The sequence below is a fragment of the Bombina bombina genome, chromosome 4 (genome assembly GCF_027579735.1).
Source record: "Bombina bombina isolate aBomBom1 chromosome 4, aBomBom1.pri, whole genome shotgun sequence".
Classification (NCBI taxonomy): Eukaryota; Metazoa; Chordata; class Amphibia; order Anura; family Bombinatoridae; genus Bombina; species Bombina bombina.
In genome coordinates this window covers 761,625,226-761,697,314 of record NC_069502.1, presented here as the reverse complement: position 1 = coordinate 761,697,314, position 72,089 = coordinate 761,625,226, and the positions used below count along the sequence as shown (strand labels likewise).

The following is a 72,089-nucleotide window of genomic DNA, read 5'->3' as shown; positions in this document are numbered from 1 at the left end:
ACTGGGGTATAGGTAATAGAGGGATTATCTTTGAAAACTGAGCAGCTTCTATTTCTCAGAACTTGAAGTGCACCCTGCTGACTTCTCAAAGTTAACTCTGGTACGTAAATGTCCCTATTTGGCTTTATACGGTAACACCTGCAAAACAATGCATTTTATACTAACTTTATGACAGTGGCCATGACGTTATTCCATAGCAACACAGCAGAAATGTCTTGTAATTAAAAGGTGTTTACTGTCCCCTTAAACAGCCTAATTAATCAAATTAGAGGCCAGAATCTATACCCTGATTACCATTTAATATGTAATTTTTCACTAAATAAGGTGATGAGAGTCCACAAGCCATTACTCCTGGGATTCAACTCCTGGCCACTAAGAGGAGGCAAATATACCCAACACTTCACAAGCTTTAAATCCATCACACCTCTCTGATATTCCAGTCTTAACTTCACAGGAGTAAGGTGAAGAATTGAGGTGTTCCAGTTTTCACCATGAACAGGGGTTCTCAAACCTATTTGAGAACCATTCTTCCTATCAGGGGAGAAATAGAGTACTCAGGCAGTGAATGTAATTCTCTTGTGGGAATTTATCACTAGCCTACCACAGGTGTCTTGGGGACTGGTCGTACTTTTTGTGATATCCTCCGCTTTTGCTGGAACAGCACTGGAAGTGTTCTCTATTAGAAGCAGTATCTCTGTAGCTGGTTAAGCACAGTAGTGTGGGTGCTTCTCACGTAAGTACCTCAGTAGCCATCCCTTCCCAACTTAACCAGTTTGTCACTGCCTAGCCACTCCAGGCAAGCCTGTGACTTAGTTCAGCGGGTGCAAGGGTAAACAAACACTCTCTAGTCTGTACTAGACCTTAGAAAAATGCCCAAATTCTCTTTTAATGCCACCCACACTAAACTATCTCTATGCTGCCGCCACCTTTAGATCATTAGATGGGAAATCCTAAGGAAAAACCCAGACTACAGATTAAGAATCCCAAAGTGCAATTTAGCAAGTACTATTATTTAGTCGCTTCAGTAAAGTGGTTCAAATATTTAAAAAAAAAAAGGTAAATAATTAATATGAACAAAAAAGAGTATGTATGTGTGTATGTATGTGTGTGTACATATAAACGCAGCCTGGATATCAGTTTTTTCGCTTGATATATATATATATATATATATATATATATATATATATATATATATAAAACAAATAATTACGCAAAGCAACAGTTTTTAAAACATAAAAACAGAATCTATGTTGCTCTGTCTGTGCCACTGGAGGATGTTTACTTGCAGGGGTTTATGGAGGAATATTATCATCAGTATGTGTGTCTCAGCTCCACCCTCCCTGTATGCTACCCAATCAGGGAAGTGCTCTCTGGCTACATCTTTTTCAGTCTAGGAACCTAAATGTTCCTCTCTCGCAAAACTATAGACTTTTCCAGAGTTGCCTGGAAGTCTAGTGTTATTTGGAATAGGGGCAAACAATCTAAGAAGCATTCTTTCTTTTATTAATGACTTGAACCACCAAGCCATATTCTTTTCTGGAAGATTGTAGGCTATTTATTCCTTTCTTTAAAAAAGTGGGCCTAGTTGCAGTATGTCCATAATCTTTAGATCCTATTCATGTTTACTTATGGTTATATTATGGGCTTCAGAACAACATTTTTGATGAATATTATGGCTTCTTTTCTGAAAGATCCTGTATAGTCAGGAGCTATTTCTCTTGTTAAGTGTGTTCAGTCCACGGGTCATCCATTACTTATGGGATATATTCTCCTTCCCAACAGGAAGTTGCAAGAGGATCACCCAAGCAGAGCTGCTATATAGCTCCACCCCTCACATGTCATATCCAGTCATTCTCTTGCAAGTCTCAACAAAGGAGGTTGTGAGAGGAGATAGGAGTAACATTCTTCAATCAAAAGTTTATTATTTTAAAATAGCACCGGAGTGTGCTGTTTGTTCTCTCAGGCAGTATTTAGAAGAAGAATCTGCCTGCGGTTTTTCTATGATCTTAGCAGACGTAACTAAGATCCACTGGCTGTTCTCGCACATTCTGAGGAGTGGGGTATCTTCGGAGAAGGGAATAGCATGCGGGGTCCCCCGCAAATGAGGTATGTGCAGTAAAATATGTTCTAGGAATGGAATTGACTATGAAAACACTGCTGTTACCCATATGACGTAAGTACAGCCTTTAATGCAGTGGTAGCGACTGGTATCAGGCTGATAAATGTATGCGCAGTTGAGTTATTTTCTAGGGACTAGAATTTAACTTTAAATACTGTTAGTACTGAAATAAATGTATGAGCCTTAACTGCAGTAGAAGCGACTGGTAGCAGGCTTAGTGATAACTTTGCATAACACTGGAAAGTTGTTTTTTAAAACGTTTACTGGCATGTTATTCGTTTTGTGAGGTACTTTGGTGATAAATCTTTTTGGGCATGATTTTTTTCCACATGGCTAACGTATATTTCTGCATAGACACCGTTATATCAGGTCTCCCACTGTTGTGATATGAGTGGGAGGGACCTTTTTTTAGCGCCTTGTTGCGCAGTTAAAATTCTAGCACAGTCTTCCTGCTTCTTCCTCTTTGATCCAGGACGTCTCCAGAGAGCTCAGGGGTCTTCAAAATTCATTTTTGAGGGAGGTAATCAGTCACAGCAGACCTGTGACAGTGTGTTTGACTGTGAGAAAAGCGTTAAATCTTAAATTGATTATCCGTTTTGGGTATTGAGGGATTAATCATCCTTTTGCTAATGGGTGCAATCCTCTGCTAATTTCATACATTTACTGTTTAAAATTGGTTGCTATAACCGTATTAGTTCATTGTTATTTCAACTGTGACAGTTTTTTTGTGTTTTTAAAAGTGCTGCAGCGTTTTTTATATTGCTTGTAAACTTATTGAAAGAAATTTCCAAGCTTGATAGCTTCATTGCTAGTCTGTTTAAACATGTCTGACACAGATGAATCTGCTTGCTCATTATGTTTAAAGGCCAATGTGGAGCCCAATAGAAATATGTGTACCAATTGTATTGATGTAACTTTAAATAAAAGTCTGTCTTTACTGGTAAAGAAATTATCACCAGACAACGAGGGGGAAGTTATGCCTCCTAACTCTCCTCACGTGTCAGTACCTTCGCCTCCCGCTCAGGAGGTGCGTGAGATTGTGGCGCCAAGCACATCAAGGCACTTACAAATCACTTTACAAGATATGGCTAATGTTATGAAAGAAGTATTGTCTAATTTGCCTGAGTTAAGAGGCAAGCGCGATAGCTCTGGGTTAAGGACAGAGCGCGCTGATGATATGAGGGCCATGTCTGACACTGCGTCACAATTTGCAGAACATGAGGACGGAGAGCTTCATTCTGTGGGTGACGGATCTGATCCAGGGAGACCGGATTCAGAAATATCAAATTTTAAATTTAAGCTTGAGAACCTCCGTGTATTACTAGGGGAGGTATTAGCGGCTCTGAATGATTGCGACACGGTTGCAATCCCAGAGAAATTATGTAGGCTGGATAAATACTATGCGGTACCATTGTGTACTGACGTTTTTCCTATACCTAAAAGGCTTACAGAGATTATTAACAAGGAGTGGGATAAACCCGGTGTGCCTTTTTCCCCTCCTCCGATATTTAGAAAAATGTTCCCAATAGACGCCACCACACGAGACTTATAGCAGACGGTCCCTAAGGTGGAGGGAGCAGTTTCTACTTTAGCCAAGTGTACCACTATTCCGGTGGAGGATAGTTGTGCTTTCTCAGATCCAATGGATAAAAAATTAGAAGGTTACCTTAAGAAAATGTTTGTTCAACAAGGTTTTATATTACAGCCCCTTGCATGCATTGTGCCCGTCACTGCTGCAGCGGCTTTCTGGTTTGAGTCTCTGGAAGAGGCTATTCGCACAGCACCATTGGATGAGACTTTGAACAAGCTTAAAGCCCTTAAGCTAGCTAATGCATTTGTTTCGGATGCCGTTGTGCATTTAACCAAACTAACGGCTAAGAACTCCGGATTCGCCATTCAGGCGCGCAGAGCGCTATAGCTTAAATCCTGGTCAGCAGATGTAACTTCTAAATCTAAATTGCTTAATATTCCTTTCAAAGGGCAAACCTTATTCGGACCCGGCTTGAAGGAGATTATTGCTGACATTACTGGAGGTAAGGGTCACACCCTTCCTCAGGACAGGGCCAAATCAAAGGCCAAACAGTCTAGTTTTCGTGCCTTTCATAATTTCAAGGCAGGAGCAGCATCAACTTCCTCCGCTCCAAAACAGGAAGGAACTGCTGCTCGTTACAGACAGGGTTGGAAAAGCAACCAGTCCTGGAACAAGGGCAAGCAGGCCAGAAAGCCTACTTCTGCCCCTAAGACAGCATGAAGAGAGGGCCCCCTATCCGGAAACGGATCTAGTGGGGGGCAGACTTTCTCTCTTCGCCCAGGCTTGGGCAAGAGATGTCCAGGATCCCTGGGCGTTGGAGATTATATCTCAGGGATACCTTCTGGACTTCAAAGCTTCTCCTCCACAAGGGAGATTTCATCTTTCAAGGTTATCAGCAAACCAAATAAAGAAAGAGGCTTTTCTTCACTGTGTACAAGACCTCCTAGTAATGGGGGTGATCCACCCAGTTCCGCGGACGGAACAAGGGCAAGGATTTTACTCAAATTTGTTTGTGGTTCCCAAGAAAGAGGGAACCTTCAGACCAATCTTGGACCTAAAAATCTTAAACAAATTCCTAAGAGTTCCATCATTCAAAATGGAGACTATTTGAACCATCCTACCCATGATCCAAGAGGGTCAGTATATGACCACAGTGGACTTAAAAGATGCCTACCTTCACATACCGATTCACAAAGATCATTATCGGTACCTAAGGTTTGCCTTTCTAGACAGGCATTACCAGTTTGTAGCTCTTCCCTTCGGGTTAGCTATGGCCCCGAGAATTTTTACAAAGGTTCTGGGCTCGCTTCTGGCGGTACTAAGACCGCGAGGCATAGTGGTGGCTCCGTACTTAGACGACATTCTGATACAAGCGTCAAGTTTTCAAAATGCAAAGTCTCATACAGAGATAGTTCTAGCATTTCTGAGGTCGCATGGGTGGAAAGTGAACATGGAAAAGAGTTCTCTGTTACCACTCACAAGGGTTCCCTTTCTAGGGACTCTTATAGATTCTGTAGAGATGAAGATTTACCTGACGGAGTCCAGGTTATCAAAAATCCTAAATGCTTGCCGTGTCCTTCATTCCATTCCAAGCCCATCAGTAGCTCAGTGCATGGAAGTAATCGGCTTAATGGTCGCGGCAATGGACATAGTGCCATTTGCGCGCCTGCATCTCAGATCGCTGCAATTATGCATGCTGAGTCAGTGGAATGGGGATTACTCAGATCTATCCCCTTTACTAAATCTGGACCAGGAGACCAGAGATTCTCTTCTCTGGTGGTTGTCTCGGATTCATCTGTCCAAGGGAATGACTTTTCGCAGACCAGATTGGATGATTGTAACAACAGATGCCAGCCTTCTAGGCTGGGGCGCAGTCTGGAATTCCCTGAAGGCTCAGGGATCATGGACTCAGGAGGAGAAACTCCTTCCAATAAACATTCTGGAATTAAGAGCGATATTCAATGCTCTTCTAGCTTGGCCTCAGTTAGCAACACTGAGGTTCATCAGATTTCAGTCGGACAACATCACGACTGTGGCTTACATCAATCATCAAGGGGAAACCAGGAGTTCCCTAGCGATGTTAGAAGTCTCAAAGATAATTCGCTGGGCAGAGTCTCACTCTTGCCATCTGTCAGCGATCTTCATCCCAGGCGTGGAGAACTGGGAGGCGGACTTTCTAAGCCGCCAGACCTTTCACCCGGGGGAGTGGGAACTTCACCCGGAGGTATTTGCTCAACTGATTCTTCGTTGGGGCGAACCGGAACTGGATCTCATGGCTTCTCGCCAGAACGCCAAGCTTCCTTGTTACGGATCCAGGTCCAGGGACCCGGGAGCGGTGCTGTTAGATGCACTAGCAGCCCCTTGGGTTTTCAACATGGCTTATGTGTTCTCACCGTTTCCGTTGCTGCCTCGTCTGATTGCCAGGATCAAACAGGAGAGAGCATCGGTTATTCTGATAGCGCCTGCGTGGCCACGGAGGACCTGGTATGCAGACCTAGTGGACATGTCGTCCTGTCCACCATGGTCTCTGCCTCTGAGGCAGGACCTTCTACTTCAGGGTCCTTTCAACCATCCAAGCCTAATTTCTCTGAGGCTGACTGCATGGAGATTGAACGCTTGATTCTATCAAAGCGTGGTTTCTTGGAGTCGGTTATTGATACATTGATACAGGCTCGGAAACCGGTTACCAGAAAAATTTACCATAAGATATGGCGTAAATATTTACATTGGTGTGAATCCAAGAGTTACTCATGGAGTAAGGTTAGGATTCCTAGGATATTGTCTTTTCTACAAGAGGGTTTAGAAAAGGGTTTATCCGCTTGTTCGTTAAAGGGACAGATTTCTGCTCTGTCTATTCTTTTACACAAACGTCTGGCAGAGAATCCAGACGTTCAGGCTTTTTGTCAGGATTTGGCTAGGATTAAGCCTGTGTTTAAAACTGTTGCTCCTCCGTGGAGCTTAAACTTGGTTCTTAAAGTTCTTCAGGGTGTTCCGTTTGAACCCCTTCATTCCATTGATATTAAGCTTTTATCTTGGAAAGTTCTGTTTTTGATGGCTATTTCCTCGGCTCGAAGAGTCTCTGAGTTATCTGCCTTACATTGCGATTCTCCTTATCTGATTTTTCATTCAGACAAGGTAGTTTTGCATACTAAACCTGGGTTTTTACCTAAGGTTGTTTCTAATAGGAATATCAATCAGGAGATTGTTGTTCCATCATTATGTCCTAACCCTTCTTCAAAGAAGGAACGTCTTTTGCATAATCTGGACGTAGTCCGTGCCCTGAAGTTCTACTTACAGGCAACTAAGGATTTTCGGCAAACTTCTTCTCTGTTTGTCGTTTATTCTGGACAGAGGAGAGGTCAAAAGGCTTCGGCCACCTCTCTCTCTTTTTGGCTTCGTAGCATAATACGTTTAGCCTATGAGACTGCTGGACAGCAGCCCCCTGAAAGAATTACAGCTCATTCCACTAGAGCTGTGGCTTCCACCTGGGCCTTTAAGAATGAGGCCTCTGTTGAACAGATTTGCAAGGCTGCAACTTGGTCTTCACTTCATACCTTTTCAAAATTTTACAAATTTGACACTTTTGCTTCTTCGGAGGCTGTTTTGGGGAGAAAGGTTCTACAGGCAGTGATTCCTTCTGTTTAAAGTGCCTGCCTTGTCCCTCCCATCATCCGTGTACTTTAGCTTTGGTATTGGTATCCCATAAGTAATGGATGACCCGTGGACTGAACACACTTAACAAGAGAAAACATAATTTATGCTTACCTGATAAATTTATTTCTCTTGTAGTGTGTTCAGTCCACGGCCCGCCCTGTCTTTTTTTGAGGCAGTTCTAAATTTTAATTAAAACTCCAGTCACCACTGCACCCTATAGTTTCTCCTTTCTCGTCTTGTTTCGGTCTAATGACTGGATATGACATGTGAGGGGTGGAGCTATATAGCAGCTCTGCTTGGGTAATCCTCTTGCAACTTCCTGTTGGGAAGGAGAATATATCCCATAAGTAATGGATGACCCGTGGACTGAACACACTACAAGAGAAATAAATTTATCAGGTAAGCATAAATTATGTTTTTTCTCCTAAGATATGGAGAGTTTACGACGTCATTCAATTACTAGTGGGAATATCACTCCTGGCCAGCAGGAGGAGGCAAATAGCACCACAGCAAAGCTGTTAGATGTCACTCCCCTACCCATAATTCCCAGTCATTCTCTTTGTCTCTGTCAATGGATGAGGTGAAGTTTGGTGTCTGAAGAATTTGAACTACAAGCAAGATTTTGGGTTTAGCTGTGTCCACGGTAATCTCTTCAGTAGAGTAGTGGTGGCTTTTAAGCAGTTAGAAAGTTGTGAGGTAGTCCTTGCTTGGTTTTCTGACATGTTTGCTGCCCTTGGTATAGAAAGCCAGAGTTGGTTACTCTGTTCTTTCTTTTTCTACAGGGCTCTGTAAGGAGTATGTAAGCTGTCTACCTGCCGGAAAGCTGGATGTGCAGGTAAGTGCTTTTGTCTTCTAGGTCTGGAGACTTGCACTTAAGTTTTTTTGCTGCTTTATTTTAATGGGATATGTTAAACCCTTAGTAAGGGTTTTTTGTATTTTGGCAGTGTGCAGGCACAGGAAATGTATGTGGAGACTTAATGGTTAATCCTCCTTTATGGATAGGAAAGGGTTAACCTTATCTGTGGCTCAGTGTTTATTTGTTTTTTAACTGGTGGTTCTAAGGAGCCCTTAAGTGGTTTATTAGGAGCAGAGGGTTTTTATTTGATGTGTGCATTTGTGATTCAGTATGGATTTAAGAATGGCACTGATTGCAGAGGAAGTCAGTTTTCGGTTAAGCTTTTGCCGGCTTTGTAACACGCACTTTTTCTCACTGCGCAATGTTTTAAAAAGCAGGTCACATGACTCTGTCTCTTCCGCTTTCAGAGCGGCATCAGCTGTGCTGGTTGTTTTTTGAGACCGGCAGGGTTACTTTGACAAGCTGTTTGCTGTTCAGGCTATGCCACAGTCTTCTCCTCAAACGTCCCAAGCCTCTATGGCTTCACATACAGTGCCCTGCAGTTCCTCTCAGCCTCCTGGAGGAGTTTATTTGCCTGCAGATTTTGCGGCTCACGTATCTTCTGCAGTATCTGCAGCATTATTTGCTTTTCCTATACTGGGAAATGCAAGGGAAAAATTAAACATTCAGATAGTAAGGTTTCTGTTCCTCCTTCTGCTACGCAGGTTGCCCTCCCTCATAAGTCTGATGAGGAAGATATTTCAATAGCCTCTGAGAGTGAAATCTCAGATTCGGACAGTATAATTCCTTTACCTGATTCTGATTAAGTAAACTTTAGATTTAAGCTTGAACACGTTTGTGTATTGTTAAAGGAGGTATTGGCTACTTTGGATGACTGATTCTTCTGTTGTTGTCAACCCTAAAAAGTCTAGTAAACTTAATAGATACTATGATGTTTCTTACTCTGTGGAAGTGTTTCCTGTTCCAGACCGTGTGACAGAGATTATTTCACTGGAATGTGAAAAGCCAGGGATACCTTTTTCCCCTTCTCCCGTCTTTAAAAAGATGTTTCCTGTTGCTGAAGCCATTAAAAATTGATGGCACCAAGTGCCTAAAGTAGAAGGGGCTATTTCTACTCTAGCTAAGAGAACTATGATTCCTATAGAGGATAGCTGCTCCTTTAAGGATCACATGGACAAGAAGCTGGAAGCTTATTTAAAAAAAAAGATGTATGTACTTTAGGGTCTTCAATGGCAACCTGCAGTTTGTATTGCCACAGTAGCAAGTGCGGCATCTTATTGGTGCAATGCCTTGTCTGATTCAATTTTAAAAGAAACTCTGTTGGAGGAAATCCAAGATAGGATTAAGGTTCTCAAACTAGCCAATTCCTTTATTTCTGATGCAAGTTATTAGACTGGGAGTCTGGCTTTACTGTCCTAGCCTGCAGGGCTTTGTGGCTAAAATCTTGGTCAGTTGATGTTACTTCCAAATCCAAGCTTCTGGCGCTTCCTTACAAGGGTAAGACCTTGTTTGGACCTGGCCTGGCAGAAATAATTTATGATATTACGGGTGGTAAAAAGGGTCTTTTCTCCCACAAGAAAAACAGACCTAAAGGACGCCAAAGTAATTTTCGTTCCTTTTGTAACTTCAAAGGTCTTTCTCTTCCAAGCAGGAGCAATCCCAGTCTTCTTGGACACCCAATCAGTCTTGGAACAAGAAGAAGCAATCTAAGAAACACTCAGCTGAGTAAGTCAGCATGAAGGGTCTGCCCCCGGTCCGGGATCGGATCAAGTGGGGGACAGACTTTCCCTGTTTTGTCAAGCATGGATACAAGATGTTCCAGACCCTTGGGCTGTGGACATAATATCTCAGGGTTATAAAATAGAATTCACCTTTCAAGATTATCTGCAGACCAGGTAAAAAGAGAGGCATTCTTGAACTGCGTTCAGAATCTTTCCTCCCTGGGAGTGATTGTTCCAGTTCCAAAACAGGGTCTAGGATTCTATTCAAATCAAAGAGGGAACTTTTCGACCTATTTTAGATGTAAAGTGCCTCAACAAGTTTCTCAGAGTACTATCCTTCAAAATGGAAACCATTCGTTCCATTCTTCCTTTGGTCCAAGAGGGTCAGTTTATGAAGACCATAGACCTGAAGGATGCATATCTTCATGTTCTCATCCACAGGGATCATCACAAGTTTCTGAGACCCGCCTTTCTAGACAAACATTTTCAGTTTGTGGCTCTAACGTTTTGGCCTTGCCACAGCTCCCAGAATCTTCTCGAAGGTTCTGGGGGCTCTCTTGGCAGTGATCAGGTCTCGGGGAATTGCTGTGGCACCCTACCTGGATGACTTATTAGTTCAGGCACCATCTTTTCAAAACAAGCAAACTCTCATACAGAGATCTTGTGTTTTCTATGTTCCCATGGTTGGAAAGTGAATCTAGGATAAAAGTTCCCTTGTTCTAGCTACAAGGATGGTTTTTTTAGGGACCATAATAGATTCCCTATCTATGAAAAATTTTCTGACAGAGGTAAACAAATCCAAAATTCACTCCTCTTGCCTCTCTCTTTGACCTAATGTTCGGCCATCAGTGGCTCAATGTATGGAGGTAATTGGTCGAGTGGTCGCTTCCATGGACATCATTCCTTTTGCTTGATTCCATTTGGGAGCTCTGCAGTTATGCATGCTCAGACAATGGAACGGAGACCATGCGGATCTGTCTCAGAGGATAGATCTGGACCAGTTGACAAGAGACTCCCGTGGTGGTTTTCTCAGGAGCATCTGTCTCAGGGCACATGCTTCAGGAGACCTTCCTGGGTGATTGTGACCACGGACGCCAGCCTGCTAGGCTGGGGAGCAGTCTGGGAATCATTAAAGGCTTGGGGTCTATGGACTCGGGAGGAGTCTGCTCTCCTCATAAACATCTTGGAGTTGAGAGCGATTTACAATACAGTTATCTTTAGCCCGGTTTCTCAGGTTCCAATCGGAAAACATCCCTTCATTGGCTTACATCAACCACCAGGGAGGAACTCTGAGTTCCTTAGCCATGAAGGAGGTGGCACGGATTATTCAGTGGGCGGAAGCTTACAATTGTTGTCTATCAGTCATCCACATGCCTGGAGTGGACAACTGGGAGGCAGATTTCTTTCATGTAATTAGCAAGAGTCCATGAGCTAGTGACGTATGGGATATACATTCCTACCAGGAGGGGCAAAGTTTCCCAAACCTCAAAATGCCTATAAATACACCCCTCACCACACCCACAAATCAGTTTTACAAACTTTGCCTCCTATGGAGGTGGTGAAGTAAGTTTGTGCTAGATTCTACGTTGATATGCGGTTTTCCTCTCAGCGTGCAGTGAATGTCAGAGGGATGTGAGGAGAGTATTGCCTGTTTGAATTCAATGATCTCCTTCTACGGGGTCTATTTCATAGGTTCTCTGTTATCGGTCGTAGAGATTCATCTCTTACCTCCCTTTTCAGATCGACGATATACTCTTATATACCATTACCTCTACTGATTCTCGTTTCAGTACTGGTTTGGCTTTCTACTACATGTAGATGAGTGTCCTGGGGTAAGTAAGTCTTATTTTCTGTGACACTCTAAGCTATGGTTGGGCACTTTTGTATAAAGTTCTAAATATATGTATTCAAACATTTATTTGCCTTAACTCAGGATGTTCAACGTTCCTTATTTCAGACAGTCAGTTTCATATTTGGGATAATGCATTTCAATAAATCAATTTTTTTCTTACCTTAAAATTTGACTTTTTTCCTGTGGGCTGTTAGGCTCGCGGGGGCTGAAAATGCTTCATTTTATTGCGTCATTCTTGGCGCGGACTTTTTTGGCGCAAAAAGTTTTTTCTGTTTCCGGCGTCATACGTGTCGCTGGAAGTTGCGCCATTTTTGACGTTTTTTTGCGCCAAAAGTGTCGGCGTTCCGGATGTGGCGTCATTTTTGGCGCCAAAAGCATTTAGGCACCAAATAATGTGGGCGTCTTTTTTGGCGCTAAAAAAATATGGGCGTCACTTTTGTCTCCACATTATTTAAGTCTCATTATTTTTTGCTTCTGGTTGCTAGAAGCTTGTTCACTGGCATTTTTTCCCATTCCTGAAACTGTCATTTAAGGAATTTGATCAATTTTGCTTTATATGTTGTTTTTTCTATTACATATTGCAAGATGTCCCAGATTGACACTGAGTTAGAAGATACTTCTGGAAAAACGCTGCCTGGTGCTGGATCTACCAAAGTTAAAGGGCCACTGTAAGTAAATATTTTCTATGCTTGTTACTAAATAACTACCCCAAATACGCTTTTTATCAATAGCATTTCATTAACATATCTCTACCGTATATCAGAAATCTTGTCTGCAAATTTAATTGTTTTCCAAACCCACTCCGTGGGTATCCTTTGCTCTGTACCAATCCGTTTACAATACCTAGGTTTCAAAATGGCGCTTAAACACAAAGTTATTGGTTTAAGTATTTTGAACATGCAGTGCTGAAAATAGTGGGCAGGATAACGTGACATCATCGGCGAATAAAAGTTATAACTTTTAGAACGTTATGAAACTTCAGTTTGGAGAAAATATAGGTCAGTAGGTTTTAATTAATGTTTATTAACTTTAATATGTTAGTTGTTTAGCTTAAAAATTATAACCGAAAGTAATCCTTTAAGTGTATCTGTTGTAAACTTATGGTATCTGTTCCTCCAGCTGTTGTTTGTAATGAATGTCATGACAAACTTTTTAATGCAGATAATATTTCCTTTAGTAATGTTACATTACCTGTTGTGGTTCCATCAACATCTAATACTCAGAGTGTTCCTGTTAACATAAGAGATTTTGTTTCTAAATCTATTAAGAAGGCTATGTCTGTTATTCCCCCTTCTAGTAAACGCAAAAGGTCTTTTAAAACTTCTCATTTTTCAGATGAATTTTTAAATGAACATCATCATTCTGATTCTGATAGTGGTTCCTCTGGTTCAGAGGATTCTGTCTCAGAGGTTGATGCTGATAAATCTTCATATTTATTCAAAATGGAATTTATTCTTTCTTTACTTAAAGAGGTTTTAATTGCTTTAGAAATAGAGGATTCTGGTCCTCTTGATACTAAATCTAAACGTTTAAATAAGGTTTTTAAATCTCCTGTAGTTATTCCAGAAGTTTTTCCTGTCCCTGATGCTATTTCTGAAGTAATCTCCAGGGAATGGAATAATTTGGGTAATTCATTTACTCCTTCTAAACGTTTTAAGCAATTATATCCTGTGCCATCTGACAGATTAGAATTTTGGGACAAAATCCCTAAGGTTGATGGGGCTGTCTCTACTCTTGCTAAACGTACTACTATTCCTATGGCAGATAGTACTTCCTTTAAGGATCCTTTAGATAGGAAGATTGAATCCTTTCTAAGAAAAGCTTACTTATGTTCAGGTAATCTTCTTAGACCTGCTATATCTTTAGCGGATGTTGCTGTAGCTTCAACTTTTTGGTTAGAAGCTTTAGCGCATCAAGTAACAGATCATAACTCTCATAGCATTGTTAATCTTCTTCAACATGCTAATAACTTTATTTGTGATGCCATCTTTGATATCATTAGAGTTGATGTCAGGTATATGTCTCTAGCTATTTTAGCTAGAAGAGCTTTATGGCTTAAAACTTGGAATGCTGATATGTCTTCTAAGTCAACTTTGCTTTCCCTTTCTTTCCAGGGTAATAAATTATTTGGTTCTCAGTTGGATTATATTATCTCAACTGTTACTGGAGGGAAAGGAACTTTTTTACCACAGGATAAAAAATCTAAAGGTAAATTTAGGTCTAATAATCGTTTTCGTTCCTTTCGTCACAATAAGGAACAAAAGCCTGATCCTTCGCCCTCAGGAGCGGTATCAGTTTGGAAACCATCTCCAGTCTGGAATAAGTCCAAGCCTTTTAGAAAACCAAAACCAGCTCCCAAGTCCACATGAAGGTGCGGCCCTCATTCCAGCTCAGCTGGTAGGGGGCAGATTACGTTTTTTCAAACAAATTTGGATCAATTCAATTCAAGATAAGGCCTCCTGCAAAGAGATTTTTTCTTTCCCGTGTCCCAGTAAATCCAGCAAAGGCTCAAGCATTTCTGAAATGTGTTTCAGAACTAGAGTTGGCTGGAGTAATTATGCCAGTTCCAGTTCTGGAACAGGGACTGGGGTTTTATTCAAATCTCTTCATTGTACCAAAGAAGGAGAATTCCTTCAGACCAGTTCTGGATCTAAAAATATTGAATCGTTATGTAAGGATACCAACATTCAAAATGATAACTATAAGGACTATTCTGCCTTTTGTTCAGCAAGGGCATTATATGTCCACAATAGATTTACAGGATGCATATCTGCATATTCCGATTCATCCAGATCACTATCAGTTTCTGAGATTCTCTTTCCTAGACAAGCATTACCAGTTTGTGGCTCTGCCGTTTGGCCTAGCAACAGCTCCAAGGATTTTTACAAAGGTTCTCGGTGCCCTTCTGTCTGTAATCAGAGAACAGGGTATTGTGGTATTTCCTTATTTGGACGATATCTTGGTACTTGCTCAGTCTTCACATTTAGCAGAATCTCATACGAATCGACTTGTGTTGTTTCTTCAAGATCATGGTTGGAGGATCAATTTACCAAAAAGTTCATTGATTCCTCAAACAAGGGTTACAATTTTAGGTTTCCAGATAGATTCAGTGTCCATGACTCTGTCTCTGACAGACAAGAGACGTCTAAAATTGATCTCAGCTTGTCGAAACCTTCAATCACAATCATTCCCTTCGGTAGCCTTATGCATGGAAATTCTAGGTCTTATGACTGCTGCATCGGATACAATCCCCTTTGCTCGTTTTCACATGCGACCTCTTCAGCTCTGTATGCTGAACCAGTGGTGCAGGGATTACACAAAGATATCTCAATTAATATCTTTAAAACCGATTGTACGACACTCTCTGACGTGGTGGACAGATCACCATCGTTTAGTTCAGGGGGCTTCTTTTGTTCTTCCGACCTGGACTGTAATTTCAACAGATGCAAGTCTTACAGGTTGGGGAGCTGTGTGGGGGTCTCTGACAGCACAAGGGGTTTGGGAATCTCAGGAGGTGAGATTACCAATCAATATTTTGGAACTCCGTGCAATTTTCAGAGCTCTTCAGTCATGGCCTCTTCTAAAGAGAGAATCGTTCATTTGTTTTCAGACAGACAATGTCACAACTGTGGCATACATCAATCATCAAGGAGGGACTCACAGTCCTCTGGCTATGAAAGAAGTATCTCGAATACTGGTATGGGCGGAATCCAGCTCCTGTCTAGTTTCTGCGGTTCATATCCCAGGTATAGACAATTGGGAAGCGGATTATCTCAGTCGCCAAACGTTACATCCGGGCGAATGGTCTCTTCACCCAGAGGTATTTCTTCAGATTGTTCAAATGTGGGGACTTCCAGAAATAGATCTGATGGCTTCTCATCTAAACAAGAAACTTCCCAGGTATCTGTCCAGATCCAGGGATCCTCAAGCGGAAGCAGTGGATGCATTGTCACTTCCTTGGAAGTATCATCCTGCCTATATCTTTCCGCCTCTAGTTCTTCTTCCAAGAGTAATCTCCAAGATTCTGAAGGAATGCTCGTTTGTTCTGCTGGTGGCTCCAGCATGGCCTCACAGGTTTTGGTATGCGGATCTTGTCCAGATGGCCTCTTGCCAACCGTGGACTCTTCCGTTAAGACCAGACCTTCTGTCGCAAGGTCCTTTTTTCCATCAGGATCTCAAATCCTTAAATTTAAAGGTATGGAGATTGAACGCTTGATTCTTAGTCAAAGAGGTTTCTCTGACTCTGTGATTAATACTATGTTACAGGCTCGTAAATCTGTATCTAGGAAGATATATTATAGAGTCTGGAAGACTTACATTTCTTGGTGTCTTTCTCATCATTTTTCCTGGCATTCTTTTAGAATTCCGAGAATTTTACAGTTTCTTCAGGATGGTTTGGATAAAGGTTTGTCTGCAAGTTCCTTGAAAGGACAAATCTCTGCTCTTTCTGTTCTTTTTCACAGAAAGATTGCTAATCTTCCTGATATTCATTGTTTTGTACAAGCTTTGGTTCGTATAAAACCTGTCATTAAGTCAATTTCTCCTCCTTGGAGTTTGAATTTGGTTCTGGGGGCTCTTCAAGCTCCTCCGTTTGAACCTATGCATTCATTGGACATTAAATTACTTTCTTGGAAAGTTTTGTTTCTTTTGGCCATCTCTTCTGTTAGAAGAGTTTCTGAATTATCTGCTCTTTCTTGTGAGTCTCCTTTTCTGATTTTTCATCAGGATAAGGCGGTGTTGCGAACTTCTTTTAAATTTTTATTTAAGGTTGTGAATTCTAACAACATTAGTAGAGAAATTGTGGTTCCTTCTTTATGTCCTAATCCTAAGAATTCTAAGGAGAGATCATTGCATTCTTTGGATGTAGTTAGAGCTTTGAAATATTATGTTGAAGCTACTAAGAATTTCCGAAAGACTTCTAGTCTATTTGTTATCTTTTCCGGTTCTAGGAAAGGTCAGAAGGCCTCTGCCATTTCTTTGGCATCTTGGTTGAAATCTTTAATTCATCATGCTTATGTCGAGTTTGGTAAAACTCTGCCTCAAAGGATTACAGCTCATTCTACTAGGTCAGTTTCTACATCCTGGGCGTTTAGGAATGAAGCTTCGGTTGATAAGATTTGCAAAGCAGCAACTTGGTCTTCTATGCATACTTCTACTAAATTCTACCATTTTGATGTGTTTTCTTCTTCTGAAGCAGTTTTTGGTAGAAAAGTACTTCAGGCAGCTGTTTGTTTGATTCTTCTGCTTATAATTTCAGTTTTTTTCATTATAAGATTTAAACTTTATTTTGGGTGTGGATTATTTTCAGCGGAATTGGCTGTCTTTATTTTATCCCTCCCTCTCTAGTGACTCTTGCGTGGAAGATCCACATCTTGGGTAGTCATTATCCCATACGTCACTAGCTCATGGACTCTTGCTAATTACATGAAAGAAAACATAATTTATGTAAGAACTTACCTGATAAATTAATTTCTTTCATATTAGCAAGAGTCCATGAGGCCCACCCTTTTTGTGGTGGTTATGATTTTTTTGTATAAAGCACAATTATTCCAATTCCTTATTTTTTATGCTTTCGCACTTTTTTCTTATCACCCCACTTCTTGACTATGCGTTAAACTGATTTGTGGGTGTGGTGAGGGGTGTATTTATAGGCATTTTGAGGTTTGGGAAACTTTGCCCCTCCTGGTAGGAATGTATATCCCATACGTCACTAGCTCATGGACTCTTGCTAATATGAAAGAAATGAATTTATCAGGTAAGTTCTTACATAAATTATGTTTTTCTGAGCAGACAGAATTTTCATCCCGGGGAGTGGGCTCTTCATCCGGAGGTGTTCTCCAGGTTAACCCTCAAGTGGGGGGGTGCCAGAGTTGGATCTGATGGTGTCTCATCAGAACGCCAAGGTTCAAGGTCAAGAGATCCACAGGCAGTTCTGATAGATGCTCTGGCGGTTCCTTGGGTGTTCGGTCTCGCATACCTGTTTTCTCTGTTTGCTCTCCTTCCACGAGTCATTGCTTCTATCAAACAGGAGAGAACATCAATAATTCTAATAGCTCTTGCATGGCCTCGCAGGATCTGGTTTGCAGACCTGGTGAAGATGTCATCTCTTCCACCTTGGAGATTACATTTGAGGAAGGACCTTCTTACTCAAGGTCTATTCCTCCATCCAAATCTCGTTTATCTGAAGCTGACTGCTTGGAGATTGAACGCTTAGTCCTGACTAAGCGTGGGTTTTCTGAATCGGTCATGATTCAGGCTCACAAGCCTGTCACCCGGAAAATTTACCATAAGGTATGGAGTAAATATCTTTCAGTTCATTTTCATTTTTATTATACTCTTGAAAAAGTCTGAGCGAACTCAGACGAAACGTACGTAGAGTTATTTGTACTATACCACCAGGAGTAATTTTAGTTCCAGCACCTCTCACCCAGACTTGGTATTTTCCGACTGAGATGTTCGTGCCTGGGCTGTGAATTCTATTACCAAACTGGAGGGATCATTTTAAACCCATATTGCTGTTTTATCTTCTAAACGTTTGTGAGTATGTATTGTGTACTTGCACTTATGTCCTAATAATTTATCCTGCACTTGAATTAGGCTGCGCCTGTCTTCTATTCTGTCCGAGTAAATATCTTTATTGGTGTAAATCAAAGGGCTACTCTTGGAGTAGGGTCAGGATTCCTAGAATTCTATCTTTTCTCCAGGAAGGTCTGGAGAAAGGGTTGTCAGCCAGTTCTCTAAAGGGTCAGATTTCGGCATTATCTATTCTTTTACATAAGCGTCTGGCGGATGTGCCAGATGTTCAATCTTTTTGTCAAGCTCTGGTCAGAATCAGGCCTGGGTTTAAACCTGTTGCTCCTCCTTGGAGCCTTAACCTTGTTCTTAAGGTTTTGCAGCAGGCTCCGTTTGAGACTATGCATTCTTTAGATATTAAGTTGTTATCTTGGAAAGTTTTGTTTCTTATTGCTGTTTCTTCTGCTTGGAGAGTTTCAGAACTCTAGGCTTTGCAGTATAATTCACCTTACCTTATCTTTCATGTGGATAAGGTGGTCCTGCGTACTAAATTGGGGTTTCTCCCTAATATAAATATTAATCAGGAAATTGTTGTTCCTTCTCTCTGTCCTAATCCTTCTTCCCATAAGGAACGTCTTTTGCACAACTTGGATGTTTTGCGTGCTCTTAAAGGGACACTGAATTTCAAATGTTTTCTTTCGTGATTCAGATAGAGCATGAAATTTTAAGCAACTTTCCAATTTACTCCTATTATCAATTTTTCTTCATTCTCTTGGTATCTTTATTTGAAATGCAAGAATGTAAGTTTAGATGCCGGCCCATTTTTTGTGAACAACCTGGGTTGTTCTTGCTGATTGGTGGATAAATTCATCGACCAATTAAAAAAGTGCTGTCCAGAGTGCTGAACTAATAAAAAAGCTTAGGTGCCTTTTTTTCAAATAAATATAGCAGGAAAACGAAGAAAAATTGATAATGGGAGTAAATTAGAAAGTTGCTTAAAATTGCATGCTCTATCTGAATCACGGAAGAAAAAATTTGGGTTCAGTGTCCCTTTAAATTCTACCTACAGGCTACTAAGGATTTTCGTCAGTCCTCTGCTCTGTTTGTTTGTTTCTCTGGAAAGTGTAAGGGTCAGAAGGCTACTGCTACTTCTCTTTCCCTATGGTTTAGAAGTATGATTCATTTTGCTTATGAGACTGCTGGACAGCAGCCTCCTGAGAGAATTACAGCTCATTCTACTAGGGCTGTCTCTTCTTCTTGGGCTTTCAAAAATGAAGCTTCTGTGGAACAGATTTGCAAGGCGGCAACTTGGTCCTCTCTGCATACTTTTTCCAAATTTTTACTTTTGCCTCGGTAGAGGCTTCTTTTGGGAGAAAGGTTCTTTAAGCGGCGGTGCCTTCTGTTAAGGTCTGCCTGTCTTGTTCTCCCTCCCTGTTCATTCCGTGTCCTCTAGCTTGGGTATTGGTTCCCATTAGTAATTGAATGACATTGTAGACTCTTCATATTTTAGGAAATAAAACAAAATGTATGCTTAACTGATACATTTCTTTCCTTCCGGATATGGAGAGTCCACAACCCCACCCTTAATTTAGACAGTTATTTTTGACTAAACCTCAGGCACCTCTTCACCTTTGTGTTATTCATTTTTCCATTTCCCTTCGGTCGATTGACTGGGGATTATGGGTAGGGGAGTGACATTTAACAGCTTTGCTGTGGTGCTATTTGCCTCCTCCTGCTGGCCAGGAGTGATATTCCCACTAGCAATTGAATGATGTTGTGGACTCTCCATATCCGGAAAGAAAGAAATTTATCAGGTAAGCATAATTTTTTATTTTTTTTTCTCAGCCCTTGACCTGAAACCTAGGAAGGGATAGTACCAGTTTCAGTTTTTAGAATAAGATCAAAGATTTTAATCCAATTTGTTTCTACTTTCAAGATAGATTCTGTTTGGTCCCCTTTACCATAGTTAGTAAAGGTTAATATATGTTCATGATACATTTGAATGATGCTTTCCTACATATTCATATCCTTAAGAATCACCACCAATTCCTAAACTTGTACTTATAGACACGCGCTTCCTGTTTGTTGTTCTTCCTTTTGAAACTATTATAAGCTCCTAGACTTTTTTTTCAAAGAGTATGGGAACTCCTTTGTTTGTTATAATACCTCAGGGTATTTGTTTCCATTTATGGAAGCTATTTTTGGTTCAGATTCCATGTATTCCGTTTAGCTATATTTTCAACAACAGTTTATTGTTGTTATTCGCAGGCATGGTGGGAGAATCAATTTTCAGAAAGTTCTTTCTCCTCAGTTATGAGTTTTATTTCTAAAAGTCTTTGTAGACTATACCATGCAGTTTTCTCTTACTGACCCATGCAGTCCAAGTTCAGATTGTTCTTTCTTCCACTATTTGTTTATGGAAGTTTCACATCAGACTTATCAATTTAAATTGTTATTTCCCTGCAGGGATTGCAATCTATTTCTTTATTGGACAATATTTTCTACTGACACCAGTCTCTCAAGTTGTGGTGCAGTCTGGGATTTGTGGAGAGTGCAATGAGTTTGTTTCCTCAGGAGGCGAGATTATAGTTTAATATATTTGTACTTGTGCAATCTTCTTTCTTCTCAGACTTGGCCTTTTCTCAAATAAGAGACTTGCTTTAGTCAATGTCACTGCTGCTGCATATTTTCATCTTCAGAGAGGATCATTTAAGTTTACTTTCCAATAATGGAAGTCACTTTAATTGAGTTCTGTACTCTTTCTGCATTTCACATCCTAGGAGTAAATTTTTATGTGGCAGATTGCTTCATTTTACAATTGCTTCATCTGGGAGAAGGGTTTTCTTTCATACAGGTGGTGAGAGTCCATGATCCATTACTCATGGAATTACTCTTTTTTTTTTCTACTACTAGGAGGAGGCAAAGATTCCCAAACCTCAAGAGCCATATCAAACCTCTCCCACCTTACACATACCTCAGCCTTTACTTTGGCTCCACTGGAGGTGGTTGAAGAATGAAGATGTGCATTTGATTCTTCAGAGAGAGGGGTTTTCAGTCTATATCATTGGTTTTCAAACCTGTTCTCAGGCCTCCCTAACAGGCCACATTTTGAGACTATATGAACTGGAGAACAGGTGAAATAATAATGGTTATTTTACTAGCTCTCACCTAGGTAAATCTGGCCTGTTGGGGAGGCCTGAGGACAGGTTTTAAAACCAGTGGTCTATATTTAGGCCTGGTTTCCCCTCATAATACAGTGCTTGTCAGAGAGATGTATATGGAGTATGGTTTGGGATTTATTACCTTTTTTCATAAACCTTCCTTAATCAGTTGCAGAGACTTGTATTTTGCCTCCCTTTATGGATCTACAATATACTCATCTTCCATAACCTGTGCTGATATGTTTCAGTACTGGTTTAGCTGTCTATTGGTAAGAATAATTTATTCAACATTTTAGACACACTATAGCTATACTATGGGCACTTTTTTAGTTTGTATATCTATACTGGCTAATATATATGGCCCAGGGACAGAATAATTTATACTATTGTTGGCCTTTAGGTTTACATGTATTGCAGTTGTGCATGTCCGGTTTACGCACGTCAGGTTAGCACATGTTTGTCCTCAGCTATGCGCATGCCGCATAAAAGGTCAGTTCAGATTTTGCCTTCTATGAGTTATATGTGCCCTGAAACCAGGGATACTGTTATGTCTTCAGGAGTGAAGTTTCCTCTGGTGATGAGGAATCTTCAACTGATGTTGAACCTGATATTTCCTCTTTTTGTTTAAAGCTGAACACATTTTTCTCTGTTTAAGGAGGTCTTAATTACTTTAGGGGTTAAAGATTCTAAAATTTCTGATGATAAGCCTTGTTATCGTTAAAATTCCATTTTTAAGACTGTTAATCTCCCTGAGGTTTTTCCTATTCTAGATGGTGTCTCTGACCTGATTTCTAGGAAATGGTCTAAGCCAGGTAATTAATTTACTCATTCTGCAAGGTTTAAAAAGTTATATCCTTTACCTGCTGCTAATACATATTTGTGGGAAACCATTCTTAAGGTTGATGGGGCCATTTCCTCTCTGCCTAAATGTACTACTATTCCTTTGGAAAATGGTACTTCTTTTAAAGACCCTTTAAACTTTTTACAACCAGTGTATTTGCTCAGGCCAGCTATTTCTATTGCTGATGTGGCTGCTGCTTGTACTTATTAGTTGTCTAGTTTTTTTAGAACAGTATTCTGATGACTCCTAGTGCAAATCTTTTGGGTTTATTCAAGGGTGCCAATTCCTATTTGTGATGCTGTATTTTATATTATGAAGATTAATCTAAAGTATGTCTTTGGCAGTCCTTGCCAGGAGGTAAATCCTGATCTGTTGATTTGGTGTCAAAATGTATTATTATTTTTGTCCACAACAGATTTAAAGGGACACTAAACCCAAATGTTTTATTTTGTGATTCATATAGAGCAAGCAATTTTAAGCAACTTTCTAATTTACTCCTATTATCAATTTTTCTTCGTTCTCTTGCTTTCTTTATTTGAAAAAGAAGACATCTAAGCTAAGGAGCCAGACAATTTGTGGTTCAGAACCATGGACAGCACTTGTTTATTGGTGCTGTCCAATCAGCAAGGACAACCCAGGTTGTTCACCAAAAATGGGCCGGCATCTAAACTTAAATTCTTGCTTTTCAAATAAAAATACCAAGGCCTAGATTTAGAGTTGGGCGGTAGCCGTCAAAACCAGCGTTAGAGGCTCCTAACGCTGGTTTTTACCGCCCTCTGGTATTTGGAGCCAGTCATTAAAGGGTCTAACGCTCACTTTCCAGCCGCGACTTTTCCATACCGCAGATCCCCTTACGTCAATTGCGTATCCTATCTTTTCAATGGGATCTTTCTAACGCCGGTATTTAGAGTCGTGGCTGAAGTGAGCGTTAGAAATCTAACAACAAAACTCCAGCCGCAGAAAAAAGTCAGTAGTTAAGAGCTTTCTGGGCTAATGCCGGTTCATAAAGCTCTTAACTACTGTGCTCTAAAGTACACTAACACCCATAAACTACCTATGTACCCCTAAACCGAGGTCCCCCCACATCGCCGCCACTCTATTAAAATTTTTTAACCCCTAATCTGCCGACCGCACACCGCTGCCACCTACATTATCCCTATGAACCCCCTAATCTGCTGCCCCTAACACTGCCGACCCCTATATTATATTTATTAAACCCTAATCTGCCGCCCCCGCTATCGCTGACCCCTGCATATTATTATTAACCCCTAATCTGCCGCTCCGTACACCGCTGCCACCTACATTATAGCTATGTACCCCTAATCTGCTGCGCCTAACACCGCCGACCCCTATATTATATTTATTAACCCCTAATCTGCCCCCTCAATGTCGCCTCCATCTGCCTACACTTATTAACCCCTAATCTGCCGAGCGGACCACACCGCTACTATAATAAAGTTATTAACCCCTAATCCGACTCACTCCCGCCTCAATAATCCTATAATAAATAGTATTAACTCCTAATCTGCCCTCCCTAACATTGCCGACACCTAACTTCAATTATTAACCCCTAATCTGCCGACCGAATCTCGCCGCTACTGTAATAAATGGATTAACCCCTAAAGTTAAGTCTAACCCTAACACTAACACCCCCCTAAATTAAATATAATTTTAATCTAACGAAATAAATTAACTCTTATTAAATAAATTATTCCTATTTAAAGCTAAATACTTACCTGCAAAATAAACCCTAATATAGCTACAATATAAATTATAATTATATTATAGCTATTTTAGGATTTATATTTATTTTACAGGTAACTTTGTATTTATTTAACCAGGTACAATAGCTATTAAATAGTTCATAACTATTTAATAGCTACCTAGTTAAAATAATTACAAAATTACCTGTAAAATAAATCCTAACCTAAGTTACAATTAAACCTAACACTACACTATCAATAAATTAATTAAATAAAATACCTACAATTGATAAACCTAACACTACACTATCAATAAATAAATTAAATAAAATTCCTACAAATAAATACAATTAAATAAACTAACTAAAGTACAAAAAAATAAAAAAGAACTAAGTTACAAAAAATAAAAAAATATTTACAAACATTAGAAAAAAATTACAACAATTTTAAACTAATTACACCTACTCTAAGCCCCCTAATAAAATAACAAAGACCCCCAAAATAAAAAAATGCCCTACCCTATTCTAAATTACAAAAGTTCAAAGCTCTTTTACCTTACCAGCCCTTAAAAGGGCCCTTTGCGGGGCATGCCCCAAAGAATTCAGCTCTTTTGCCTGTAAAAAAAACCATACAATACCCCCCCCCCAACATTACAACCCACCACCCACATACCCCTAATCTAACCCAAACCCCCCTTAAATAAACCTAACACTACTAAGCCCCTGAAGATCTTCCTACCTTGTCTTCACCATGCCAGGTATCACCGATCGTTCCAGGCTCCAAAATCTTCATCCAAGCCCAAGCGGGGGCTGACGATCCATAATCCAGTGGTTGAAGAGGTCCAGAAGAGGATCTGAAGTCTTCATCCTATCCGGGAAGAAGATGCGATCCGGACCGGCAACCATCTTGATCCAAGCGGCAGCTTCTATCTTCATCCGATGACGACCGGCTCCATCTTGAAGACCTCCACCGCGGACCCATCTTCTTCTTCCGACGACTTCCCGACGAATGACGGTTCCTTTAAGGGACGTCATCCAAGATGGCGTCCCTCGAATTCTGATTGGCTGATAGGATTCTATCAGCCAATCGGAATTAAGGTAGGAAAATTCTGATTGGCTGATGGAATCAGCCAATCAGAATCAAGTGATGGAATCAGCCAATCGGATGAACTTGATTCTGATTGGCTGATTCCATCAGCCAATCAGAATTTTCCTACCTTAATTCCGATTGGCTGATAGAATCCTATCAGCCAATCGGAATTCGAGGGACGCCATCTTGGATGACGTCCCTTAAAGGAACCGTCATTCGTCGGGAAGTCGTCGGAAGAAGAAGATGGGTCCGCGGTGGAGGTCTTCAAGATGGAGCCGGTCGTCATCGGATGAAGATAGAAGATGCCACTTGGATCAAGATGGTTGCCGGTCCGGATCGCCTCTTCTTCCCGGATAGGATGAAGACTTCGGAGCCTCTTCTGGACCTCTTCAGCCGCCGGATTATGGATCGCCAGCCCCTCCTTGGGCTTGGATGAAGATTTTGGAGCCTGGAACGATCGGTGATACCTGGCATGGTGAAGACAAGGTAGGAAGATCTTCAGGGGCTTAGTGTTAGGTTTATTTAAGGGGGGTTTGGGTTAGATTAGGGGTATGTGGGTTGTAATGTTGGGGGGGTTATTGTATGTTTTTTTTTTACTTATTTGGGGCATGCCCCGCAAAGGGCCCTTTTAAGGGCTGGTAAGGTAAAAGAGCTTTGAACTTTTGTAATTTAGAATAGGGTAGGGCATTTTTTTATTTTGGGGGTCTTTGTTATTTTATTAGGGGGCTTAGAGTAGGTGTAATTAGTTTAAAATTGTTGTAATTTTTTTCTTATGTTTGTAAAAATATTTTTTTATTTTTTGTAACTTAGTTCTTTTTATTTTTTGTACTTTAGTTAGTTTATTTAATTGTATTTATTTGTAGGAATTTTATTTAATTTATTTATTGATAGTGTAGTGTTAGGTTTAATTGTAACTTAGGTTAGGATTTATTTTACAGGTAATGTTGTAATTATTTTAACTAGGTAGCTATTAAATAGTTCTTAACTATTTAATAGCTATTGTACCTGGTTAAAATAAATATAAAGTTGTCTGTAAAATAAATATTAATCCTAAAATATCTACAATATAATTATAATTTATATTGTAGCTATATTAGGGTTTATTTTACAGGTAAGTATTTAGATTTAAATAGGAATAATTTATTTAATAAGAGTTAATTTATTTCGTTAGATAAAAATTATATTTAACTTAGGGGGGTGTTAGTGTTAGGGTTAGACTTAGCTTTAGGGGTTAATACATTTATTATAGTAGCGGTGAGCTCCGATCAGCAGAGTAGGGGTTAATTATTGTAGGTAGATGGCGGCGACGTTGTGGGGGGCAGATTAGGGGTTAATAAATATAATATAGGGGTCGGCGGTGTTAGGGGCAGCAGATTAGGGGTACATAGGTATAATGTAGGTAGCGCGCGGTATACGGAGCGGCAGATTAGGGGTTAAAAAAATATGCAGGTGTCAGCGATAGCGGGGGCGGCAGATTAGGGGTTAATAAGTGTAAGGCTAGGGGTGTTTAGACTCGGGGTACATGTTAGAGTGTTAGGTGCAGACGTAGGAAGTGTTTCCCCATAGAAAACAATGGGGCTGCGTTAAGAGCTGAACGCTGCTTTTTTGCAGGTGTTAGGTTTTTTTTCAGCTCAAACTGCCCCATTGTTTTCTATGGGGATATCGTGCACGGGCACGTTTTTGAAGCTGGCCGCGTCCGTAAGCACCGCTGGTATCTAGAGTTGCAGTGGCGTTAAATTATGCTCTACGCTCCCTTTTTGGAGCCTAACGCACTGAAAACCCAGCCCTTCTGTGAACTCTAAATACCAGCGGTATTTAAAAGGTGCGGGAGAAAAAAAGCAAGCGTAGCTAACGCACCCTTTTGGCCGCCAAACTCTAAATCTAGCCGCAAGTGAATAAAGAAAATTTGACAATAGGAGTAAATTAGAAAGATGCTTAAAATTGCATGCTCTATCTGAATCATCAAAGAAAAAATTTGGGTACAGTGTCCCTTTAAGGGATGCTTACTATAATGTTCCAATTCACAAAGAACATTTCTAGTTTCTGAGGCTTGCCCTTATGGACAGGCATTTTCAGTTTATTGCTTTACCATTTGGTCTGGCTACAGCTCCAATAATTTTTACAAAGGTTCTGGGTGCCCTTTTGTCTGTAATCAGAACTCAGGGTATTGCAGTGTTTCCATACCTAGACAACATATTTGTTCAAGCTCCGTCTTTTCCTTTGGCAGAATCTCTCACCAACACACTCTTGTTGTTTCTTCAAATTTCTAAAAAGTTATTTGATTCCTCAAACAAAAGTAACTTTTCTTTGGGATTTCAAATAGATTCAGTCTCCATGAGGCTTTCTCTAACAGAGTAGAGAAGGTTAAAGTTTGTGTCAGCTTGTCTGAACCTTCAGTCTCTCTTTCCCCTTGATTGCTCTTTGTATAGAAGTTCTAGGTCTTATGATTGCAGCTTCAGATGCAATTCCGTTTGCTTGTTTTCACAAGAGACACCTTCAGCTTTGTATGCTTTGTCAATTGTGCAGAGATTATGCTTATCTGTCTCAAAGGATATTTTTGGATCCCAATACAAGCCAGTCTCTGACTTGGTGGCTTTATCTTCAGTTTATTATTCAGGTGGCTTCTTTAGCTTGTCCTACCTGGACTGTGATCACTACAGAGGCAAGTCTCTTAGGTTGGGGAGCTGTTTGGGGGCTCCTTTGAGAGCACAAGGAGTCTGGAATCCTCAGGAGGTGAGGTTACCTATAAATGTTCTAGAACTCTGTGTAATTGTCAGCTTGGCCTCTATTGAGAAGAGAATCTCATCTCTGTTTTCAGACAGACAATGTCACAGCAATGGCTTTTGACTACCATCAGGGGGAACGCGCAGTTCTCTAGCCATGAAGGAGGTGTCTTGAATTCTCTCATGTGCAGAAATCTGTTCTTGTCTAGTTTCGGCAATTCATATTTCAAGCATGAACAACTGGGAAGCAGATTTTGAGTTGTCAATCTCTACATCCAGGGGAGTGGTCTCTTCACCAGGATGTGTTCAATCAGATTGTGGATCTTTGGGGTCTCCCAGAGATAGACTTATATATAGGCTTGTGAACTCTTACCACCCTATGAAAGAAACAAAAAATTATGTTTACCTGATAAATTAATTTTTTATGGTGGTGAAAGTCCATGAGACCCGCCCTCTAATATTTTTCCAGTGGATGGCAGCTTTAGTATGCACCTCATTTACCCTGCTTTGTCCTTTCCTGCCTTTTTATTTTTTTATATTTCATCTGTTCTGGGATATACATTAGATTGGGATATCAGAGAGGTGGGATTGGTATCTCTGCCTTCTCCTAGTGGCCAGGATTTGAATCTCAGGAGTAAGAGTTTGTGGGCTCTTATCACCATGAAATAAAAAATAAAATAATTTATCAGGTAAGCATAAATCTTAATTTCTTACTTATCTGGGACTAGTGGAAATTTCAAGCCGTGTGTGTGTGTGTGTATATATATATATATATATATATATATATATATATATATATATATATATATATACACACACACACACAGAGGTCTCAATTGAAACTAAGCCCACACCTCTAGGGGGCCCATCTGGCCCAGGAATTAGTAATGTTGTTGCTAAGGGGGCCTGGGCTCCAACTGCATCATGTGTGGCCCCTCTGTGTGACCCCTGTAAAAAAGGGCTCTCAATTTAAGGAAAGATGACCTCACAGTATTACTATACACTACTGTGCTAAAGTTTTACAGAAGAAAAATCTAAATCAAATCAATATTTGGTGTGACCACACTTTGCCTTCAAAACCACATCAATACTTCTAGGTAACTTGGTAAACCCATCTTCTGCCTTGAGAAGTCTTGTCAGAAGTGGTCTTGCAGCCAAAAAGCCATACCACCTACGGGGAAACAAGGCCAAGCAACTCAATTATAAATGAAAATACAGGAACCGGGGTTCAAAAATGACAGCAGGTACTCTGGACTAATGAGTCATAATGTAAAATATTTGGCTGTGGCAGAAGGCAGATTGTTCACCGGAGAGCTGTACAAGAATGAGTGTCTGCAGACAACAGTGAAGCATGGTGGAGGTTCCTTGACAGTTTGGGGTTACATTTCTGCAAACGGAGTTGGAGATTTGGTTAGAGGCATTGGTCTACTCAAATCTGAAAATTACAGACAGATACTTATCCATCACACAATACCATCAGGGAGACATCTAATTGGCCCCAAATTTATTCTGCAGCATTACAAAAGTTATGAAGAACTATCTTCGGTATAAGCAAGAACAAGGAGTCCTAGACGTGGTGGTATAGCAAGCCAAAAACAAAGCAAAACTGACAACATCCTTAAAGGGATACTAAACACAATATTTTTCTTTAATGATTCAGATAGAGCAGGCAATTTTAAGCAACTTTATAATTTACTCCTATTATCAATGTTATTTGTTCTCTTGCTATCTTTATTTAAAAAGCAGGAATGTAATGCATAGGAGCCGGACCATTTTTGGTTGAGAACCTGGGTTATGCTTGCTTATTGGTGGGTAAATGTAAGCCTCCAATAAGCAAGCACTATCCATGGTGCTGAACCTAAAATGGGCTGGCTGCTAAAATTTACATTCCTGCTTTTGAAAAAAAGATAGCAAGAGAATGAAGACAAATTAATAATAGGAGTAAATTATAAAGTTGATTAAAATTGCATGCTCTATCTCATTGTTTTTCAACCAGTGTGCCATGGCACACTAGTGTGCCGTGAGAGATCCTCAGGTGTGCCGCGGCAGACTGACAACAGTGCGGGGGTGTCCCTCTTTCAAATTTTGAAATATTGGGAGGTATGTGACAGGCTCATCAGGCATCATTTACAACATGACATTGACATTCATTCACAGACATTCATTATGATTCTTTGTGAATGAATGTCAATATGTAATGTATAGTTTGTAGAAGGTATGGCATGACAGCACAGTACAGTGTGTATATATGTATATATATATATATATATATATATATATATATATATATATACACTGTACAGGGAGTGCAGAATTATTAGGCAAGTTGTATTTTTGAGGATTAATTTTATTATTGAACAACAACCATGTTCTCAATGAACCCAAAAAACTCATTAATATCAAAGCTGAATAGTTTTGGAAGTAGTTTTTAGTTTTCTTTTAGTTATAGCTAATTTTAGGGGGATATCTGTGTGTGCAGGTGACTATTACTGTGCATAATTATTAGGCAACTTAACAAAAAACAAATATATACCCATTTCAATTATTTATTTTTACCAGTGAAACCAATATAACATCTCAACATTCACAAATATACATTTCTGACATTCAAAAACAAAACAAAAACAAATCAGTGACCAATATAGCCACCTTTCTTTGCAAGGACACTCAAAAGCCTGCCATCCATGGATTCTGTCAGTGTTTTGATCTGTTCACCATCAACATTGCGTGCAGCAGCAACCACAGCCTCCCAGACACTGTTCAGAGAGGTGTACTGTTTTCCCTCCTTGTAAATCTCACATTTGATGATGGACCACAGGTTCTCAATGGGGTTCAGATCAGGTGAACAAGGAGGCCATGTCATTAGATTTTCTTCTTTTATACCCTTTCTTGCCAGCCACGCTGTGGAGTACTTGGACGCGTGTGATGGAGCATTGTCCTGTATGAAAATCATGTTTTTCTTGAAGGATGCAGACTTCTTCCTGTACCACTGCTTGAAGAAGGTGTCTTCCAGAAACTGGCAGTAGGACTGGGAGTTGAGCTTGACTCCATCCTCAACCCGAAAAGGCCCCACAAGCTCATCTTTGATGATACCAGCCCAAACCAGTACTCCACCTCCACCTTGCTGGCGTCTGAGTCGGACTGGAGCTCTCTGCCCTTTACCAATCCAGCCACGGGCCCATCCATCTGGCCCATCAAGACTCACTCTCATTTCATCAGTCCATAAAACCTTAGAAAAATCAGTCTTGAGATATTTCTTGGCCCAGTCTTGACGTTTCAGCTTGTGTGTCTTGTTCAGTGGTGGTCGTCTTTCAGCCTTTCTTACCTTGGCCATGTCTCTGAGTATTGCACACCTTGTGCTTTTGGGCACTCCAGTGATGTTGCAGCTCTGAAATATGGCCAAACTGGTGGCAAGTGGCATCTTGGCAGCTGCACGCTTGACTTTTCTCAGTTCATGGGCAGTTATTTTGCGCCTTGGTTTTTCCACACGCTTCTTGCGACCCTGTTGACTATTTTGAATGAAACGCTTGATTGTTCGATGATCACGCTTCAGAAGCTTTGCAATTTTAAGAGTGCTGCATCCCTCTGCAAGATATCTCACTATTTTTGACTTTTCTGAGCCTGTCAAGTCCTTCTTTTGACCCATTTTGCCAAAGGAAAGGAAGTTGCCTAATAATTATGCACACCTGATATAGGGTGTTGATGTCATTAGACCACACCCCTTCTCATTACAGAGATGCACATCACCTAATATGCTTAATTGGTAGTAGGCTTTCGAGCCTATACAGCTTGGAGTAAGACAACATGCATAAAGAGGATGATGTGGTCAAAATACTAATTTGCCTAATAATTCTGCACTCCCTGTATATATATCCTGTATTAGGCTACAATGTGTGATTTTGTAAAATCTTGGGATGGTGGTGTGCCACAGGATTTTTTAATGTAAAAAAGTGTGCCACGGAAAAAAAAAGGTTGCAAATCACTGCTCTATCTGAATCATGAAAGAAAAAATTTGGGTTCAGTGTCCTTTTAAATTGTATTCAAACGTGAGCTTTAACATAGTAGTGAGATACTCTATTCTCTGAGCTATTTGGGCACTTGATAAGCTATTTACTACTTTTACTTTTCATAATTGTAATGTTTTGAGTTTAACTGAAATTAACAAGTGATTGGTGGGATATGTAGTTTCATAGCAGTTACAGTAGGTCTTGTCTGTTTGCTAAGCTATGTTTTAAGTAATTTTAAGAACAGATATGGAGTTTAAACTTGGATTGAATATTTGACACCTCATTTTGGTGACATTTTGTTCAGTCTTTACAACAGATGGTAAAGATAGTGAGATGCTATTAAGGGATGTTACTGTAAATAATGTGAGTAGTACTTTTCTTTTTACAGAGGAAGAGGTTTCAAGGGCTAATAAGTCTGTGGGTCCAGATAATATTCATCCAAGGGTTCTAAGAGAACTTCGATCCGTAATAGCTACTCCATTAGCTGATTTATTTAATCAGTCACTAACAGGAGTTGTTCCAAAAGACTGGAAAATTGCCAATGTAGTCCCTCTTCATAAAAAGGGTAGTAGGGAAGATTCTGCTAATTATAGGCCATTCAGTTTGACCTCAATTGCAGGGAAATTAATGGAAACTCTTTTAAAGGAAAGACTTGTATCTTTCATTCAGACAAACAACTTAGAAGACAAAGGACAGCATGGCTTCACTGCTGGAAGATTATGCCTGACTAATCTAATTGATTTCTTTGACCATGTAACTAAAATAATAGACCAGGGAGGAGCCGTAAATGTTGCATAGCTAGATTTTAGCAAAGCATTTGACACCGTCCCACACAACAAACTTATTCACAAAATGTATTGCCTTGGAATAGATGCTAAGATTGTTAAGTGGGTAGAATGCTGGCTTAAAGATAGACGACAGAGGGTTTCAATTAATGGAGTACATTCAAATGAGGCATCAGTTACTAGTGGTATTCCCCAAGGGTCAGTTCTTGGGCCTGTTCTGTTTAACATGTTCATAAGTGATATTGGAAGTGGGCTTAAGGGGAAGGTTTGCTTGTTTGCTGATGATACAAAAATTTGTAACAGGGTAGATGTTCCAGGAGGAATTGATCAAATGAACTGTGATATTAATAAACTAGAGGACTGGTCAAATAAATGGGATCTGAAATTTAATATTACCAAGTGCAAAATTATTCATATAGGATCCAAAAACCCAAAGGCCGATTATAGTCTCAATGGTACATTACTGACTGTAATTAAAGAAGAAAGGGATATGGGAATTATTATTTCAGATGATTTAAAATTTGGTACACAATGCCGCAGTGCAGCGAGCAAGGCCAGCCAAATGCTTGGTTGCATTGGAAGAGGTTTTAATAGCAGAAATAGCAAGGTTTTTATGCCACTTTACAGATCATTAGTTAGACCAAATCTGGAATACTGTGTACAGTTCTGGAGACCATATCTTCAGAAAGATATAAATAAACTAGAAGCTGTCCAAAGGAGGGCTACTAAAATGGTACATGGTCTAAAATATAAAACTTACAAAGAAAGAGTTCCAAAACCTCTGGAGAGAAAAGTTTGGACACCCCTGGTAGAGGATAGAAGGGAAAGAGGTGACATGATAGAAACCTTCAAATATATGAAGGGACTTAATAAAATAGAAGCTGAAAGCATTTTTCACAAAAAAAAATAAATGCCAAAACAAGGGGTCACAATCTAAAGTTAGAGGGTAGCAGATTCAGGAGAAATTTAAGAAAGCATATTTTTTTTTTACAGAAAGGGTGGAGGATTCATGGAATGAACTTCCATTTGAGGTGGTAAACACAAAGACTGTAAAGGAATTTAAAAATGCCTGGGACATGCATAAGGCTATCCTAAGGAAAAGTAACATGCAATATGGGTAGACTTGATGGGCCTTTTTGGTTCTTATCTACCGTCAAATTCTATGTTTCTATTTAGACACTAATAAGCAAGCGCTACTTTTTTGTACTTTTATCCTTGTACCCATGGGCAGTGCTGCAGAATCTGTTGGCGCTTTATAAAGAATAATAATAATAATAAGCGCTACACAGGTGCTTAACCAAGAATGGGCCAGCTCCTAAGCTTTCATTCCAGCTTTTTTAAATAAAGGTACCAAGGGAACAAAGAAAAATTAATAGGAGTAAAATAGAAAGTTGCTTAAAATTGCACGCTCTATCTGAATCATGAAAGTTTAACTTTGACTAGACTATCCCTTTAAAGAGTACTCTGCAAGTCCATCATAGACACAGCCATATATAGTAGATAGATAAATAGATATTTGCTTATATTTATATGACACATGTATATCTTTACAGGTTCATAGTCCAGAATAAAAACCTATGCTGATCTGGTAGTAAAAACAGCGACTGAGCATACTAGAACATTTTTAAATTTTGCCGTCATTTCTTTAACTTCACATGTGAGAGCAAAATTTTTTTTTTACCACTTTGAAGCTTTATATCTCCAGATGCATTGCTTGATTTTTCATCTATGATGTCCACCACACATCAATAAATGCCGACAGCATACGCTGTCAGCATTTATCATTACACAAGCAGTTCTTGTAAACTGCTTGTGCAATGCCGCCTCCTCAGATTTTTTTTACATTTTGGCAGCCACCAGTGGGTACTACAGCAGAGTGCTAATTGAGCATGGGAAATGTTATTACAAGGAGTAAAGTATTAGCATTTGAGAGGATTTCTGAGTGTGCACTAAACCACTATGCACAGTGTGAGACAGACTTGGCACTTTGTTTGTAGAGTGTGTGCCTGAGACAGACGGCTGATCACTTTCATTTGCAGAGGAGGTAGAAATTACTTAGCAAATGTTTTTTATTTCTTTGTGCAATTTAAGATTGTAACTTCAATGTGATAGTAGTTGTATGGTGGGGCCAGGGGTCCATAAAAACACATTTTTTAGCAGCAGTGTATTTATGATTATTTGACAATGCTGTAGAAATTCTATGCTTAAACCCATGCACAAATGTTTCCTCCTCAATACACAAATGATATATATTACATTCCAGTTTACTGCCCCTTTATGCAAGGACTTTCCAGATACAAGGAGGCATTTTATCTAAGATTTTTACATCTGCATAACATGTTATGCTCTGAGACTAAGATTGCTCAGTGTTGGAAATGAGACAGGTTAACTTAAAACTGTTCAGTTTACTCTACAGCTGACTTAATTTTGAAATGCATACCAAAAAAACTTAAATCCTGCATTTAACCAGATCTAATGGTATGAGTACCACAGCTTATGGTTCTACCAAGACTATATAGAGTACAGCATTTTCAAAATCCACAAGTTCAGCTGACAGATGGGAACATTTGTACACTATATTTGAAGTGGTGCTCTTGGTTGGGGAAAATGGGGAAAATATCAAACAAACCTTTTAAAAGTAATTTTCTTCATCTAGCCATCTACCCAGATCATTAATGTACAATTTTGAATTCACAGAATTATTTTTGTTTGCACATTTACAAATATGATTCTTTAAAAAGTGATCTCTTAATTTCTGCATTTTTTTTTATCATGCATGTCACACACTGTTGATTTAGGGGATGCAAGGTGCATAAATGTTTCCTCCTGTGAGTGTTTCTGTGGGTGTCTGTGTTTGTCTTTGTGCTTTGGTTTGTGTCTCTATGAGTGTGTATGTATTTTTTTCTGTTGGTGTCTCTGTGAGGGTGGGCGTGTGTTTGACCTTGTGTATTTTCTCTGGATGCCTCTGTGAGGGTGGGTGTGTATGTCTGTGGATGTCTCTGTGAGGGTGTGTGTGTGTGTGTATGTATGTCTGTGTTTTCTGTGGATGTCTCTGTGAGGGTGTGTCTTTTCTGTGGGTGTCTCTGTATGTCTTTGTGTGTTTTCTGTGGATGTCTCAGTGAGGGTGTGTATGTATGTCTTTATGTGTTTTCTGTGGGTGTCTCTGTGTGTGTGTGTGTGTGTGTGTGTATGACTTTATGTGTTTTCTGAGGCTGTCTCTGTTGGTGTTTCCTTGGGTGTATGTGCAAGTTTGAGTTTGTGTGTGTGGTCCATTGTCTGTTCCTTTTTAGGATATTTTGACCTTACTACTGATTATTCACATCTTTCTACAGACTTTGAGACTAATGAGACCTTTCCGGAAGTCACTGATCTACCATTTAACCTTTAAATTATTGTTTAGGCAGTTCAGGGCCCATCCTTTCAGCCACTGCATGCTGTTGTCATCATTTAGTTGGCATCTTCCTTTACAAAAAGATAATCAGAACTCCATATTTTGTTTTCTAAAACTCCTTTTTTTACAAAACTGTAGTTTACCTCATTACTTGTCAGGTCAATGTAAACAAGTGCTAAGTGTCTGCTTGGGTGTCTGTGTCTGAGTTTCTTTGCGTGTTTGCTAGAGTGTCTATATGTGAATCCTTATGTGTGATTGTGTTTGTTTCAGTGTATGTTACTACCTTTACAACATTTCCAAGTTTAAATAGCCACTTAAGAATAAAGTGCATATACGTTTTAGTCACTTGGTCAAAAATTGCACATGTCAAAGGGGCGGGGGGGGGGGGGGGGCCTGATCAATGGTTAAGTCAGGGGCCCCAAAATTTCTAGTGGCGGCCCTGTCCATCGTATAGGATCAGGCGGATTGATGTCCGCAGCCTCAGAGCAGGCGGACAAGTTATGGAGCAGCGGTCTTTAGACCGCTGCTTCCTAACTGCTGTTTCCGGCGAGCCTGAAGGCTCACGCAGAAACAGGGGCATCAAGCTCCATTCGGCCCAGATTTTATATAGACTGGTAAAAAGCCAGTAAGTCACCAACTAGGAGCAGTCTCTTTTAGCCCAACTGTGTTTTTCATAAATATGTTTCCTGAAGTATATCAGTCTAATCCTGACAAAAAGGAAATATTATGTCATTTCCTCTGAACAAGGATCATGGCAACCCAAGACAATCATTTTAGCTTTCTGTGAGCCTTGTCAATGAGGTGCAGCCATATCCCTTAAAGGGATAGGAAAGGCGCAATCTTCCATTATTTCATTGCTTAGGGTGTGATGTAATAAAAAAATTGTTCCAATACCTTCCGTTTTCAATTCCAAAGTGTTTCCATGGTATCTTTTGTCAAAATTAGGAGTATTTCCAAACCCACTATGATGCTTATTTGTATTAGTCAATCATGGTGCGCAACCTGGGTGCTATTGTTGTGCTCTGAATATCTTTAGACTAGTGCATGCGCAATTGGAGGAGGATCTCATCGCCTATGTCACTATGCTAGCGGTTACGTGACCGCAGTTCTTTCAGAGCCAAATCTGGAGGCACAACATCAGCAAGATATGAGTAGAGGGAGCAAGGCATTGTATTGATGGTAAGTATTACAGAATCACACCTATAAAAACAAGTGTAATTATTTCATTCTGTAGCATTGTGTTGGCATTTAAACATTAAAGGGACAGTCTAGGCCAAAATAAACTTTTATGATTCAGATAGAACATGTAATTTAAAAAAAAAATTCCAATTTACTTTTATCACCAATTTTGCTTTGTTCTCTTGGTATTCTTAGTTGAAAGCTTAACCTGGGAGGTTCATATGCTAATTTCTTAGACCTTGAAGGCCACCTCTTTTCAGAATGCATTTTAACAGTTTTTCACCACTAGAGGGTGTTAGTTCACGTATTTCATATAGATAACACTGTGCTCGTGCACGTGAAGTAATCTGGGAGCAGGCACTGATTGGCTAAACTGCAAGTCTGACAAAAGCACTGAGATAAGGGGGCAGTCTGCAGAGGCTTAGATACAAGATAATCACAGAGGTTAAAAGTATATTAATATAACTGTGTTGGTTATGCAAAACTGGGGAATGGGTAATAAAGGGATTAGACTGGTGTAGACTGTCCCTTTAAGCATGCACTAAGGTCTTCAGAAGACCTGGAAAAAGTATTCAAAGATTGCTGTGCGCATGAGCAAAGCATATAGTACAACTGTGCATGTGTTAGGTGTGTGCACCGGGTTAATTTAAATATTATAATTGGAAGGCATAGATGGGCATTTCACAGACCATGTCGAACAGCCTTTATTCAAATATACCACAGTTATTGTTTCACACAAGTGGTAAAATCACAGTCCTGCACAGTTATTAAAGGCAGAACCCGGTATAAGATAATATTATTGAACACCTGTTATATGCTGCAGTTATTTTTAACTTGGTTTTTATCCATTTTTTAATAAATATTTTTTTTTTATAAGAATCATCTCTTGTGAAAACACTCCACACATAAACATAAGGGACACTATTGCTTAAAGTGGTATCATGTCCAGTGTTAATAATATAAAATAATATATAATATATATTATATATAATATATATTAAAAAAAAAAGTAAGTAGTAATTGATATTATTGTATATTTAAAATGATCCATATCTTTTTCTATGATATTTTGAAACTCACTTTTCTAATCTCTTAAGGAACATTGGGCAGTTTAGTTTACTCAGGAGCATAATACATAAACAGCATTATAAACCTAATAAAATAATCACACAACACAGAATATATAATTAAACTAAGCTAAATTAACAAAAACATTTGCAAACAGCATTATAAAACTAATAAAATAATCACACAACACAGACTTCACTTGCATTTTTCTGCAACCAGTTCTTTCTATGCATTCCAATCTGGACTGATTTATAGACAGGAAGATCTTGTTCCTTTGAAATCTGCTCGATAGCTCAGGTCTGGTTAAACTGATTAATTTCAGCTTGCTTGGCTTTGCTGCAACACAAGCGGACAGCTCCACCTACTGGCTATTTTAATCAATGCACTGCTTTTCAATGCTTTTCAATAGCAGTCACATGACTGGAAAAAAAGGTTGTTATTCTGAAACGGTGCAAATTGAACCGTTGTAAATCAAGGGCCACCTGTATATATATTTTATAATAAAGTTATTATTTTCTGTTTCTCCGACCCTCCCCTTCATTTCCTTTTTTTAGCTGGGCTGTGATATATAAAACAGTCACATCCACTCTCTACATAGGCTTTCTAGGGGCTTTAAAGGGGCTGGACTTCGAGATTATCATATGACACACACGTTGATTGGATGTTCACTGAAATTGTTCATCCAAGTGGGCTGGCATAAAATGCAATAGAACCATTACTATATGCACTGATTTAACTCTTTCACAGATGGATTAAAAACAAAAAGGTACCCATATACTTTTTAATGGCAAAGATTAAATATATGGCGTTTGATTAGTTAAGCTTTGCTATCACTTAAGTTTCCAGATTTCCATATACATCTGCATACATTTTACTACAGCGTTTTTTTAACTGCAAACCAAAATAAAGAAAACTGCTGAAGAACATATTTAATTTGTAATTTATTTAACTTACATTATTTTAAATACATGGGATTCTATACAATTATGAAAAATAGTTCATAGGCAGTGCCCTTGTTAGTATAAAATAAGTACAATTACAGTAAAATGATTTACCTTTTTTTCTCGATGTAGCTTCAATTACTTATCCATTTTGCTACACAAGTGTTTATACTAGTAAACTATCAAAAAACATTTAGCTGTTTATGCAATTGTACAAATATCACAGCATGTGCATCTATAATAAATAGCTCTAAGCAGGTTGCCATGAACGTATTTGATGATGTATATATGCCTTTGATTTGTGTTAACAATATTTAAATTATTAACATCATCTGGCTTTATTTGCATCATGAGTTGACTTGAACTTATATTTTGCAGGTTATCATAAAATTAAGTTAAACTAGTGAAAAAACATCACAAACATTATTTACATTATATAATCTATGTTGAAATTAACTTTATGGGGTCTATTTAACAAGGTCCGAATGGCCCCTGTTCCCGTGCGAGCCTTCAGGCTCGCCGGAAACAGGAGTTAAGAAGTAGCGGTCTTAACTTATTCACCGCCTCTGAAGCGGCATATAGCAATCTGATTGACACTCCCTGCTAGCGGCTGATTGGCCGGGAATCTGCAGGGGGCGGCATTGCACCAGCAGTTCACCAGAACTGCTAGTGCAATGATAAATGCCGACAGCATACGCTGTCGGCATTTATAGATGTGCGGCAGACATGGTTCGCTATAGCGGATCATGTCCGTCCGCACAATGATAAATGGACCCCCCCATGTGTTTAATTATTTGAGTGGCCTGTTTCTATTCTTCAAACCAAAATGTGTCACTCATATTTTCTCTGTAGACATTAGATATCATCTGACATTTTCCACTTGAGGATCATGAATGGTTATCTGGTCATATTGTCCTTTTCTTAAATGTTTCCATTTCCATAAGTCAATTGTCATTATAAAAATAATTGTTTTACAAGGAAGGTGGTGTAACTGATGCCCATGCTGGTGCTAGTCTGTCATGACCTGAGACATCATACTGGTTATCTTCTAGCTCGGTGGTCCCACCTTCATAAAGAGGTGATCCCAATGAGGGTGAAGGGACAAGTTGATTATACGGTGTATAATGGGTTGTAGAGCTTCTTAAGTATGGAGTTCCAAGTCCATTAGCAAGCCCACTGGTCTGAGACAAGGGTGTGAGTGTACTGTTGCTTACAGACCACAAGCTTGGATATTGACTGTAAAGAGAACAGAAAGTATGAAGGAAACATTATGGTAACTTTGACTCCCTTAACATAATCTGTTTTAGAATATATAATAGTTGAGAAATTAAAAGTTGCTATTATATTTTATTAATGAACATAGCATTAATTTGTAAAAATAAATATAAATCACAACTACACCTTAATGCTGTAATTAATTATATGCTAAATTCAGGTCAATTTGTCCCTCAACTTTCACCACCTTGGGATTTAGTCTCATTTCTATGGGAATCTGGGAGTCTCAAATATATCTAGGCCAATGAGCTTCATTCTCACTGACCTGAATTTATTTACTCTAGCCCAATTGTAATGAATATTGGAGAAATTAAATGGAAACACACAATTTATAGTTATGTTTTATCCAAAAAATACTTTCTTGTTTGAAATGGAAGATTACTAGACACAACAAAAATGAGAGATATTTGAGTATATACTGTGGAATTTATATGACTATTGCATGTAAATGCTGGAAATGGCATTACTAATATATTAAATTTTCTATTGCCAACCCACAGATATATTAAAAGCTTAATAAGCGACACTAAACTCTAAATTAAACTTTCTTTGTTCCGATAGACATAGCATGTATTTTTAAGAAAATTTCCAATTTGCTTCTATTATGAAATTGTACAGTCTTTTTATATGCACCCTTTCTGAGAAACCAGCTATTACTGAGCATGTGCAAGAGTTCACATTATATACATATAGGAGTCTGTAATTGGCTGATGGCGATCACATGATACAGTAAATTTTGAATTTTTTCACAAAAAAAACTACTGCTCATTTAAAATTCAGAGTAAGTGCTATTGCATTGTATTTTTATTGTGCACTTTTTGATTATGCACTTCTACAGTATTTAGGGCTATATTATGAGTGGAGTACTAACATGTACGCACATGCGAAAAGGGGCTTATAGCAGGTGTTTACGTCAGTTGGATTTGTTGTTCCAAGTTATTATTATTATCGGCTATTTGTAGAGCGCCAACAGATTCCGCAGCGCTATGTTGAAAGTAAACTCGATAACTTGCCCGCAACTGAAGTTAACATGCGCGGGGCTAGCACAGCCTAAGAGCTCTGTTCAACTGTGTCACAAAACACATCTAAAATACATTACAAAATACACTTACACTCATAATAACACCATCTAATAAAAAATTATTGCATAAAAAAAGCTATAAGGGCTCAAAGATATGAGGTCTCAGGTGTTAGGAAAAAAAGGCAGGCAGTGGGCTTTCAACTTAATACAAGCACAACCCGACGCATGCAAAAAGCTTACTTCTAGTGCAGTTAATGCTCAGGGGGGGGACTTTAATTAACACTCCTCTTGTAATCGTGCCCTTAATGGTCAAGAAGACCAATGGATGCTGAACTGAGTTTATATAACACAATGCATTTGGTTTGGTAATGAGATGGCTCCCTTTAATAACTTATCTATATTGCCTAATAAGAATGTTTTAACAACGGCAAGTATTATGACATACCAAGAGCTGGATGGAGAACTGTTTGGGTGGTTTATTGATAGCATATTGTTATGTGTTTGCATCTGTAACCCAGACCAATGATCATTTGACTGGAAGACAGGGAGACAGGGGGATGAATTATCACTGTAGCTTGCTGTAAGAAAAAAAATAACAGATGGAAAATAAAATTAAGAAAGATTATACAAATCCATTTTTACAACTGTAATATTAAAAAGGCACAGTTAATTATTATATTATTTCCAATTTATTTACATGGGAAAGTTTAAAGGGACACTGAACCCAATTTTTTTCTATCGTGATTCAGATAGAGCATGCAATTTTAAGCAACTTTGTAATTTACTCCTATTATCAAATTCTTTTCATTCTCTTGGTATCTTTATATGAAATGCATTTTTGGTGAACACACTGTGTTGTTCTTGCTGATTGGTGGGTAAATTCACCTACCAATAAACAAGTGCTTTCCATGGTTCTGAACCAAAAAAATAGCTTAGATGCCTTCTTTTTCAAATAAAGAAAGCAAGAGAACGAAGAAAAATTGATAATAGGAGTAAATTAGAAAGTTGTTTAAAATTGCATGCTCTATATGAATCACGAAAGAAAAAATTTGGGTTCAGTGTCCCTTTAAACATTTACAGAGAATACTTTCTGCATTGAATGCATTTTCTTAACTCTATAAACCCCACATTTGATTGCAGCAGTACTGATATATCTTTGCAAGAATCATATAGTCATCTGTAACCTGATCCGTACTGCTCCACTCTATTGGATGCAGTACATGCATTTCACCACTAGTGGGCAACATGTGGCTTTGAGACAAAATGCTTTCTTTGAGGGCTTCCCTCTATGATCCCTATCCACAATACATTAACACTCATCTGCTTGCCCCCTTTCTTTCACTCTCTCACATTTCAAAAGCAACATGCACCCATTTTGGAGAAGTGGCGCCTACATATATGACTCCTGTAATTAAACTGATTGCCTTTCACTGGCATATTGTTATTTTTATGACAGAAACTTTCTGTGTTGGATAATGAATCCAGGATGCTTAGTTGATCTTTGCAGCAGTAATGATTGAGTATAAAATAGTTGTTATATGCTATTTAATTGTATAATAGAAGATTTGAGCGTTAATAAGACATAATAATATGCTGGTAAATTATTACATATCACCTTTGTAATTCAAACATTAGCATAGATTTTGCATATAACATGCATTAGAATATAAGATGCTGGTACAAATGATAAAGTAAGAAGTTAATAAATGTACTTGTGCTTTCCCCAGTAAGAGGGCTACTGAAGACCACAGTGGAATATAAAAAGGCAGTATATACAGTATATATATATATATATATATATATATATATATATATATATATATATATATATATATATATATAATATATACAGTATATATATATATATAAAATATGTGTGTGTGTATATATATATATATATATATAAAATATGTGTGTGTGTATATATATATATATAAAATATGTGTGTGTGTATATATATATATATATATATATAAAATATGTGTGTGTGTATATATATATATATAAAATATGTGTGTGTGTATATATATATATATATATATATATATATATATATATATATATATATATATATATATATAAATATATATGAAGTGTAATATGCCAAACATAAAATAAATTAAAACCCATTTTTAAATATGATTTTTATTAAGTAACTTACATTGTCTAATATCGTAATTGACTAGATGTGGTATGAGATTCAAGATATAATTCTGTTGATACCAATATTAAAAATATGTCACTTAATATTACAATGATTTCACATACATTTAATTGTTAATTCTAATATTGGGACTCTTTAATTGAATTATATACTTACGTGGAGAATTATTTCTGTGGGAATATGGGTTAGGGTAAGGCGATGACCGGTGGTTTCTTAAGGTAGTATATCTCTCACATCCATGTGATGTAGAAAGGGTTAAAGGGGCTCCAAACTGAGAATGATGATTTGCAGAAGAACATAGTGAGGTTCCAGGGATTAACCAACTACTCACTATAAGAATAATAATAAAAAAATTAATGTAAAGACAATAGCAGCATTATTCAGAAATAAGTATATATATATATTTATAAAGATTAAACCATTCCTAATCATGAGGATATAGTGAGCAACATCTCATAATATGATATTATCTTCTCTAGAAATTTAGACATTACTAGCCTTTATGCTAACTGATAATATTAAAATAACCAAAGAGAAAACCTGATCCTAGATTTTTTCAGTTCATTGCTTATCAAATGTTCTACAGTTTAGTTTTACTGCATGATGACTTAGTTGATGTTAAAAAATGTTTTATTGACTTTTAATTAATATAGCTTTTCCTATTCAGATAATTTATAAATAAATTGGTATATTTTTTAAAGGCCCTAAAAAGAGGCCCATAGACCTGTTATAAAATAGAAAAATTAGGTTTATATTATGTTGTTATGTTTTCTCTTGTTTTCCCCCTCTTTGATACAAATGCCTTGTGGTGGTTTATTGTATACATGCTATGCCTTGTATTATATTTTATTGCTTTGTGATATTGCATATGTATATCAAAACCTCAATAAAAAATTGTTAAAAAAAAATAAAAATCTGATAATATCCCTTACTCTAACGTCTTGGCATTTTCTCAGTCTTGGGGGTCAATTTACTAATGTGCGAGCGGACATGATACAAATTAGCGTATCATGTCTGCTGCACATCGATAAATGCCGACATTTATCATTGCACCAGCAGTTCTTGTGAACTGCTGGTGCAATACCGCCCCCTGCAGATTCGCGGCGAATTGGCCGCTAACAGGGGGTGTCAATCAACCCGATCGTATCCGATCGGGTTGATTTCTGTCCGCCGCCTCAGAGCAGGCTGAGAGGCTATGGAGCAGCGGTCTTTAGATTGCTGCTTCATAACGTCCGTACGGAGCTTGATAAATTGACCCCTTGGCCTCTAAGTAATACGTGTATTGGTGATATTCCTTATTTTGTCTGCTTATTCCTATGTGCCTTATCTGATATTCTTTCTAATGAGTCATGTACCACAAAATGGAAACTTCCTTTATATTCCACTGTACCTATATTCAGTAAAATAAGGAGTTACTTACATTGTGAGTAACCGTTTTGTTGATTATTCTCAACTTCATCCATAAAGTCCTTATGGTCAGTCCTGTCAAGCATAAATGTGGTCAGAAACTGATTATATGAGGTAAAGGATACATTTATAATGCAACAAGGAAAACTAAATACTTATTGTAGTCATACAAATATTACTATTACCTTTCTTTGGCATCAAGAAATGCTTTGGCAAATGGATTGTGCTTGATTTTAAGAGCAGTTATCTGAAATAAAATGATATTTTAATTAATAAACTTTATTTTTTTAAATACTTTATTTTTCAGTAAAGCTCATGACATCAACATTATCACATACATCCATTACAGTTGCATGTGTAGTAGTTACAGTCTTGTATTATACAATAACTAAGATTCTTGTACCTTGCATTATACATGAAATAGTGTGTCAACAACATTATTAGCTCTACATTTTATTTTTACTTTTCCTAACTAAAATTATTTAAATTAAAGGGACATGAAACCCAAAAATTTTCTTTCAGAATTCAGATAGAGAACACAATTTTAAACAACTTTCCAATTTACTGCTATTATTTAATTAGCTTCCTTCTCTTGTTATCCTTTGATGAGTTTTTTTTTTTTATCTAGGCAAGCTCAGGAGCAGCAGATAACCTAGGTTCTAGCTGTTGATTGGTGGCTGCATATATATATCGATTGTCATTGGCTCACCCTTGTGTGCATTGCTGCTCCTTCAACAAATAATACAGAGAATGAAAGAAATTAGATAATAGACGTAAATTAGGAAGTTTTTTAAAATTGTGTTCTCTATCTGAATCGTGAAAGAAAATATTTTTGGGTCCCTTTAATTATAACTTAATCAAACTTACTCAAACCTAGACACTCTCCTAAGACACATACCGACAATCTAGTATCTCTACTATTCCAAATTGTATCTTCGTTCCTATGGCTTTTGTTGCACCAACAGTCTTTGCATGTCATTAAAATGCCCATTTTCCTCTTAAATTCTCCTCTAGAATATACATTGAGGATGTGTAAGGAGCTACAATATATAATATTTCTGATCCTGTCCTGATAGAGATAATGTAAACACTTGCCATTTTTTTAAAACAACACGTGATTCTGTTTTTAACATTTCCCTTGACATCTGCCTGTTCTATCAGAGGCTGTTGGTACAAGGATCTTTTTAGTTTTGCTATGGTATCAATTAATAAACTTTTTAGGGGATTCTACTCTACGGCAATGCATTTTAGAAGTGTACTTCATATTTATAAGTTGTGGGTTTTTTTAAGTCCTAATAAAAGTAAAAATCCTACCAATCTTAAAGAACTTTTACACATTTTTAATTATGTAGAATGATTTTCCATAAATAATAAAAAGGCATTTCTGTTAAATAAAAAAAAATGCAGTGCATAGTTATATAAAGATGCACAGATCTCCTGGTTAAAAGAAAAAAATGTTTTTGGGATAATTCTATTTCCCTTTATTTATTCTGGTGCCAACATAGAGGTGTGGATTTTCATAAGTTGGTGTTATCTAGAGGTATAGCTTCTCAGAAGTGCTGTAGCCATAAACGTACGTAACCTTCTCATGAGTAATGAAATTCTTCTCAGATGATGACTTAATTTCATTGTTTGCTTAGTTTTATAATCTAGTTATTTCCATTGGGCATTTATACATTGAAATTCCCTTACAAAAATAATCTAACTAGTAAATATGGAAGATGTTATTTGCTCATGTTGATCCAGAACATAATTAATGTCTGCATATGATACACTATTTCTATTTAATTCAAATGTAATAACTTACAGTCACTACAAGGAAATTAAGTTTTATACCTCTTCATTCTGGTAAGCTGTCACCGCGATGAATTGTGTTTCTGGGAAAGAATGACTGGTGATCATTTTTTGGGGCCCTCCAACTCTCACTATATGAATTCTTGGCTCATATTTGTGCAATGAGTTCAACATAATCTGTAAAGAAAGAAAGATTTTTACACAGTGCAGTGAATAATATGGGTTTTTCATTTAACATATTAACAATACAAGCATTCAGTTATATATGACAGCATGATAAAAAAATATAAATTGTATACCATTTTTATTTCACCCTGCAATTGACTTTATGAAATGTATTGTAAAAAATCAACTATTTTTGTGTACAACCTACATGGTATATCACAATAAAGAAACACCCTTTATGTATGGTTAGTTGATTCAAGTTATGTATTAAAACACTAACATTATAATCTTAATATCTTTTTCTTTTGACTCAAACCTAGAATTAATTTTATGATGACTTTTTAACCAGCAGGGTTTTTTTTGCAAATATTATGCACATTTCAGAAGGATGTCTATAGGGAAAATCACCACTTAATATAATTTTAATTTATGGATTTTACAGAATTAATTTATAAAAAAAAAGAACGACTCTAAAATCATTCAAGCAGTTATCAGAAAAATGAGAAAGCATCTGCAAATAGTCACTAGCACTTCAGCACCTCAAAAGATATTCTATTACAAAATAATCACTCAGTCAAATACTTAGTAATATAGGTAGTTTTATTTTATTTAATGTATTTATAAGTGACTTGTGTCATTCCAAAATAGCTGAACTTAATCTAAATAAGCATATTTCTTTCATGTAATTAGCAAGAGTCCATGAGCTAGTGACGTATGGGATATACATTCCTACCAGGAGGGGCAAAGTTTCCCAAACCTCAAAATGCCTATAAATACACCCCTCACCACACCCACAAATCAGTTTTACAAACTTTGCCTCCGATGGAGGTGGTGAAGTAAGTTTGTGCTAGATTCTACGTTGATATGCGCTCCGCAGCAAGTTGGAGCCCGGTTTTCCTCTCAGCGTGCAGTGAATGTCAGAGGGATGTGAGGAGAGTATTGCCTATTTGAATGCAGTGATCTCCTTCTACGGGGTCTATTTCATAGGTTCTCTGTTATCGGTCGTAGAGATTCATCTCTTACCTCCCTTTTCAGATCGACGATATACTCTTATATATACCATTACCTCTGCTGATTCTCGTTTCAGTACTGGTTTGGCTTTCTACAAACATGTAGATGAGTGTCCTGGGGTAAGTAAATCTTATTTTCTGTGACACTCTAAGCTATGGTTGGGCACTTTGTTTATAAAGTTCTAAATATATGTATTCAAACATTTATTTGCCTTGACTCAGAATGTTCAACTTTCCTTATTTTCAGACAGTCAGTTTCATATTTGGGATAATGCATTTGATTTAATCATTTTTTCTTACCTTCAAAAATTTGACTCTTCCCTGTGGGCTGTTAGGCTCGCAGGGGCTGAAAATGCTTCATTTTATTGCGTCATTCTTGGCGCGGACTTTTTTGGCGCAAAAAATGTGTTTCCGTTTCCGGCATCATACGTGTCGCCGGAAGTTGCGTCATTTTTTACGTTATTTTGCGCCAAAAATGTCGGCGTTCCGGATGTGGCGTCATTTTGGCGCCAAAAAGCATTTAGGCGCCAAATAATGTGGGCGTCTTATAGGCGCGAAAAATATGGGCGTCGCTTTTGTCTCCACATTATTTAAGTCTCATTTTTCATTGCTTCTGGTTGCTAGAAGCTTGTTCTTTGGCATTTTTTCCCATTCCTGAAACTGTCATTTAAGGAATTTGATCAATTTTGCTTTATATATATGTTGTTTTTTTCTCTTACATATTGCAAGATGTCTCACGTTGCATCTGAGTCAGAAGATACTACAGGAAAATCGCTGTCTAGTGCTGGATCTACCAAAGCTAAGTGTATCTGCTGTAAACTTTTGGTAGCTATTCCTCCAGCTGTTGTTTGTATTGATTGTCATGACAAACTTGTTAAAGCAGATAATATTTCCTTTAGTAAAGTACCATTGCCTGTTGAAGTTCCTTCAACATCTAAGGTGCAGAATGTTCCTGATAATATAAGAGATTTTGTTTCTGAATCCATAAAGAAGGCTATGTCTGTTATTTCTCCTTCTAGTAAACGTAAAAAATCTTTTAAAACTTCTCTCCCTACAGATGAATTTTTAAATGAACATCATCATTCTGATTCTGATGACTCTTCTGGTTCAGAGGATTCTGTCTCAGAGGTTGATGCTGATAAATCTTCATATTTATTTAAAATGGAATTTATTCGTTCTTTACTTAAAGAAGTACTAATTGCTTTAGAAATAGAGGATTCTGGTCCTCTTGATACTAATTCTAAACGTTTGGATAAGGTATTTAAAGCTCCTGTGGTTATTCCAGAAGTTTTTCCTGTTCCTAATGCTATTTCTGCAGTAATTTCCAAAGAATGGGATAAATTGGGTAATTCATTTACTCCTTCTAAACGTTTTAAGCGATTATATCCTGTGCCGTCTGACAGATTAGAATTTTGGGACAAAATCCCTAAAGTTGATGGGGCTATTTCTACCCTTGCTAAACGTACTACTATTCCTACGTCAGATGGTACTTCGTTTAAGGATCCTTTAGATAGGAAAATTGAATCCTTTCTAAGAAAAGCTTATCTGTGTTCAGGTAATCTTCTTAGACCTGCTATATCTTTGGCTGATGTTGCTGCAGCTTCAACTTTCTGGTTGGAAACTTTAGCGCAACAAGTAACACATCATGATTCTCATGATATTATTATTCTTCTACAGCATGCTAATAATTTTATCTGTGATGCCATTTTTGATATTATCAGAGTTGATGTCAGGTTTATGTCTCTAGCTATTTTAGCTAGAAGAGCTTTATGGCTTAAAACTTGGAATGCTGATATGGCTTCTAAATCAACTTTACTTTCCATTTCTTTCCAGGGTAACAAATTATTTGGTTCTCAGTTGGATTCCATTATTTCAACTGTTACTGGTGGGAAAGGAACTTTTTTACCACAGGATAAAAAATCTAAAGGTAAAAGCAGGGCTAATAATCGTTTTCGTTCCTTTCGTTTCAACAAAGAACCAAAGCCTGATCCTTCATCCTCAGGAGCAGTTTCAGTTTGGAAACCATCTCCAGTCTGGAATAAATCCAAGCCAGCTAGAAAGGCAAAGCCTGCTTCTAAGTCCACATGAAGGTGCGGCCCTCATTCCAGCTCAGCTGGTAGGGGGCAGGTTACGTTTTTTCAAGGAAATTTGGATCAATTCTGTTCACAATCTTTGGATTCAGAGCATTGTTTCAGAAGGGTACAGAATTGGTTTCAAGATGAGACCTCCTGCAAAGAGATTTTTTCTTTCCCGTGTCCCAGTAAATCCAGTAAAAGCTCAAGCATTTCTGAAATGTGTTTCAGATCTAGAGTTGACTGGAGTAATTATGCCAGTTCCAGTTCCGGAACAGGGGATGGGGTTTTATTCAAATCTCTTCATTGTACCAAAGAAGGAGAATTCCTTCAGACCAGTTCTGGATCTAAAAAATATTGAATCGTTATGTAAGAATACCAACGTTCAAGATGGTAACTGTAAGGACTATCTTGCCTTTTGTTCAGCAAGGGAATTATATGTCCACAATAGATTTACAGGATGCATATCTGCATATTCCGATTCATCGAGATCATTATCAGTTCCTGAGATTCTCTTTTCTGGACAAGCATTACCAGTTTGTGGCTCTGCCGTTTGGCCTAGCTACAGCTCCAAGAATTTTTACAAAGGTTCTCGGTGCCCTTCTGTCTGTAATCAGAGAACAGGGTATTGTGGTATTTCCTTATTTGGACGATATCTTGGTACTTGCTCAGTCTTTACATTTAGCAGAATCTCATACGAATCGACTTGTGTTGTTTCTTCAAGATCATGGTTGGAGGATCAATTTACCAAAAAGTTCTTTGATTCCTCAGACAAGGGTAACCTTTCTGGGTTTCCAGATGGATTCAGTGTCCATGACTCTGTCTTTAACAGACAAGAGACGTCTAAAATTGATTGCAGCTTGTCGAAACCTTCAGTCACAATCATTCCCTTCGGTAGCCTTATGCATGGAAATTCTAGGTCTTATGACTGCTGCATCGGACGCGATCCCCTTTGCTCGTTTTCACATGCGACCTCTTCAGCTCTGTATGCTGAAGCAATGGTGCAAGGATTACACGAAGATATCTCAATTAATATCTTTAAAACCGATTGTTCGACACTCTCTAACATGGTGGACAGATCACCATCGTTTAATTCAGGGGGCTTCTTTTGTGCTTCCGACCTGGACTGTAATTTCAACAGATGCAAGTCTCACAGGTTGGGGAGCTGTGTGGGGATCTCTGATGGCACAAGGAGTTTGGGAATCTCAGGAGGTGAGATTACCGATCAATATTTTGGAACTCCGTGCAATTTTCAGAGCTCTTCAGTTTTGGCCTCTTCTGAAGAGAGAATCGTTCATTTGTTTTCAGACAGACAATGTCACAACTGTGGCATACATCAATCATCAAGGAGGGACTCACAGTCCTCTGGCTATGAAAGAAGTATCTCGAATTTTGGTTTGGGCGGAATCCAGCTCCTGTCTAATCTCTGCGGTTCATATCCCAGGTATAGACAATTGGGAAGCGGATTATCTCAGTCGCCAAACGTTGCATCCGGGCGAATGGTCTCTTCACCCAGAGGTATTTCTTCAGATTGTTCAAATGTGGGAACTTCCAGAAATAGATCTGATGGCGTCCCATCTAAACAAGAAACTTCCCAGGTATCTGTCCAGATCCCGGGATCCTCAGGCGGAGGCAGTGGATGCATTATCACTTCCTTGGAAGTATCATCCTGCCTATATCTTTCCGCCTCTAGTTCTTCTTCCAAGAGTAATCTCCAAGATTCTGAAGGAATGCTCGTTTGTTCTGCTGGTAGCTCCGGCATGGCCTCACAGGTTTTGGTATGCGGATCTTGTCCGGATGGCCTCTTGCCAACCGTGGACTCTTCCGTTAAGACCAGACCTTCTGTCACAAGGTCCTTTTTTCCATCAGGATCTGAAATCCTTAAATTTAAAGGTATGGAGATTGAACGCTTGATTCTTGGTCAAAGAGGTTTCTCTGACTCTGTGATTAATACTATGTTACAGGCTCGTAAATCTGTATCTCGAGAGATATATTATAGAGTCTGGAAGACTTATATTTCTTGGTGTCTTTCTCATCATTTTTCTTGGCATTCTTTTAGAATACCGAGAATTTTACAGTTTCTTCAGGATGGTTTAGATAAGGGTTTGTCCGCAAGTTCTTTGAAAGGACAAATCTCTGCTCTTTCTGTTCTTTTTCACAGAAAGATTGCTATTCTTCCTGATATTCATTGTTTTGTACAAGCTTTGGTTCGTATAAAACCTGTTATTAAGTCAATTTCTCCTCCTTGGAGTTTGAATTTGGTTCTGGGAGCTCTTCAAGCTCCTCCGTTTGAACCTATGCATTCATTGGACATTAAATTACTTTCTTGGAAAGTTTTGTTCCTTTTGGCCATCTCTTCTGCCAGAAGAGTTTCTGAATTATCTGCTCTTTCTTGTGAGTCTCCTTTTCTGATTTTTCATCAGGATAAGGCGGTGTTGCGAACTTCTTTTGAATTTTTACCTAAAGTTGTGAATTCCAACAACATTAGTAGAGAAATTGTGGTTCCTTCATTATGTCCTAATCCTAAGAATTCTAAGGAGAAATCGTTGCATTCTTTGGATGTTGTTAGAGCTTTGAAATATTATGTTGAAGCTACGAAATCTTTCCGTAAGACTTCTAGTTTATTTGTTATCTTTTCCGGTTCTAGAAAAGGCCAGAAAGCTTCTGCCATTTCTTTGGCATCTTGGTTGAAATCTTTAATTCATCTTGCCTATGTTGAGTCGGGTAAAACTCCGCCTCAAAGAATTACAGCTCATTCTACTAGGTCAGTTTCTACTTCCTGGGCGTTTAGGAATGAAGCTTCGGTTGACCAGATTTGCAAAGCAGCAACTTGGTCCTCTTTGCATACTTTTACTAAATTCTACCATTTTGATGTATTTTCTTCTTCTGAAGCAGTTTTTGGTAGAAAAGTACTTCAGGCAGCGGTTTCAGTTTGAATCTTCTGCTTATGTTTTTCGTTAAACTTTATTTTTGGGTGTGGATTATTTTCAGCAGGAATTGGCTGTCTTTATTTTATCCCTCCCTCTCTAGTGACTCTTGTGTGGAAAGATCTACATCTTGGGTAGTCATTATCCCATACATCACTAGCTCATGGACTCTTGCTAATTACATGAAAGAAAACATAATTTATGTAAGAACTTACCTGATAAATTCATTTCTTTCATATTAGCAAGAGTCCATGAGGCCCGCCCTTTTTTTGTGGTGGTTATGATTTTTGTATAAAGCACAATTATTCCAATTCCTTATTTTATATGCTTTCGCACTTTTTTATCACCCCACTTCTTGGCTATTCGTTAAACTGAATTGTGGGTGTGGTGAGGGGTGTATTTATAGGCATTTTGAGGTTTGGGAAACTTTGCCCCTCCTGGTAGGAATGTATATCCCATACGTCACTAGCTCATGGACTCTTGCTAATATGAAAGAAATGAATTTATCAGGTAAGTTCTTACATAAATTATGTTTTTTATATGATTTAATAAGAAGTAACAGTTAGCTACGTGCTTAGTAATATAATTTAAACCTATATTCTGATGATATATCACAGACAGGAAAAGCATATTGGTATATTTGTAATGTTGCATTGCTATTAAAGTTTGTTACCATGACATTTAGTTTGTGCAGTGGAATGGAGAATATAGTTTGCAAACTAAGCAGACAATATATTGAACTTTTAACATAAGTAAAAAATAAAGTGAAAGCTACGTAACATAATATTTATGAAAATGTTGACCATGCAAGAATCTGGGTTACTTAATTGTTTCTGACCTCCACACATGTATAGACCATAGTCAAGTGTATCATTTAACATGCCTTGACAGTTTTAAACCTCTCAATGTTTATCAAGGAAATCCATGTATAAAATTTTGGATTCAAATTATGAATATACCTGTATATATATATATATATATATATATATATATATATATATATATATATATATATATATATATATATATATATATATAATTATGTATGAAGAACATTTTTAAAGTTTCAGGAAAAAACTTGAAAGATACAGTAGCCTTTTGTATCTGTTTGTATATGTTAAAGGGCCATAATACCCAAATGTTGAAACACTTGAAAGTGATGCAGTATAGCTGTAAAAAGCTGACTAGAAAATATCACCTGAACATCTCTATGTAAAAAAGAAAGATATTTTACCTCAAAAGTTTCTCAGTAGCCACATCCCATTGCAAAGGATTTCTAAGCAGCATATCAGTATGTCTGTCCCGGGTCAGCGGAATGGGCGAGCTTACATGCACTCTCATCTTATTTCCCTATTCAGTTTAAAGGAAGTTTGCTACGAAATCTCATGAGAGTTAAGTGAAATCTCATGAGATCACAGTAAAAGAGTTCATGACCTCAGCAATGCTGATGCTGATTGCCTGCTGTTCATGTCTTCATTTCTTTATTTTTTTATCTGAAGCTTGGAGCTGTTGAGTATAATTTTTTTACACAGAACTTACTCTGCTGAGCTGAGGAGATTGTGAGATAAAATATCTTCCTTTTTTACATAGAGATACTCAGGTGATATTTTCCTGTCAGCTTTTTACAGTTATACTGCATCAGTTTCAAGTGATTTAGCATATGAGTATTATGTCCCTTTAACTCTCGTTTTCTTCTTGGATATTGGATATGAAATTCATTGCAGCAATATATGGCAATCAAATGCTCTAATCATATGCAGGCTGAGGTGATTTTTGAATAAAACATCCCAATCTATTTGAAGAACTGCCATTTAAATGAGTAAAATTGTTTGAATTATATGTAGGATAAAAGAGAAAAACAAAAAAAACGATAAGAAACAGAGATTCTATTGGCTTTTAAGAGATTTTCAAAGGGATTTCACAGACACTCACTTACTTAAAGAACCACTCAATGCAGTAGAATTACATAATTAACAAGTTCATATTAAAAAGACAATGCAATAACACGTGAATTTCAAATAAGCAAATTTATTTTTTTCTCCCATTTTGCCCTTTTTTCTCCCATAGTTTGTGCACATGCTCAGTAGGATCTTTTTCCCCAAAAAGTGTGAATATAAAAAGACGGTGAAAAATTTGATAATGGAAGTAAATTGGAAAGTGTCTTTAAACTGCATGCCCTTTCGGAATAATACAAGTTTATTTTGACTTGAGTCTCCCTTTAAAATATACACAATCAAAGAAAACATGAAACACAATAGCTAATTGATTTAGGGCCAGATAATGACTGGAGCAGGTGTTGAAACCACTAGAAGTATTTTTTTTTTTTTGCGTTTATAGATTTGCACTCGTATTACGAGTTGAAAGTAAAATGTTTGCACTTTTGCATTCAAAAAGCCTTGGTAACAAATGTACTTTGAGAAATCGCAAACACAAAATTGGATTCTACCATAGACTTCAATGGTGCCGAAAAAGTTGAAAAAAATTTAACACCCACAAGTCGTGCAAACACGATCACAGTTATTTAAAAGTGCAACATAAGAAGATAATAGTGAATATTGCATAATCCAATGTTCTGCACATATCAGAATATATTCTATTTATATATTTAAGATATATTTAAATATATATATATATATATATATATATATAATGGATTTTTGCACAAATATATATACATGATTATATATTGATATATATAGATATATACAAATATCTATTTAAAAATACATTGAACATTTTTTGCTATGTGCTGAACATTGGAGTGTATGATATTTACAGTAGATACACCGTATAACACTTTATTAAATATGAATATTGCATAAATATGATTTTACATGTTTTCATCTACTTGACTGAAAAGGGCTGCAATGCACTTATGAATATGTACTGTATATATATATATATATATATATATATATATATTTATATATTTATACAAGCTCTTTAGGTTTAGCACTCTCAATTTATCTTCCAGGGTGCACAGCATCAACTTTAGACAATACCGGAAAAAAGCAGGCACTCTCCGTTTGAATTCACAAACTTTTTTTACTGTGTAACCAGTGACGTTTCGGGGTTTCACAGTAAAAAAAGTTTGTGAATTCAAACGGAGAGTGCCTGCTTTTTTCCGGTATTATATATATTTATATATATATGTACAAATGTATTTATGTGTTAATATGTAAATTTATATAACCAGAGCTAATCATTCTAGCATAAATAGCAATTGCGCTCACATGCTCGCATTTATTTCAACTTGTAATACAAGCGGAATTTAACTTGCGTGCAAATGGCTACAAAAGTTTGATAGCGACCGATAGCGCTCCACTTGTAATCTAGCCCATATGGGCATATTTATCAATGTGCGAGTGGACATGATACGTTGTCGGCATTTATCATTGCACCAGCAGTACTTGTGAACTGCTGGTGCAATGCCACCCCCTGTAGATGCGTGGCCAATTGACCTCTAGCAGGGAGTGTCAATCAACCCGGTTGCCTCGGAGCAGCGGTCTTTAGAAGCCTGGAAGCTCGCCGGAAACAAGGGGCATCAAGCTCTGGAACTTGATAAATATGCCCCTTAGTGTTGACTTCACAGTGTATTTGAATGTAAGTTGTTTTTTTTTACTAAAAAAAAAAAAAAAAGGACTCAACTTTTGTTTTGAGCAGCATTTCTGACTTAAAGGGACAGTCTAGGCCAAAATAAACTTTCATGATTCAGATAGGGCATGCAATTTTAAACAATTTTCCAATTTACTTTTATCACCAATTTTGCTTTGTTCTCTTGGTATTCTTAGTTGAAAGCTTAACCTAGGAGGTTCATATGCTAATTTCTTAGACCTTGAAGCCCACCTCTTTCAGATTGCATTTTAACAGTTTTTCACCACTAGAGGGTGTTAGTTCACGTATTTCATATAGATAACACTGTGCTCGTGCAAGAGAAGTTATCTGGGAGCAGGCACTGATTGGCTAGACTGCAAGTCTGTCAAAAGAACTGAAAAAAGGGCAGTTTGCAGAGGCTTAGATACAAGATAATCACAGAGGTTAAAAGTATATTAATATAACTGTGTTGGTTATGCAAAACTGGGGAATGGGTAATAAAGGGATTATCTATCTTTTAAAACAATAAAAATTATGGTGTAGACTGTCCCTTTAAAAGCAAAAGGTCAAAATTTTAACTTTCATGATTAAGACAGAGCATGCAATAATTAAAAAAAAAGACTTTTCAATTTAGTTCTCTTGGAATACATTTTTTAAAAGCATACAAAGGTAGACTTACAAGTCGCAATCCACTACTGGCAGTTGGTTGGCAATTGGTGACTACACACAAATGCTTCTTATCATTGCCTCACCAGATGTATCCAGTTGGGTTCCAGTAGTGCATTGCTGCACCTCATGCAGGTTCTACATTCATAGTCATATGCAAGAAAAAAGTGCAATAATAAAATGCTGTAACAGAGCATGTTCCCTTTGCCTTTTGTTGTACCTTTAAGTCCAATGTTAATGTTTTTGTGCCTGCTTAATTCATATTAAAGGGCCACTCAACCCAAAATCTTTCTTTCATGATTCAGATAGAGAATACAAATTTAAACAACATTACAATTTACTTCTATTATTTATTTTGCTTCATTTTTTAGATATCCTTAGTTGAAGACAAAGCCAATCACACAAGGCTACTATGTGCAGCAACCAATCAGCAGCTACTGAGCATATCTAGATATGCTTTTCAGCAAAGAATATCAAGAGAATAAAACAAATTTGATAATATAAGTAAATGTGAAAGATGTTTAAAATTGCATTCTCTTTCTAAATCATGAAAGAAAAAATTTGGGTTTCATGGCCCTTTATGACATAAAACCCAAATTTTTTCTTTCATGATTCGGATAGAGCATACGATTTTAAACTACTTTTCAATTTACTTTTATTATTACATTTTCTTCATGTTGTTGTTATCCTTTGTTGAAAAGCAGGAAGGGAAGTTCAGGAGTGTGCACGTGTTTCTGCAACACTATGTGGCAGCAGTTTTGCAACAATGTTATAAATTAACAGGAGCACTAGATGGCAGCATTTCCTGTCATGTAGTACTCCAAACATGTGCACGCTACCTACCTAGGTATCTCTTTAACAAGGAATAGCAAGAGAACGAAGCAAAGTCGATAATAGAAGTAAACTGGAAACATTTTTAAAACTTTTATTCACTATCTGAATCATGTCCCTTTAATATATATAAATGCATCCTAGTTTAATAAAAAAATGTTTACTAAAAAAACAGGTTTAAACTATAAAACTTGCACACTTAAATGAGGAAATCACAAGCTTAAAGGGACAGTCTACACTAGAATTGTTATTGTTGTAAAATATAGATAATCCCTTTATTTCCCATTACCAGTTTTGCATAACCAACACTGTTATATGAATACACTTTTTACCTCTGTGATTATCTTGTATCTAAGCCTCTGCACACTGCCCCTTATCTCAGTTCTTTTGACAGACTTACATTTTAGCCAATCAGTGCTGGCTCATAGGAACTCCATGTGCGTGACCACAGTATTATCTATATGAAATACATGAACTAACACCCTCTAGTGGTGAAAAACTGTAAAAATGCCCTGAGCTAAGAGGCGGCCTTCAAGGTCTTAGAAATTAGCATATGAACCTCCTAGATTTAGCTTTGAACTAAGAATACAAAGAGAACAAAGCAAAATTGGTGATAGAAGTAAATTGGAAAATTGTTTAAAATTTCATGCCCTATCTGAATAATGAAAGTTTGTTTTGGACTAGACTGTCCCTTTTATTTATTATTTAGTAGGAGTAAATTGTCATCCTTTGATTATATCAGTTGATATGTTGATCATTATATTGAATTTTTAATTAATATATTTGTTGAGGTATATCATTTTTGGAAGATTTCAAAATATATTTAAAATAACACATAATTCATTTTTTGCCTATATAGGATTGTTACCTGTCCTTCTCCATTCATTTTGTTGGTGAGTTTGACCTTGCTGAAGGAAACAGGTGCTTTCATCCAGTGGGCTCCAAAGTTGGGGGAGTCCGGATGGATATAAACACAGCTTGGAGCCTGAGGTTCAGGCTTACCCCCTGGTACCCATTCTCCATTAACATATTTCCAACGGTTGTTATCAGCGGTCACAAAATCCATGAGGAACGAGTACATAGCATTGGGATCCAAACCAGTGACATTTATTTTTAGCACAGGAAACATTCTCCTACAATAAAGTCAGACACTTGTTAAAATAATAAACATTCAAGTTTTGAGAATAAATTAGGCACTGCAGATAATCTGAAGCCCAAATTTAAAAATGTTGGTAAAAAAACATGTATATAAAACGTAAAAACATTATTTATATTTTAAATGAATCAAATATTCTTGGATGCAACAGTTTTGTTATTTAAGTATGAGAGTGTATTAAAAAAATTATAAGTAGTTCATGTATAATAAAAAAAGAGAAAATATAAAGAATATAATTAAGTGATACAGCTTAACCCATGATCCAGTAAGAAAAGTTCTGTGAGAAAAAGTTGATGGTCTTCTTATGAAAGTGGGGAATTTTTAACAAAATTTTAATATTTTATCTATGTTGCAGCTAAAGTCAGATATCAGGTAATTCTAGGATTACCCGGGTAAAACTGACATTACCCAATGGCTGTGGGTAAAACCAGATGTAAGATCATACATCAGGCTTTACCAGGGTAATCCTAGGATTACCCAAACGCATCTGGATAAAGCTAATCACAGCACTATTTTCGTCCTTTGAAGACAATAGTTCTTGCAAATCACTGCATAAAACATATACTGTATATACGATGCACTGTAATTCCCCATCTTTACTATCTTTTTTTCCCTCCATCTGGGGGTTCAAGGGTGGCAAAGCACCCCTTGTAAATCTCATTCCCCAAGGTTCACTTGGGGTGGATGACAGAGGATTGTCAACCCCCTGTCACGCCGCTCCCTTGCACCACTATTCCCCTCTCAAGCCGGATCCTTTGAAGTTCTCCTTGGCATGAATCGGCGCCTATGTAAGTACCAGCATAACTTACATTAACTGCCCAAGTATAGGTGTTATGGTGTGTGCTCCTGGATGCTTTATTACTTGAATTGCCGGATTGCCTTATTATTGCTGAACTCTGCCTGTCTGACTACTCTGCCTGCTTAACCCTTGAATTGCCAGATTGCCTTACCATTGCTGAACTTTGCCTGTCTGACTACTCTGCCTGGTTTACCCTTGAACTACTAAACTGCTGGATTACCTTTTGTTGCGGACCTCTGCCTGTTCCTGACCATTCTATTGGTTTACCCCTGAACTGCTATACTACTGGATTGGCTTTCTGTTGCTGTGAAGGACTACCCTGTCTACCATGAGTACTGCTTGCCTCATTTCTTACACTCACTTTGTTCTGGGATATTTCCTTATCCTTCCACTTGACGCCAGGATAAGAAGACTACTGGCCAAGTTTGGTCTGATAGTAAAATATCCCCGGAGCATTACACCCCCCAGGCAGAGGCAAAAAATTGTTTAGATAAGCTTTATCCTGAAGAGTTTAGGTAATGCTGGATTACCTGGTTAAAGCCCGATGTATGATCTTAGATCAGGCTTTACCCACAGCCGCTGGGGTAATGTTAGTTTTATCTGGGTAATCCTAGGATTACCCGGATAGCTTACTTTATCTGTAACATATATATTCACCAAGGTTCACTTGGGGTGGATGCCAGAGGATCAGCAGGGTGCCTTCCTTGAACCCCCCCCCCCCCCCCAGATGGAGGCAAAAGAAATAGTGTACATGGGGGAATTACAGTTCATCTGGCTTTACCCACAGCCGAGTGGGTAATGTCCATTTTTTTTACCCAGGTAATCCTAGGATTACCAGATTTATTACTTTACCTGTAACATATATATATATATATATATATATATATATATATATGACATTGCTAATTTACATAAAATATTACAATATTACACAGAGAAAACCCAGCACTCACTTACAAGCTCTCAGCTAAGATTTAAAAGCAAAAATGGAAAAGTTAGTCACCGCATCTGGCCAAATGGGACAAGCCCAGTTACCTCGTCAAGGTCCTTTCCAATACCTGGGACCCTAAAACAGCCACACAATGCAAGCTTTCAAATCCAAACAAACTGGGAACAAGGGAAGGGTGCACAGGCATATGTAATCACCCTAGACATATACAAAACACGGAAGGGAACTGCACTCTCATACCGGCCGGGGAAAAAACATGACCCTGCAACATGCTCAGCCCTGGGTGCCACTGGCACTTACAGGAAGCTGTGCTGTCCCCAGAGTCACAGGCAGTTAACCCCAGTCAGTTCTGGGTACAAGAACCATAGGGAAAATTACAAAACAAATTAATACAACACACAGAGAAAACCCAGCACTCACTTACAAGCTCTCAGCTAAGATTTAAAAGCAAAAAAGGTTTTATATATATATATATATATATATATATATATATATATAAAATTCAAGTCAGGAAGGCACTCTCCGTTACAAACTTTCACTTTAATAAAGCGGTAAACGTTTTCGGGGTCTCCCCCGTCCTCAGACCAACAAAAAACATAGAAACACATGCAGGAGCCCAGCTGTTTGGAGGTACACGGTGGAGGGTAGGTTTGCCACCTCAGCCATGTTTTCCTGGACAATTATGAGTTACACATGCTGCAGGGTGTGCAGGGAGGAACATGTATTGTGTTTCTGGACAGCACTATATTCCTCCCTGCACACCCTGCAGCATGTGTAATTTATAAGTGTTCTGTATTTTAAGGGACGGGTGACAACCCTAGTGGAGGGGTCTGTATATATGGGGGAGTGTTTCTATGTTTTTTGTTGGTCTGAGGACGGGGGAGACCCCGAAAATGTTAACCGCTTTATTAAAGTGAAAGTTTGTAACAGTGAGTGCCCTCCTGCAGTGGCGTCACTAGGGTTGGTGTCACCCGGTGCGGTAAGTCATGGTGTCACCCCCCCCCCAGAAAGCAGACAAACACAAAAACACAGGCAAACACACATACAAACACTCAGACACACTTAAAAACATACTCAGATGCACACACAAACACTCGGAAACACACTCAGACACACACACAAAAACACACACACAAAAACACTGAGACACACAAAAACTCAGGCACACACATACAAAATATGTAAACTGCACTGCATTAATTATGAAGCTCATGCCTAGAGCTGCTCCCTGGCTCAGCAGAACATCAAATGAAAGATAAACAGAGCACTCTAAAATAAATCACTGAAGAAAAGATTTAGCCGCGCAAACTATGAAAATTCTGCTCTCTGACTCTGTTCTAAGCCTGTCAGTGCACAGCCCTGGGCCGCATGTCACTGAGCAGTGAGCACAGATAGGCAGGCAGGTTTAGGCTAGCAGCACAACTTTGCAAGCCCCACGGCACACCCACAACATTCATAGTGAAATTGGGCAGGGGAGGAGCAAAGTACAAACAAGCAAAAGCCGCCGGGAAAACTATTTGTTGAAATTGCAGCACTGGCTCAAGGGGCAAAAAAATTGTGTGTCTACAACTTCCCAAGTCCCACTAATGTTCACAAATTCCAGCCTCTAATAAAATAATCTATGCATCTCAACATTGTATTTCTTTGAATTTCAATAAAATTTAAAAAAAAAAAAAAAAAAAAAAATTTTTTTTTTTTTTTTTTTTTGGTGTCACCCCCTGGAGGGTGTCACCCGGGTGCGGCCCGCCCCCCCCCGCCCCCCCCTAGTGACGCCACTGCCCTCCTGACTTAGAATTTTTTGTATGCAATACTTTTGAAGTGCACCCGGCAGTTGTACTCTGCAAGTGAGTGCTGGATCCCAGTTTTCTACTGTGTGTATATATATATATATATATATATATATATATATATATATATATATATATATATATATATATATATATAGGTAGGTAGAAAACTGTTTATACAAACTGCTTGGGATCAGTAAAGGTTTGGATTTTTGAATAGTTTAGATTGTGGAATATTTGCATCTTTAAAATGGGACGGTTTGGAGAGGAAATGGAACCAAGGGGCCGAATTTTCAATGTGTGTCCGACATGATACGCTTGTGCAATGCCGCCTCCTGCAGATTTGCGGCCGCTAGCAGAGGGTGTCAATCAGCCCGATCGTATTGGATCGGTTGATTGATGTACACAGCCTCGGAGGCAGCGGACCAGTTACGGAGCAGTGGTCTTAAGACCACTGCATCATAACTGCTGTTTCCGGCGAGCCTTCTGCACTTGACAAATCGGCCCCCAAGTGTTAACAACAATATCTTATGTCATTTAGGCAATATTTAAATGTTAAAATACAGATTATTCATGTAACTAAAGGTAGTTTTGTACAATTTTAATATTTTTTTGATGTACAGGCAGGAAAAATAGTAATTTTTTATATTTTTTCTTTAGTTTGGAGTTTAGAATATGTTTCGATATTTGGAATTCTGGATTTTGGGAATACATACTATACTGTATGTATATTGTATTGTTAGAGTTTTTATTTATATCATTTTTATTAAAAAGTCTTTGGTATGCATATATAACGATATATAGACATACATTTTTATGTTTTAAAAGCCATATATATTCACACGCTTTAGTATTTTTGCTGATAATTGTGATACCTTTTTTAACTTACTAATTACTTCCTTATAAATCCCAATATTTCCTAGTAATGAAAAAGTTACTGACATCTTGTTAAAAATATGGAAATTGTATGTAAGTAACTGTAAATATGAAACATATATTATTTTTCTAACAATATGTGCACTATTGATTTTTATAAGTAACCCATTATTTTTTTGTATGATAGTAATATTACTAAATTATATATAGTATATTATCAAAGACACACTGAATAAGTAACACATTTTGTTGTAGTATGAATTCAAAAATTATAAACCAAAGCAATAAAATGTAAAAAACAAAAAGGAAATATAAAACAGTTCAGCAGGATTTGCATTATCCAGCGTTTTAATCTAGCCAAGTGTTTCATCAGGCAATATAATACGTTTTAGGAAAAATATTTAATGTTTTATTAAAGGGGTATGAAACCCAAAATTTTGCTTTCATGATTCAGATAGGGATTACGATTTTAAACAACTTTTTAATTGACTTCTATTATCTAATTTGTTTCATTCCTTGGTATCATTTGTTGAAGGAGCAGCAATGCACTACTGGTTTCTAACTGAACACATGGGTGAGACAATGACAATCGGTATATATATGCAGTTACCAATCAGCAGCTAGAACCTAGGTTCTTTGCTACTCCTGAGCGTGCCGAGATAAGCCTTTCAGCAAAGGATAACAAGAGAATGAAGCAAACAAAAAATAGAAGTAAATTGGAAAGTTGTTGAAAATGTATTCTCTATCTGAATCATGAAAGAAAAATTTTAGGTTTCAATTAAATAGTCTCAAAAGAGTTCAGCATGAAATACATAAAACAATCCAGATCTACTGGGTTTTATATAGCTAATTACTTATAGATTGTTCTGTGTGTTATTAGCATTAGTAAAAATAAATACTTTTAATACAAACCTGTGTTTAATACAATTGTTGATTTTATTAAACGTTCTTAAATAATAAAAAAGCGAACAATTCATTCAAAAGCAATTCAAAACAGATTAAGGAAACATATTTGAATGAAAAATAACATAAATGCTGCTGAAGAACCATTTGTCAAAAATAAATGATGATCAATTGATAGTTTTTGACCTCATGACAGTGGCATAGGGCAACCAATAATACAATGTATATATATATATATATATATATATATATATATATATATTACTAGTGATTCACATTTACCAAATGTATTTAAACTGCACAATTATAGCGATAACTTGTCAAACTTGTTGGTGTTATCAGTAGCAGCGCCTTCATAGATTACAGTTACTTAATGTTACCATGTCAAATACTAAATGATGCAAAGTTCCAATGAAATACAATGAAACACATTACAAAGATAAATAAAAATACAAAAGTGTTTTTATGTAAATAAAAGTAAAACAGTATTATCTAAGAGTAAAGGTATCTAGCAAGCATCTAAATTCTGTATATAATGGTCAATAATTTTAATTTAAACAAAATCATAAAATGTATTTTTTTTATAATAAACAATAAAATAATAATAAACACAATAATTATTATTTTTTTAAATTTCCATATTTTTTAAGCATTTTAGCTCTAAATATAGGACTTAGAAATTGATATTGAATATGTGCATTTTAAAAAGCTATCTTCAAAAACATTTCATATTAAATGTTTACAACATAAATATGATGGTGAAATAATATATATATACATATATATATATATATATATATATATATATATATATATATAATTCAATTATAAGTTGACACATATTTCAGAGTTTGAGCGATATATACTGCCTTTTTGTATATTATAACACATGTATGGACAATTATTACAAATTACTGAGTTTTTCACTGTTTAATAATCTTTTTCATGAAATATTCTAACAGGGTGAAGTATATTCACTACATGCGAACAAGACAAGATATTCACTTTAAAATTAAAGCAAAAACAGTTTCTGGAATAAATTCAACATATTTTAAGAAGTATCTTTATGTGGTTTTTCTAAGGCTGAGCCACCTGGTATCCACCTGGCATTATGTATTTTAATTTTATTTAAAATCCATATGAATTGTACAGGGAAGCTTTGGTTATTAAATAAAGTGTTGTTTTGGTATAATGAGACTGGGTGTGCCGGGCTATGCTGGGGGAAGACATTTTATTATTCATTATAGCATTATGTTGATTTTTAATATATCTTATCATCCAGTATACAGTATAATACTACAGACACCTGGCCAAAAATCATTAGTCTTAGTTATATCTACAACATGTAAGCATCAATCACTGAACAATTGTCAGATAAATGTGGCTATTTATGAATGTGGATTGACAAGTGTGGTTAAATTTATTATTTAAAATGATGGCATTTTATCAAACTTTATTAAACAGAATCCATAGAATATCATACATAGTGGAGTAACTGCACTCTTTTCTTAATTTGATTTTTACTCCATTAATAAATAATATCCAGCCACTTTGTTAAAATTAATCTGAAACAAGTGTGTTTTTTTAAAGTTGCTACCAGTTAAATTTTATATTATACTATTGTACTCTTTGCTCACAGATTTAGACAAGTTTTACAATGTAATATTCCTACTACAAAATCATGTTTAGAAGCATATTGAAATACAACAAATAACCGGGGTATATAGAACAAATAACCAAGGCTATACAGAGCATGAAAACAATCATTTAAACAAATTAAAACAAAAAAAGTAAATTATATTTTTATATCAAGTGGGGGGAAAAGTCCAATTTTTAAAGCTGCAAATGTTCAAATTTGCATGTTTGCAATGTTTAAATGAAGGCTTTACAGTTTCCTTTTTTTTTTTTAGAATATTAAACAAAAATATTTACAACTAACAATAATTGTGTCCAGAAGATTTGCATCTTCAAAATGTATACAGTATAGTAAAAGTTTCACATAAAGTATTGACTATATAGGACAAAAGGACTTATGAAATAGCGATTACATGTGTCTAGAATATCAGACCGATTTATTTATTTTAAGAAAAGAATGAAAATCAATGCAATTATTAGTCATTGATAAATATGTTATGGCACTTTTGTTGATCGAAATTTTACAGTAGTTTAAACAATACGTTACATAACCCAGTATTACATTTTATATGTGTTCATTACTCATGTATGCCTACCTGCCATTTTTGGTGACAATCATTTCATTGGTGAGCTCTTTGAATCTCGTCCATAGATCAGTATCCTCCAAATTCACTTTGAGTTCCCTTTCTGTGGGATCTCCCTTCTCACTACCAGCTTGGAGTTCATTCTCCACAGCAGTAAGAAGATGATCCATTCTGCAAGGCAGACTCTTTACAATGTTCTCTGTGGTACTCATATTCTATTAACTAAAAACAACTAACTCTGAGAAGTTTCTCTGTAGCACTTGCAAGGACAATATGCAGCAAATCCAGAGGATGTCAATTCAATAAGGTTTCTTCAAAAACTAGAGGAGTTGTGATCATCTACACTACCAGAATGCTGCTAAGTTCAGCAATAGGCCTTCAGAGAATGATTTGATTGGTGGATGAACTCTTTGATGTTTGACACTCACTTTCATGATTGGTGGAACTCTGAGTAACTCTTAACTACCTCTAAAGTTAATTGCCTGACAGATTAGTCAAGGGTATATGTAAATATCTTAATGTTTGCACCTACATGGAAGACCACAGGTGCCATGAGGAAGAGGTGTGTCCCAAGATCTCATAACCTGCCTCATCGTAATAGTAAATTAACACTTAGCAGCATTAAAATTTTAAATGATCAGTGTTTAAAAAGCTGAGGTGAGTAGATAAAGTGTGTGACATGCACTGTATTCTTGTCACATGCAAAAGGCAGTATAAGGAAAAGGCAGCAGGAAATAATGTCCTTCCTTTTATTTTAGTTTACAGGTTAAAAGAACTGAGCTTTAGAATATGCTAATAGATAAGATATCACCTTACATTTACTATAAGTGTGACTGAGTATAAAATTGTGTTACCTGTTAAAGCTTTCATGAAAGGGCAGGTTACAGTCAACAGCTTTATAGATTTGTACCTTCTTTTAAATAAACATTTTTTTTGTAGAACACATTTGACTAAAATCTTGATGTTATTTATTCTACTTGTTTTCATTCACTGTACTTTTTCCCTCACCATTTTGTCTGTGAGTAGTCTGTGCAGCAACTAGCAGGTAATTACTTTGTCATGAGAATCGCAGGGTGAAAGGAAAAAGGTGACAATGAGCAGGAAGTAAATCAATTGGTTGATAATAAACAAAGCTATAATATGGAGCCTTTTTATATTGTTATTGGATTGGTAACTTGATATAAAAAGTTTACCTTTGAGAAATGATACACAAAATATGTATGTATGTATGTATGTATGTATGTATCTATCTATCTATCTATCTATCTATCTATCTATCTATCTATTATGTGTCTATAATCTGTCTTTCTATTTGTGATGTTATCTATTTGTTTCACTATGTATAATCTTCTGAATGTATATATTATTTCTATCTATCTATCTATCTATTATGCATCTATACTCTGTCTTTCTATATGTGATATTTTTCTATTTATAATGTATTATCTTTGTGTGTATGTGTATATATATATATATATCATTCCTATAAATCTGTCAGTATATCTATCTATCATCTATCTATTTATCATGTGTCTATAATCAGTGATTCTATTTGTGATGCTATCTATCTGTTTCACTATGTATAATCTTCTGAATGTATATATTATTTCTAGCAATCTACCTGTAATCTGTATTTCTATATGTATTCATTATCAATTTATCCATTTCACTATGTATAATTATATATATATATATATATATATATATATATTATATATATATATATGTATACCTATCATGTGTCTATTATCTGTCTTTCTAAATATGCTCATTATTTATCTATTTTACTATGTATAATATTTGTATATATATTTCTGTGTATGTATATATATATATATATATATATATACACAGTATATATACATACATACAATTCTATTATCTTTGTATCTATCACACTCATGTGTACAACGCCTACAAACCCACACAGACGCATATCATTTTTGCGATGGAACACAGAATGCATTTCCCATTCACATCAGGTATATACTCTGTCTGCAGTGATGTCTTAAATTAACTTGCACATGTATTACACTTGTGTACTGCACTAAGCATACAAATAGCTGAGTTAAAAAGAAATGCTTCCTTTAGAGACAATTAACTACAAGCTGCACAACAGTAAATAAATTACAGTACATAAGCTATGGTACCTAATGCTTCTGGTTATGCTTATTGTAGATTTAATAGTTTGACAGATGTTTGGCATAAAATTGGTTTTACAGAAATATAAGTTTAGCAATTTTATTTAAAATTGGTGTTCTGAGATATGTAGATTACAACTAGGCATATTTTTATCTGAGTAGCATTGAAATCATGTGTACATAATTTTGGATTTAGTGAATAATTTTCATATTAAACATAGAGACTTCAACATTTAGCTGGCCTGTTGTGAACCTTACTTAAAGGGACAGTTTACACCAATTTTCATATAACTGCATGTTATAGACACTACTATAAAGAAGAATATGCACAAATACTGATCTAAAAATCCAGTATAAACCTTTTAAAAACGTACATCATACATACATCAGTATACTTCTAAAACGTTGGGGCTTGGTTAGGAGTCTGAAAATCAGCACAATGTTATTTAAAAATAAGCAAAACTATACATTTACAAAAACACCACCAGATGGGCTATATCAATGGATCATCTACAACACATTTATGCAAAGAAAAATCTAGTGTACAATGTACAATGAATCTGTATTTCTTTTTGGGAAAAAACATTAATTGATGGTGCAAATAGAGATATATGATTACAATCAATCAGCTCTGCATGTAAATTTCAACTCTCTCTAAAATGTTTTAGAGTTGCTGTATAAATTGAATATCTTATGAAAGATCCTGAATACAAAGTGAAATGTATAATTTTTTAATAGTTAGCTACTTCTTTCTCTCTCATTTCCTCATGTTTCTGTCTTAAAGGGATACAAAACCCAAACATTTTCTTCTGTTATTTTATTATTCATACATAGCATGCCATTTTAATTCTGTCAAATTTGTTTAGTTCCCATGATATTCTGTGTTGAAGAGATATGTAGATAGGCATCTAGAGCACTACATGGCAATAAATAGTGCTCCCCTCTAGTACTCTTGCAAATATAACATTCCTGCAAAACTGCTGCCCTATAGTGCTTCAATAATGGGCCGAATCCTAATCATTATGTCCCTGCTAATCAACAAGATACCAAGAGAATGAAGAAAAATTGTTAATAGAAGTAAATTAGACATTTATTTAAAATTGCAAGCTCTATATCTGAATCACAAAAAAAAAAATTGTGTTTCATATCCCTTTAAAGCAGTGGTGGGCAGACTTTTGTAAGGCAAGGGCTACCTGTAATTTTTTTCTAAGTGACGTGGTCACCTAACTAAAAAAAAAAAACACCAGTCGCTAGCTGAAAATTGTATTTTTGCCACAAATAATACAGCTTTAAAAATCAGCCGCGCTCTTTAATAATTAATACAGCCGCGCTCTTCACTTACTGCAAGAGCTCTCTCTCTATGTCACGCCGGGACCATCAAGCAACCCTATCTGTGTACCGCACAATCAAGACGGCTCGAGTCTAGGGCTAGCGGAGTAGTCAAGCCTGGAACACATGGGAAACCCACAGCTCAGGTAGAACGATGACAATTAACTATTCTCAGCCAATCATAGACAGACTCATTCTACAAATTAATTTTATTGGCTGGACGCCATGTCAGGTTGATTAGGGGCAGGTCCTGTTGGCTGCTCTTCATACGTCTGCTACTAGCTGAAGACTATTGCAAATAGTTGGGACAGTGACAGCAGCAGGACCTGTAGGCTCAGTACCACCTTACACAGCTACCAGAGATTGATATAGCAGCAACAGCACTGACCTGCACAATTTGGTGACAATAAATTCTGGGGACAGAAAGCTGCAGAAACTAGAAGTATAGCTAATTTCTTTCATGTAATTAGCAAGAGTCCATGAGCTAGTGACTTATGGGATATACATTCCTACCAGGAGGGGCAAAGTTTCCCAAACCTTAAAATGCCTATAAATACACCCCTCACCACACCCACAATTCAGTTTTACAAACTTTGCCTCCGATGGAGGTGGTGAAGTAAGTTTGTGCTAGATTCTACGTTGATATGCGCTCCGCAGCAAGTTGGAGCCCGGTTTTCCTCTCAGCGTGCAGTGAATGTCAGAGGGATGTGAGGAGAGTATTGCCTATTTGAATGCAGTGATCTCCTTCTACGGGGTCTATTTCATAGGTTCTCTGTTATCGGTCATAGAGATTCATCTCTTACCTCCCTTTTCAGATCGACGATATACTCTTATATATACCATTACCTCTGCTGATTCTCGTTTCAGTACTGGTTTGGCTTTCTACAAACATGTAGATGAGTGTCCTGGGGTAAGTAAATCTTATTTTCTGTGACACTCTAAGCTATGGTTGGGCACTTTGTTTATAAAGTTCTAAATATATGTGTTCAAACATTTATTTGCCTTGACTCAGAATGTTCAACATTCCTTATTTTTCAGACAGTCAGTTTCATATTTGGGATAAATGCATTTGTTTCAATCATTTTTTCTTACCTTCAAAAATTTGACTCTTTTTTCCCTGTGGGCTGTTAGGCTCGCGGGGGCAGAAAATGCTTCATTTTATTGCGTCATTCTTGGCGCAGACTTTTTTGGCGCAAAATTTTTTTTCTGTTTCCGGCGTCATACGTGTCGCCGGAAGTTGCGTCATTTTTGACGTTTTTTTTGCGTCAAAAATGTCGGCGTTCCGGATGTGGCGTCATTTTTGGCGCCAAAAGCATTTAGGCGCCAAATAATGTGGGCGTCTTTTTTGGCGCTAAAAAATATGGGCGTCATTTTTGTATCCACATTATTTAAGTCTCATTATTTATTGCTTCTGGTTGCTAGAAGCTTGTTCACTGGCATTTTTTTCCCATTCCTGAAACTGTCATTTAAGGAATTTGATCAATTTTGCTTTATATGTTGTTTTTTTCTTTTACATATTGCAAGATGTTCCACGTTGCAACTGAGTCAGAAGATACTTCAGGAAAATCACTGCCCAGTGCTGGAGCTACCAAGCTAAGTGTATCTGCTATAAACTTTTGGTATCTGTTTCTCCAGCTGTTTGTTTGTATTGCATGTCATGTCAAACTTATTAATGCAGATAAAATTTCCTTTAGTACTGTTACATTACCTGTTGCTGTTCCGTCAACATCTAATTTTCAGAGTGTTCCTGATAACATAAGAGATTTTATTTTTTAAATCCATTAAGAAGGCTATGTCTGTTATTTCTCCTTCTAGTATACATAAAAGTCTTTTAAAACTTCTCTTTTTTCAGATGAATTTTTAAATGAAC

At 37.2% G+C, this 72,089-nt stretch overlaps 1 protein-coding gene across 1 annotated transcript; it reads right to left on the bottom strand.

Annotated features, from left to right (window-relative positions):
• Nucleotides 1-39,117: 39,117 nt before the first annotated feature.
• On the bottom strand, nt 39,118-67,086 carry LOC128656901 (T-box transcription factor T-like). The gene is made up of 8 exons (XM_053711071.1): nt 66,762-67,086; nt 58,929-59,193; nt 46,838-46,972; nt 45,187-45,248; nt 45,015-45,076; nt 43,751-43,924; nt 41,876-42,008; nt 39,118-40,370 (listed from the first exon to the last, which is right to left on the bottom strand). Exons 1-8 carry the CDS (start codon nt 66,959-66,961, stop codon nt 40,106-40,108), a joined length of 1,296 nt encoding a protein of 431 aa, XP_053567046.1. The 5' UTR covers nt 66,962-67,086; the 3' UTR covers nt 39,118-40,105.
• Nucleotides 67,087-72,089: the final 5,003 nt, after the last annotated feature.

Coding starts and splice junctions, on each gene's coding strand:
- LOC128656901 (XM_053711071.1), bottom strand. CDS start 66,961: ATGAGTACCACAGAGAACATTGTAAAGAGTCTGCCTTGCAGAATGGAT. Junction 46,973..58,928: donor AAATGAATGGAGAAGGACAG/GTAACAATCCTA, acceptor CTTTCTTTACAG/ATTATGTTGAACTCATTGCA. Junction 45,249..46,837: donor CAGCTTACCAGAATGAAGAG/GTATAAAACTTA, acceptor ATTTTATTTCAG/ATAACTGCTCTTAAAATCAA.